The following is a 72,089-nucleotide window of genomic DNA, read 5'->3' on the forward strand; positions in this document are numbered from 1 at the left end:
GATGAACCAGAACCTACGAAGACGCTATATTGGATCCAGATTCTGTTAAATGGCTTGAAGCCATGAATTGAGAGGACTCCATGTACCAGAAACAAGTGTGGTCTCTGGTGGAACCACCTGAAGGGGTAAAACCCATAGGGTGTAAATGGGTCTCAAGAAGAAGACATGACATGGATGGCAAGTGCATATTATAAAGCATGGCGGTTGCCAAAGGTTTCAAACAATTCATGGCATTGACTATGAAGAAACCTTTTCACCGGTTCCCATGATTAAATCCATCGGATTTGCTTGCAATTGCTGCATATCATGACTATGAGATTTGGCAAATGGATGTCAAAACTACTTTCCTGAACGGAAACCTTGAGGAGGATGTGATATGACACAACCTGATGGTTTCGTTCTTGATAGTCAAGCTAATAAGGTATGCAAGTTGCAGAGATCCATTGGACTCAAGCAAGCTTCAAGGAGCTGGAACATTCGTTTTGATGAGGCCGTAAAAGAATTCGGTTTTATCAAAAACGAAGATGAGCCCTGTGTTTACAAGAAAGTGAGTGGGAGCGCGGAGTAGTAGCATTCCTAGTGTTGGATGTCGATGACATACTTCTGATCGGGAATGAAGACCGAACTAGCAGTCGGTAAAGACTTGGGTATCAAGTGCTTTCCATGAAAGACTTAGAGGAAGCAGCTACATCCTGGTATAAAGATCTATCGTGATAGATCGCATGGGTTGCTTAGCCTAAGTCAGAGTGCTATATTGACAAAGTACTGAAACGATTCAGTATGGAAGAATCCAAGAAAGGATTTCTTCGATGTCACATGGTGTTTATCTCTCTAAGGAATTGTGTCCTAAAACACAAGATGAGAGAGATAGGATGAGAGATCCCATAGCATCAGCAATTGGATCCTTATGTATGCCATGCTATGTACTCGGATTGATGTCTCATGTGCTTTGAGCACTGTAGTAGACTCAATCGGATTCAGGTGAGCGTCACTGGATGGCTATCAAGTATTTCAAGTACTTGAAGAGGACTAAGGATATGTCTTGGTTATGGAGGGGAAGATGAGCTCACTGTAAGAGGATACAGTGATGCTAGTTTCAAACAGACAAAGACGATTATCGATCGCAGTCAGGGTTTGTATTTGTCTCAATGGCAGTGCAGTGAGCTGAAAGAGCTCCAAGCAAAGCAATGTAGCGGACTCTATATGAGGCTGAGTATATTGCACTGTCAGATGTGGCAAGGAGACAGTCGGATTAAGAAGTCGTCACTGAACTTGGTGTGGTTCCTACGATTGTTGATCCTATAGACATATGTGACAAACAATGGAGCATATGCTCAAGCTAGGGAACCATAGTTCATCAGAAGTCCAGACCATACTCAGGCGATTCCATCCATCAGAGAGATAGTTGAGAGGAAAGACGTGAGATTAGTAAAGTGCATACTGACGATAATCTCGTAGATCCACTGACAAAGCCTCTGTCACAGCAGAAGCTAAAGGCACTTGAAATCATTTGGTATTAAATACATGAATGATTGGCTATAGTGCAAGTGGGAGATTGTTAGAGTAGATGCCCTAGAGCCAATCAATTATTGTAGATGACTCTTGTAATAATGTTCATTAATCAATAAAAAAGGCATTTTATCTATATCGCGTAAATCATTAATTGCAAATGTATTGATATATGTCCTTAGAATGGTAGAAACGTGACGAGGGTATCAAGTGTTTCAAATCTTGATAGTGAGAACCCTATGAGACATGTGGTGGCCATTCTAGAAACGTCCGTAGCCCAGTATTATTCTGAAGTAAGGGCACAGATAATACGGTAAGGCTATTATAGTGGTGAACGACCCTGTCGAAAGGCAGTGAATGATCTCACTTGTCAAGGTGTTTGATGACAACTTGGTGCAACACATGGGTGCTTGTTGTAGGCGGATATACCGCAGCAAGTTCACTAGATGACCCACCAGAGGATTCCAATGGATGGTAACCCAGTGTCTATGGAACAAATCCTCTAATGAATGGTGGTGCATGTGATCCTTAGACTTGAGATCACGGAGCGCCTTGTGCACCGATTGGTACAGTTTGACACTAGCCTAACGCAATTCTATTCAAAGCTGTCAGGGTGGGGTGATTGGCTGTATTAAGAGTGTATCAGACTATGGTGGATTGACAGAGGATTCATCAGTCCGGGTACGGGAGAAGTTATCTCACAGGCAATTCAGTATATGGCAATGACACTGAAACTGTGGGACCAGTGGGATTGAGTTGTTGCTCTATCTAAAATTATAATACGGGTCATCGGTCCAGAAACTGAATATATAATATCAAGAGTAACGAAGGTTGACACTATTTCTATGCCTTGTCTCTCGTCGAGATAACGTATGATGAAAGGATCGTATTGTACGGCAACTATATCGTTGACAGGTAGCTACTTTGCTGAATCTGAATCTATCGGGGGACCATGATGCCTTGCTAGAGGCCAATCTTGGTCTGTGTATTAGTGAGACAATTAATTGGTGTTAATCGCGATACTATACAATCGGTATGATGAGGAGCCTATGGGTCACACATAGAAGAAATTTAAAGCCAAGAAGAAAGAAGGCATTTTCGTCTTTTTAGGCAAAATGGTTATTTGGTAATTTCACAGTGCAATAAATTTGGGAGGTGTAGCCTTTATTTAATTTGTTAAAAAAATTAAATAAGTGAAATTAGGTTAAATTTGTGTTCGCACATATTTAATTAAATCATCATCATTTAAATGTTAATTAAATCTAATTGATTTTAATTGAAATAATGATGATAAATTAAAATATCTAATTGGGAGTGTTTGGCAATTTGGGGGTGTTTGGGTGTAGCCCAAGCCCAATCCAATGGGAATAGGGCAACTAAAATAAGACTATAAAAGGAAAAGGGTTTTAGTTGGAAATTGGGTGTGATTTTATTATTCTTTTGATTTTGAAAAGAAAAAAACTCCAGCCAAAAACTCTCCACGCACTTTTACTGTTCATTGAAAACAACAATTTTGTTGTCTTCTTGATTTTTAAGGCCAAGGAGGATCTAGCAAATCCCTCCTTGGTTCTTGTTGATTGTCTTTGTGTGGACCTCTACGGTTCGATCCTATACTTGGATCGGTAGCAAAAAACGTTCAGAGACAATATTGGTGGAGCCTCCAACGTGGTATGAATAAACCTTTGGATTTACTTTTCTGCAGATTCTTACAAAATGTATTACTTTGTAAAGGTAGATTCTCAAAAGTCAAACCAACTTACTTTAAATGTTATGAAATATAAATATAAATGTATTCACATTACTTTTTCTACAAAAATTTATATTAACTCCCCTAATCTTTAATTTTATTTTATATTAGTCTCGGTTCTTGGTTCCGGTTCTGGTTCCTAACTATAGGAACCGGAATCGGAACCGCACAGTAACAGTTCCAAAAATTTGGAATCGGAACCTACCCATTGACGACTGGTTCTGGATAGGAACCGGAACCAAACCCAGGGTACCCGCCGGTTCCGGTTCCAACCAGTTCTTTTGAACACCCCTAGTTTCTAGCGCATATTTGCATATACAATCTATTATACAACCCACTATCATGAGATATTATTAAGTATTAATATAATTTATAAAATTGTATTATAATTTAATGGTTATTATTATGACTTGTAATTAATTAACGTAGGGGAATATTAGTGATATAAATATATAAAATATTTTATTTAGACATCATTAATTTAAAAACTAATACATTACATATCTCACAACTTAGAAGTGTTAAGTACAACTAATTGCTATTATGCTTATTAATACATATTGGCATTACCATTTTTTTCAAGAACATTTGAAGGAATGTATTGCTAAAATTTGATTAGTTGATAATAGGTAAATAATAGTACAATGGGTTAGGTTTAAGAGTTTTATATCTTTTACACGAGTTTCAACATAATTTCTAAATTATTAAATTAGTGATTTGAATTGTTGATATTACATCTAAAATGAGATATTATCAATTTATGAAATGATTAAAATTAAAAATTTAAAAAAAAGTTTTGAATTCTTCGAGAGAAGCATAAATTTTATATTTCTTTAATGTAAATTTAGTGTTTATTAAATTTAAGAAAAACCTAAACTTTATTTGCTCAGATACCCCTGGCAACTTTTTGCTTAGTTACCCTTGGAAAAAATTCTGTTTAAAAAAACTAATATATATATATAAACAAACAAACAAAAATTAAAAGGGTTTAAGTTCTAAATTTAAATTTTTTTAAAAGCTAATGAAAACTTAAAAAACAAAATAAAATTTAAGAAAATTAAATGGAAAAAAATAGTATTAAAAATATATATATAAATTAACAAAAAAATTCTGAAAAATTAAAAAATTTGAAATTAAAAATATGAAAAATATGAATTTGAAATTTGTTAGTTTTCATGTTTGTTATTTTTGTAGGTTTTTATATTTTAATATTCTTAAATTTTTTTTTTTTATTTTTTAGTTTTTTGGTTTTTAAAGTTTTAAAGTAAATTTAATTTGTTTTCTAGACAAAATTTAAAATTTAAGTGAAAAATATTTTATAATCCTTTGATTTATCTATTAATTGTTCTTTTCTAGACAATTAGAAATTTGTTTCTTTTTGTTATTATTTTTATGAAAACTTTGTATCTAAATTAATAATTTCCCTTTGAACTACGTCATTTTTAATTTTATTAATTATGTTAGGCTAATTGAATCTCAACTATTAATACGGTCTTAATCTAACGTATTCAAATAATTAGATTACATCTGATTTGACTAATAAATTACGTAAATTATTTAAAAGTGTCTTAATTTGACTAATAAATTATGTAAATATATCCCCGTAGATGATTAAAATCTATGGTTACGGAACAGACTAATCATATGAGGTTGAGGTAGGGGTGTAATCGAGCCGGGCCGAGCCGAGCCGAGCCGAGCTCGGTTACTATAGCAACGAGCTCGAGCCTCATCGAGCGTGACAAACCTGAATTGAACTCGAACTCATGATACTGTTGGAAGCTCGAATTCAAGCAAGCTCGATTGCAGCTTGATGCAAAATCAAGTATTAGCTCGAATTCGACAACAAATGACAATTACCACCAATTACATGAAATTAAGAGATAATTACATATTTACATTGCAAAGCATGACATAATAAGTTTAGATACACTGATATGATGATATCATAAGTATAAGATCAAGGTTCAAGAAGAACTATACTAAAAAAATAAGGTGTCACATAAAACATCCCACACATTCATGTACAAAAAGCATAACACCATATATTGGCAAACACAATTCTAACTTATGAGTTGTTGGAAGCTTGGAATATGGCAGCAAAATGTTCATCTTGTAAGTTGTTAAAGCAAACGTGCACTTTGAGTCTGAGGTTGTGTATCTAGTATCTACATACCTTCAAAAACTGAGAAAAAAAATAATGGGAATTAAAAATGGTGTAAATATTACATGGATAAAGCATGATACTGCATAATGTAACTTAGAAATAATATTCATGATACTGCCTAATGTGACTTAGAAATAGTTACTCTATAAAGCATGCATTGTAATTGCATCTAAATAATGTCCAATGAAAATGAGAACTTAACCAATGATGTAAATATTGCAAGGATAAAGCAATTGCATCTAACTATTGCAACCCAACATAATAAACAATTAACATCCTGATGATGAAGATTGAAGACACTAAGTTGCGTGAAAAATGCAAACTGCCAAACGGCCCAAATCACAACAAAACCTACAAACCTTAACAATTAACATCCTCAAAAACCAACAAAGTTGAACCCCACGACCCACTCTCCATAAACAGCATACAACTCTTCATTAATCCTAATTTTTATTTTCCAAACAATAAAACATATACATAGAAATAATGGTGTAAATATTACAAGAATAAAGCATGATACTACCTAATGTAACTTAGAAATAATATTCATGATACTGCCTAATGTGACTTAGAAATAGTTACTCTATAAAGCATGCATTATAATTGCATCTAAATATTGTCCAATGACAATGAGAACTTAACCAATGATGTAAATATTACAAGGATAAAGTAATGCATCTAACAATTGCAACCCAACATAATAAACAATTAACATCCTGATGATGAAGAGTGAAGACACTAAGTTGCCTGAAAAATGCAAACTGCAAAACGGCCTAAACCACAACAAAACCTACAAACTTTAACAATTAGCATCCTCAAAAACCAACAAAGTTGAACCCCACGGCCCACTCTCCATAAACAACATACAACTCTTCATTAATCCTAATTTTTATTTTCCAAACAATAAAACATATACATATACCTGCCAATATATCAAAAGTTTGAATGTTTGGACTGCTGGAGGATCAAACATCTACTGAATCACTTCAGCTGAAGGGATAGGAAGTGTAATCTCCATTGGTTGAACATCCCTCTAAAATACATATAGAGAAAGATAAAAAAAGTTTAAGTTAAGAGTAAAATAAAGTCAATTACAAATAAAGGAGGAATATAAATTGTATTAATTTAATAAATGAACTTACTTTGCTCTCCTTCTTCAATCCGTTAAGATTGCAGCACCAATCACCCACACATAGTAGCACTTGGATTGTTTCAGGAAACAATGAAGCTCGATAAGTGTCGATGACTCTACTCCCAGCACTAAAACTATCCTCTGATGCCACCGAGGTGATAGGAATGGCTAGTACATCTTGAGCCATCTTAGATAATACAGGATACTTTGAATTGTTCCATTTCCACCAAGCCAAAGCATCAAAAGCATCATGAGCTTCTTGACATTTGTAACTTCCCTCATCCAAATAACAATCCAAATCTGATTTTTCCGATGCAACCGTATCAGTTGTCTCTACTAAACTCAGTAATACTGACCAACCAGAAGAGTCATCTCCCGTAAACACCCCACTGCTACTAGGCCCGCCACTAACCTCTACATCAGCACTGCGTTGGGCAATAGAAGATTGCATATCAGCCACACATTCCCCATACAACTCATATAAGGCCTCTTGAACTCTTACAACATGTGTCCGGGACTCTTGAGGACCAAATATCTTGGGGAAGGCACCTTCAATTACTCTCATTTTACACCTAGTATCTAATACCGCAGTAATAGCCATCAACAAATTACACTCTCCCCAATACTTATCAAAATTAGCTTTCATCAACCTCACCATGCTCCGAACAAAATCATCCTTATCATTTGCATGTCTATCCAACAATATTTTCACCCTACAAACCTCAGCCAAAAACTTATTTGAAGTAGGATAGTCACTCCCGGAATTGATATTTGTGGCATCACTAAAAACTTTCAAAATCTGACAAACTTTCTCAACTTTGTCCCAGTCTTCTAAGTTGGGACTGTTAGAGTAGATGCCCTAGAGCCAATCAATTATTGTAGAATTGACTCTTTGTAATAATGTTCATTAATCAATGATAAAAGGCATTTTATTCTATATCGCGTAAATCATTATTATTGCAATATGTATTGATATATGTCCTTAGAATGGTAGAACCATGACGAGGGGTATCAAGTGTTTCAAATCTTGATAGTGAGAACCCTATGAGCACATGTGGTGGCCATTCTAGAAACGTCTGTAGCCTAGTATATTCTGAAGTAAGGGCACAGATAATACGGTAAGGCTATCATAGTGTTGAACGACCCTGCGAAAGGCAGTGACTGATCTCACTTGTCAAGGTGTTTGGTGACAACTTGGTGCAACACATGGGTGCTTGTTGTAGGCGGATATGTGCCAGCAAGTTCACTGGACTGACCCACCAGGGATCCATATGGATGGTAACCCCAGTGTCTATGGAACAAATCCTCTAATGAATGGTAGGCATGTGATCCTTAGACTTGAGATCACCGGAGCGCCTTGTGCACCGATTGGTACAGTTTGACCTAGCCTAACGCAGTTCTATTCAAAGCTGTCAGTATGGTGGTGATTGGCTTTAATGAGTGTATCAAGACTATGGTGGATTGACAGAGGATTCATCACTTCGGGTATGGGAGAAGTATCATCACGGCACAATTCAGTATATGGCAATGACACTGAAACTGTGGCCACAGTGGATTGAGTTGTTGCTCTATCCAGATTATATACGGGTCATTGGTCCAGAAACTGAATATATATATCGAGAGTCAGAAGGTTGACACTATTTCTATGCTTCGTCTCGTCGAGATAACGTACGATGAAAGGATCGTATTGTACGGCAACCATATCGTTGACAGGTAGCTATTTGCTGAATCCGAATCTATCGGGTGGCCATGATGCTTGCAGGGGCCAATCTTGGTATGTGTATTAGTGAGACGATTATTGGTGTTAATCGCGATACTATACACTACCGGTATGATGAGGAGCCTATGGGTCACACACATAGAAGATAATTTAAGAGCCAAGAAGAAAGAAGGGCATTTTCGTCTTTTTAGGCAAAAGGGTATTTTGGTAATTTCACAGTGCAATTAAATTTGCTGAGGTCGTAGCCTTTTATTTAATTTGTTAAAAAAATTAAATAAGTGAATACGGTTAAATGTGTGTTCACAAATATTTATTAAATCATCATCATTGTAAATGTTAATAAATATTAATTGATTTTAATTGAAATAATGATGAATTAAATTAAAAATACTAATTGGAGTGTTTGGCAAATTTGGGGGTGTTTGGGTTGTAGCCCAAGCCCATTCTATATGGGAAAGGGCAACTAAAATAAGACGATAAAAGGAAAAGGGTTTTAGTTGGAAATTGGGTGTGTTATTTTTATCATTCTTTTGATTTTGAAAAGAAAAACCTCCAGCCAAAAACTCTCCCACGCCATTTACTGTTCCATTGAAAACAAAAAACTTTTGTTTTTCTTCTTGATTTCTTAAGCCCAAGGAGGATCTAGCAACTCCCTCCTTGGTTCTGTTGATTGTCTTCGTGTGGACCTCTACGGTTCGATCCTATACTTGGATCGGTAGCAAACACGTCAGAGACAATATTGGTGGAGCCTCCAACATGGGTATGAATCTAAACCTTTGGATTTACTTTTCTGAGATCTTATAAAATATAAACTGTAATTTTCTATGCCCTGATTTTTGGGTTTAAGGACGATCCATGGTTGTATTTTGTTTTCCGCTGCGCAACCGGGTCGTTTCCTAACAGTGGTATCAGAGCTAGGGTACTAGATTTAAGTTATTGAATGGTGATACATGTATTTGTTGATAACATGCTGCATTGATGAATCTGCCATGAAAAACCCAGATTTTGTTAAAAACTGAAAAATCTGTAAATCCACTGTTGAATGAGTGATTCAAATGATAAACTGGTTTAATAATGTGTTGATGAATGTTATATTGTGGGTAATATCCTGGTTGAACGTATGTACGTGATTTGATTTGGATTCGTGTTTATACACAAAAAAAAAAAAACTGCAAAAACGCGAATTGTACGAATTGGGGATTTCCAGGTTTCGCCGCGGGGAGCCCTGGACAGTTCGCAGCGGCGAAGATAAAACTTTGCCGCGGGAAGTTTGTGACGGCTAGACCTAATGTTAATCCTCGCCGCGGCGAAGATAAAACCTTCGCCGCGGCGAAGTATGCAGCGGGGAAGTGCATACTGTAAATCCTCGCCGCGGCGAAGATAAACCCTCACCGCGGCGAAGGCTGTAGCTTTCCAATTCTGTATTTTTGCAAGGGACTAATCTGTGGGTTTTAATAACCTATAAAGCCAATGTATACTGCACATTTAAGAGGGTAATTAATTAACTAACCCACCCAATTCAAATTGATATTTTTGAAATGTATGCTTTGTACTGTTTTGTATATTGCATGGTGCGCGGTACATGAGCCTTAGACCTGAGGGTGAATGTTTTAAATTATTTTGGGTATGTATGGCTGTAATATTTTAAATAGGGCGTGTGTGTCCTGCCTTCTCTCTTCTTCTTAATGTACTCTTTTCTCATCTCATTCCCTCGAATGTAAATCGAGGTTTCTAAATTGTTGATGTAAAATTAGTTTAATATTAATTTTATTGTAAATTTAGAATGATGTTTTTGTAATGTACCTGGAGACGGAGCGAAGGATGAGGCAACCATACTTGAAGACTAAGATAGTTACAAGATCCCTAGGTGGACCACCGATCCCTCTAGGTCGAGGAGATCGGTTTTGTTAGGCCTGTACCGGCACGTTTAAATTTTGTTAGAATGCATGCTAAGGTTGAATGTTGAATAACATGCCAAACAATGCATTCTAACAAAGATAATAATCTGATGAGACATTAAATAACAAACCCCTCAACTAAGAATATTAAGTCACGAATGCCTTCCATCACCATGGTTTTAATCAAACCACTGTTCGTCGAAACTTGTTCGCCAAAGCGAAGGGTACACTTCTACCAGTGGGAGGTTAAAATTCATTAGAGTTTTCCTTAATGGTGATGGGTCGATAAAATGACAGTTTTGCTTGTTCGCCAAAGCGAAGGTTGATAAACGCACATAGGCGAAGTAGAGCAGCACACATATTATGTGTACGTGGTGACATGTAGTGTCCACTACTGATAATGAGAATCACACTTGAGGACAATGGTTGGAGCCATGGATTGTGTGATTGGTTGTTGGCTTTTCACATTTGAGGTTGATAGTGGGAGCTATCAATTGGTGTGGATTAAGTTTGTTGGCCTACCTAATCAACCCATTTTGGCTGTTCGCCAAAGCGAAGGTTTGAAATGGGCAGGATGGGATCTCGGTCACTAGGAAAGCCAAAGGGCTTTCCCGAGTTAATAGTGAGGGCTATTGGCTTGAGTAAAATAGTGGGAGCATCGTTTAATAAAAGACCATATTAAATAATAATGAACTTTATAATAACTTTATCTTTTCTGCAATTGTAGATTCACCGAAAATGAGTATTATGAACCTGCGACGATAATCGAAAAAGAAAACAGGTTGGATGGATCCAATTTCTCAGACTGGTTTCGTAATCTTCGGATTATACTTAAGTCAGAAAAGAAATTGTATATCCTTGAAAAGCCATACATGGTGAGCTGATCCTGATGCCACTCAGGAAGTTAAGGATACTTATCAAAGTTCCTTGATGATGCTGATAGCGTACAATGCTTGATGTTAGCATCGATGACACCTATGCTGCAAAAGCAGCATGAGAATATGGAGTTTCTTCCATAATTCTACACCTCAAAGAGCTTTATGAAACAAATGCTCGACATGAGAGGTACAAGGTATCGAAAGCACTGTTTGGGAGTCGTCTGAATGAGGGTGCCCAAGTTGGTCCTCATGTGCTCAAGATGATCGAGCACTAGAGAGGCTTGAGACTTTGGGATGTGCTTGGATGCAGAATTACAAACGGATTTAATTCTGCAATCCTGCCTGACTCTTATGCTCCGTTCATAATGAATTTCAATATGAACACGATGGAGAAAACCCTATCAGAACTTCGAACATGCTGAGGACGCAGAGCAGGACTTGAAAAAGTCCAAGCTGTTTTACTAGTTGCTGCCAGTAAAGCAAGGGTAACGGCAAGGATAAGGCTAAGGCCAAACCCAAGCCCAAGCCTAAAGGACAGGTTGCTTGGTCCTGAGAGTGGCATAGGAAAGGGCAAAGTAGTCTGCTTTTTTTGTGGCAAGCCTGGCCACTGGAGGAAACACTGTAAGGCTTTCCTCGCAAGCAAGAAGAAGTCAGAGGCTACGGCTTCAGGTACTTTCATGATTGAGATTAATTCTCTCCTCAAAATCTTGGGTCATGGACACAGGATGTGGTACTCACATTTGTACTGATGTCAGGGACTAAGGCAGAGTAGAGTGCTCGCCAAGGGAGGGTGGACCTACGAGTTGGAAATGGAGCACATGTGGCTGCATTAGTGTAGGGACTTATGTTTATCTTTGCCTACGGGTTTATTGTTGGAACTACATAACTGTTATCACGTACCTTCTATCTAAAATATTATTTCAGTATCCGTTTTGGATAATAGGGTTATCTTTTGAGATATCAATGGATTGTTGTCCTTTAGTTTGAATGGTATTCTATTGGAATTGCAAGGTTATATAATGGATTATATGTTCTGATTTAAACAATAAAGATATTCTCAATATTGAAACCAAAAAGCTAAACTAGCGATCAAAACCAACATATCTCTAGCATTGTAGATTGTGTCATGTTAATAAGACTCGCATTGCAAAACTTCAAAGGGATGGAGTTTTGGCCCCTTTTGACTTCCAGTCATTTGAGGTATGCGAGTCATGCCTTTTAGGCAAGATGACCAAGTCTCCTTGCACAGGACAAAGTGAAAGGGCTACTGAACTGTAGGCATCATCCATAGTGATGTATGTGGTCCACTAACAGTTGAAGCCAGAGGTGGATATTCATACTTCATACATTTATGATGATTTCAGTAGATATGGTTATGTCTACCTTATGAGACATAAATCTGAAGCCTTGATAAATTCAAGGAATTCAGGAATGAAGTACAGAATATGTGGGCAAAAGTATTAAAGCTCTCGGTCGGATCGAGGAGGTGAATACTTAAGCTCGGGGTTTTCTGAGTACCTGAAGGAATGTGGATAGTATCACAACTCCCCTCTTTATACAACCCAACACAATAGAGTGTCAAATGAGGAATAGGACCTACTTGACATGGTTAGGTCCATGGAGTTTTAGTGATTTACCTGCATCGTTCTGGGGTTATGCCTAGAGACTGCGACTCACGTTTTAAACTGTGGCCGTCAAAGTCTGTAGTAAGACTCCATGATATGATGGGTGGGCGAAAGCCAACTTGTCTTATCTAAGGATTTGTGGGTTGCGAAGCTTATGTTAAAATTGACTTCGAACAAGCTGGCCTAAAATCCTGTAAATGTATTATTGTGGGGGTATCCAAAGGGACCAAAGGATACCATTTCTACCACCCAGAGAGCGCAAAATCTTGTTGCTCGATCTGGGGTCTTCCTAGAAAAGGAATATTTTCTAAGAAGTACTAGTGGGAGAGAAAAGTAGAACTCGATGAAGTTCTAGAACCACAAGAATATACTAGACAAAGGACGGATGATGTACCACAGGAAGTGTGTTGAGCATCAAGAGGAGGTTACTCCACGACTTGTGGATCAAAGTGAACTACCTAGAGGTAGCACAGGAGCCTCGTAGATCTGGGAGAGTACGCCATGAGCCCGAGAGATACGGTTATCTCGTGACTCAACATGGTGACGTACTAGTCTATCAAGACGATGAACCCAGAACCTACGAAGACGCTATATTGGATCAGATTCTGTTAAATGGCTGAAGCCATGAAATCTGAGATGGACTCCATGTACCAGAACCAAGTGTGGTCTCTGGTGGAACCACGAAGGGGTAAAACCATAGGGGGTAAATGGGTCTTCAAGAAGAAGACTGACATGATGGCAACGTGCATACTTTAAAGCATGGCTGGGTGCCAAAGGTTTCAAACAAATTCATGGCATTGACTATGAAGAAACCTTTTCACCGTTCCCATGATTAAAACCATCCGATAATGCTTGCAATGCTGCATATGACTATAGATTTGGCAAATGGATGTCAAAAATACTTTCCTGAACGGAAACCTTGAGGAGGATGTATGACACAAACTGATGGTTTCGTTCTTGATAGTCAAGCTAATAAGGTATGCAAGTTGCAGAGATCATTATGGACTCAAGCAAGCTTCAAGGAGGAACATTCGTTTTGATGAGGCCGTAAAAGAATCGGTTTTATCAAAAACGAAGATGAGCCCTGTGTTTACAGAAAGTGAGTGGGAGCGCTAGTAGCATTCCTAGTGTTGGAGTCGATGACATCTCTGATCGGGGAATGATATACCGAACTAGCAGTCGGTAAAGACTTGGTTATCCAAGTGCTTCTCCATGAAAGACTTAGAGGAAGCAGCTACATCCTGGTATAAAGATCTATCGTGATAGATCGCATGGGTTGCTAGCCTAAGTAGAGTGCATATATTGACAAAGTACTGAAACGATTCAGTATGGAAGAATCCAAGAAAGGATTTCTTCCGATGTCACATGGTGTTTATCTCTCAGGAATTGTGTCCTAAAACACAAGATGAGAGAGATAGGATGAAGAGGATCCCATATGCATCAGCAATTGGATCCATTATTATGCCATGCTATGTACTCGGATTGGTTCATGTGCTTTGAGCACTTGTAGTAGACATCAATCGGATCCAGGTGAGCGTCACTGGATGGCTATCAAGAATATTCTTAAGTACTTGAAGAGGACTAAGGATATGTCTTGGTTTAGGAGGGGAAGATGAGCTCACTGTAAGAGGATACAGGATGCTAGTTTCCAAACAGACAAAGACGATATCGATCGCGCAGCAGGTTTGTATTTGTCTCAATGGCAGTGCAGTGAGCTAGAGAGCTCCAAGCAAAGCACTGTAGCGGACTCTATAATAGAGGCTGAGTATATTGCACTGTCAGATGTGGGCAAGGAGACAGTCTGGATTAAGAAGTTCGTCACTGAACTTGGTGTGGTTCTACGATGTGTGTATCCTATAGACATCTATTGTGACAACAATGGAGCAATTGCTCAAGCTAGGGAACCATAGTTCTACAGAAGTCCAGACACATACTCAGGCGATTCCATCTCATCAGAGAGATAGTTAGAGGAAAGACGTGCGATTAGTAAAGTGCATACTGACGATAATCTCGTAGATCCACGACAAAGCCTCTTCACAGCAGAAGCATGAAAGGCACTTGAAATCATTTGGTTAAATACATGAATGATTGGCTATAGTGCAAGTGGGAGATTGTTAGAGTAGATGCCCTAGAGCCAATCAATTATTGTAGAATTACCTTTGTAATAATGTCATAATCAATAATAAAAGGCATTTATTCTATACCGGTAAATCATTATTATTGCAATATGTATTGATATATGTCCTAGAATGGTAGAACCGTGACGAGGGTATCAAGTGTTTCAAATTGATAGTGAGAACCCTATGAGCACATGTGGTGGCCATTCTAGAAACGTCCGTAGCCAGTATTATTCTGAAGTAAGGGCACAGATAATACGTAAGGCTATCATAGTGTTGAACGACCCTGTCGAAAGGCAGTGACTGATCTCACTTGTCAAGGTTGTTTGATGACAACTTGGTGCAACACATGGGTGCTTGTGTAGGCGGATATACGCAGCAAGTTCACTAGACTGACCCACCAGAGGATTCCATATGGTGGTAACCCCAGTGTCTATGGAACAAATCCTCTAATGAAGGTGGTGCATGTGATCCTTAGACTTGAGATCACCGGAGCGCCTTGTGCACCGATTGGTACAGTTTGACACTGCCTAAGCAATTCTATTCAAAGCTGTCAGTATGGTGGTGATTGGCTGTATTAAGGAGTGTATCAAGAATGGTGGATTGACAGAGGATTCATCAGTCCGGGTACGAGGAGAAGTATCTCACAGCGCAATTCAGTATATGGCAATGACACTGAAACTGTGGCCACAGTGGGATTGAGTTGTTGCTCTATCTAAATTAAAACGGGTCATGGTCCAGAAATGAATATATATTCAAGAGTAACCGAAGGTTGACACTATTTCTATGCCTTCGTCTCGACGATAACGTATGATGAAAGGATCAGTTTGTACGGCAACATATACGGTGACAGGTAGCTATTCTCTGAATCGAATCTGGGGACCATGATGCCTTGCTAGAGGCCAATCTTGGTCTGTGTATTAGTGAGACAATTAATTGGTGAATCGCGATAATATACACTATCGGTATGATGAGGAGCCTATGGGTCACACACATAGAAGATAATTAAGAGCCAAGAAGAAAGAAGGGCATTTTGTCTTTTTAGGCAAAATGGGATTTTTGGTAATTTCACAGTGCAATAAATTGTCTGAGGTCGTAGCCTTTTATAATTTGTTAAAAAAATAAATAGTGAAATTAAGGTTAAATTTGTGTTCGCACATATTTAATTAAATATCATCATTGTTAAATGTTAATTAATATTAATTGATTTAATTGAATAAAATGATGAATTAAATTAAAATATCTAATTGGGAGTGTTGGCAAATTTGGGGGTGTTTGGGTTGATGCCAAGCCATTCCATATGGGAATAGGGCAACTAAAATAAGCTTAAAGGAAAGGGTTTTAGTTGGAAATTGGGTGTGTTATTTTATTCATTCTTGATTTTGAAAAGAAAAACCTCCAGCCAAAAACTCTCCCACGCCACTTTTACTGTTCCATTGAAAACAAACACTTTTGTTTTCTTCTTGATTTCTTAAGGCCAAGGAGGATCTAGCAAATCCCTCCTTGGTTCTTGTTGATTGTCTTGTGTGGACCTCTACGGTTCGATCCTATACTTGGATCGGTAGCAAACGTTCAGAGACAATATTGGTGGAGCCTCCAATCGGGTATGAATCTAAACCTTTGGATTTACTTTTCTGCAGATTCTTACAAAATTAAACATAATTTTCTATGCCCTGATTTTTGGGTTCTAAGGAACGATCATGGTGTAATTTTTTGTTTTCCGCTGCGCAACCAGGTTTCCTAACAGGGACAAGAATGATAATTTGGATCTCTTTCGTAGTACCTTGAAAACACCATTTTGAACTTCAATGCAACTGACACATCTCATAAGTTGAGCTCCACCTTGTTTTAAAATCGAGGATTAGCTTCTGGTATGGCAACTGCCAGTGTTGTACAATCTCTGAAAAAATGGGAAGTCTACTCTCCGATTGCTTGATGTACGACACACTATCATGAACGTTTTGAATGACGTGCCTAATTTGAGTAAGACATCTTGCACCATTTATTAATATGTGCGCACAACACCTAATGTGAAATAGTTTACCTCCACAAGCTAGCCTCCTAGTTATTGAAAGTTTTCTTTATAACCCTTACTGCCACCATCATTACTTGAGGCGTATCAACTGAGATCGTGAGACCTTGGTTCAATTCCCCATTCCCTTAAACACTTGAATATACAATCAGGAATCTAATCCCACCCCGGGGAGGAGGTACATGAACAAAACTGAGCACACGCTTGTAACCTCCAACTAGAATCTATCCCATGCCCTTGAACCATGTATTCAATCTTTTGGTTCCCTGAATTCCAAAAATCGGTTGTCAAACTTATTTTATCAACACTTTTTAGCAGGTTCAACTTCTTTTTTCCATACACACCTTCACACAATCATTTCTACTAGTAATAAGTGATATCCTTTCCAGCAAGGCGTTGCATACTTTAACAAACTATTTAAACCCTCTTCCTCCACAATTGTGAATGGGTGCTCATGCATAAGCACCCAATGTGCAACCAATTCCCTCATAACTGCCATATCAAACTTACCACCTATTAGAATTGACATCTCAGTTTGCCCCATACTAGAATCTGATGGCGGAAAATTTTTGTTGTTGCTATCTCATGGCCACCATTCGCCGCGAACACACATTCAGAGGTATAGAAAACTGAGTAGTGCTTCAGGTAGAATAATGGCTAGTTTGGCTTTACAATGGTTGCAATCTGCCTTTTTGTACGTCAGGTGGGAACCACCTCCGTAAACATTCAAATCGCAGATGTCTTAGCTCTTTTCTCTATAGAATGGATTAGCATCATTTTGATTGGGCAGGCTACTACCCTGGGTTTCAGTTTCAGCTTCATTCCTATTAGTTGTGGGGGTTGTGTTTGTGGTCTCAATCTGAACCTCAACCAAGTGTTCATCCAACATGGCATGGGAACCGGATGAGGAATCCATACCTTAATAAAAGAAAATAACACTATTAGTATTGGAAATATCAGAACCTAAACACCAAGATAAAAAAATAAAAGTTCATCAAGGCACATAGCATAGAGACATCAATTACACAAATTCCAAATCTGATTTTATTTAATCAACATACAAGAGTGAGATCACACAAATTCCAAATCAATTTTATTTAATCAACATACAAGAGTGACTGATCACACAAATCTCAAATATGATTTCATTTTATCAACATACAAATAAACATACAAGACTCCCTTTTACTGATTCATAATCTCAACTCATTTCAGAATCAAAAATCTTCATAATCAATTGGAGATAAAAACAACAAACACAAAAATCATTAAGTTTTACTGAATGCTCACCCTTGGTTGTGCTTGTGCCTCTGATGAATCTTGAGTTCTTGACCAACCCTTTTCAAAGGGAGTCCTAGAGGAGATCTTAACAGCAGCTTCCTGCACAATGACAACTTATTCAGCAACAAAGAACAAACATGTATTGATGTATAAAGTAAAAGTCTAAAACTGAGAGTTAGTGACACTCTCGAGTTTGAATTCATAAATATCATTTGAAGTTTTGAACCCCTAACGTTTGCAAAATATCAAAGTCCCCAAAAAATTAAAATCAGAAACTGAGGCCATTTTGCTGGTTTGTAGTTCAGTAAATAAATGAGTCATGCAAGGAAAAGCTAAGGATTAATAAATATCTAGAAAGCAAGAAAGAAAATAATATATATAGAAAGAAAGAAAGAAAGAAACTTGTTTCTATGGGAAGTGGGAACTCATTTCAAGACTAGAGAAGAGTGAAAAAAGACCCGTCTCTCTTCTTGCAGGAACCTTATCCACACTATTAATGTCTCTGCAACACCACCACCACACCATCTCTCTTTCTTTCTTTCTCTTTCCTTAGCTTTTCTCTGCATGTACTTTGCTTTTTATTTCTTAATTGATTGACTTTGCTTGAACCAAGCTACCTAGCTCCTCTACCCTAGAACCACTTAACCAAATCAATCTCCCACTTCTCCTATGTACTACCACATTGATGAAAGTCACATTGAGAGGCCGAGACTGACACTAAGAGGTTGAGATTGAGACTGAAAGTGAGAGTGAGAGTGAGAGTGAGTTTGAGAGGCTGTTAAGTAAAGATTACCTGATATTTGAGACGTTGAAGCTGAACATTTGAAAGTGACAGAGATAGTGAGACGAGAGTGAGAAGAATAAGAAAAAGCAAAATGCGTCAGTGGAGAGGGAAAACAGCGATTCTCCAATGAATAGAGGTAATCGAGGAGAGATCTATTGGGTTAGGGTTTGTAGTTTGATTTAGGAATTAGAGATTTATGGGTGTGTGTGTGTGTGTGTCGATTTTTATTTTAGTTTGTTTGATATGGGGGTGGATTTGCAACTTTTTAAACCTAAAACATAACATAATTTCATATGACCCCCTATACATTTAAAAATTGCAAATAATCCCGCGAGTTGGCTCAAGCTCGTGAGCTTAACGAGCCGAGTAGCCACTGATCAAACTCGGCTTGACACTGTAGTCGAGCCGGCTCAGCTCGTGATTGGCTCGTCTATGTGCGAGTCGAATTTGAGTTATCACTTAGTCGAGCTTGAGCCACTCGCGAGCAGCTCGACTCGACTTTCACCCCTAGGTTGAGGCCATTGACGATCTGATGAACCTGCACACACAAAGAAATAAGCGCGAAGCTTACTTAAGACACCGGTGTAGTGTCTACCGTAGGCACTCCGACTCTTAAGTCAGCAAGGCTGAAAGAGGCTATTTAGTAAGGGCCAAGGGGAGAAAGGATTACCGAAGTCTAATTGGAGATTAGAGCTATGGTAAAGGTGCTAGTTCGTAGGAGCAAGAACTTTAGGAGCTAGTAGGTGGTATTGAATAATGAATCCTTTATGAGAGATAAGACCTTTGTTGATATAGTGGCCAGATGATCTTCGAATCCTAGTAGGACTCTGAGTTCATAATGGCAGAGTTCCAGTAACTAAGAAAGTCTTAATTTACTTGCCTTTAAAGGAGTGAGAGTCCTAATTCATATAGGATTTAGGTTCCTAGACAAATTAGGATGAATAGGAAGTATATTTCTTAGGGTTTGAATAGAACTCTGGACCCTTTGAAGATAACCTGGTCCAATGGGCATGGGCCTTAGTAATTGGCTCTTGGCGTAGGCCCAACCAAAGTTAGGTCATGGCCCTAAACCATATAGTAGATGTTCTATGCTTGAGCCTAGTAAGGCCCAAGACAATTTTTTGCCCGTACAATCTCTAATATAATTATATATAAAATAAAGGATTAAATGAAAGAGAGTAAAAACTTAATTTACAGACTATCATCATTATTTTGTAAAATTTGGAATAAATATTACATACTTTTGTTCGAACTTGGTGTAATTCCTGCCATTAGTATTCGTGTGATTCACTCCAAAAGGATCAATTGATTCAATTCAATTAGGATTTCTGGGTGTTTTTCTCAGACTATAAATTGGGAAACGAACGCCTAAATTTATAATTATCACCCAGGACCCTAAGTGTTACCAAGTAATTACTGAGGTAGTTACCTCTTATTATATCCACTTCCCTGAGGAAGTGTTAGTTAATGGGCCACTTAAATTCCCTCACTTGGCCCATTATTTGCCGCGAATATAAAAGAGTGAATTGACTTTGATGTATGGCCATATATAGAGTTTTAGTTCATTCTTAATCGGCTCATCACATCTATGATAAAAGCACAAGTCATGAATCATGGCAGTATATGCCTTATGACAAGAACACTCCCTTCCATGCATTACATGAATTGTTCATTTTATAATGAGTGACAACCAGACTTTATAAAATAAAATTCAATAATTTATTCTTGGGTCAACTTTATTGCCTTAAATACCATAGGCATGTCATTATCAAAACTATATGTATACACAAAATTAATAACAGAAAACTTTAATAGAAATCGTCAAATTTACATTTGCAAAGTCTTAGAAAGAATTATTAATACAATGATTTACATAAACCCATATTGGCTTACATGAGCCACAGATACCTTGGGTGGAAGACCTTTGGTGAAGGGATTAGCGATCATATCATATGTGTCAATATGTTCAACCAATACATAACGATCTCAAACATCTTCTTTGACAACAAAATAATTTATTTCAATGTGACGACATCGATTTAGTAAACATGTGCTGTTAGAGAAGCGCACAGCTGCTGTATTATCACAAAATATCTTTATTTGTCTTTCTATTGATGAGACCACCTTTAAATATGTGATAAATTGTCTCAACCACGATGTGTGATAAACTGCTTCATAATACACTACTACTTTAGCTTCCATTGTGGAAGAAGTTGTCTTCAGCTATTTTACACTATGCCAACAATCTCTTCCTCTCGTAATGAGAAATATGAAGCCTGAGGTCGACTTTCATGTGACTTGACATCTAGCGTAATCTGAATCTGAATATCCAATTAACTCCAAGTCATCAACATGCTTATAGACAAGCATGTGATCTTTTATCCCTCGAAGATATCTCAATACCTTTTTTACTGTTGTCCAGTGGGCCAGACCATGATTTTGTTTGAACCTACCTAGAACCCCCACACTACATATGAAATGTCAGGTCTTGTGTAGACTTAAGCATAATTTAGACTTCCTATTGCAGAAGCATAGGGAATATTCTTCATGGATTGACGCTCTAAATCAATCTTTAGACCTCTTTTTTAAAACCCGGACCAGACCGGCCAGTCGGACTGGTCCGACCAAGACCCGATAGCTTCTCCAATCCGGTTCAAGTCTTAGGGAGGTTTTGTAATATTTCAAATTTATAAAGGCTAATTTGTAATTTTTTAGGGGTGTTTTAGAATATGTCAAAAGTTTAGGGATTAATTGGTAATTTTTTAGGGGCATTTTTGAAATAAATAAAAAATTTGGGACTAATTTGAACATTTTTAAGTGTATTTTTGTAATATACTAAAATTTAAGGACTAATAACAATTTTTTAAAAATAAAATTATCGCTGACGTTATCAGTCCAACCGGCTGGTCCAACCAGTTGGACCAATTGACCCATGACCTAAGCAGCAAAACGGGTTGCCCTTCGGTCCGGGTTTTAAAATAGTGCTTCAGACATTGTTCAAGGCTAAGCTTGTCTCCTTTAACAATAAGTGCTACAATTGATGAACAATGTTTCATATTGAAACGCTTCTAAACCTTTTCACTATAGCCCCTTTGAGATAATCTTGAGATCTTTAATGATATGTCTCGGTGAATCTCTATGCCTGAGACATATAAGGCTTCACCCATATCCTTCATATTGAAGTTTTGAGCTAGAAAATTATTTTGTTTCATGTAGCAATCCAAGATCATTGCTAGCTAAATGAATGTCATCCACATATAGTAAAAGTATGATAAAACTACCTCTTTTTATCTTGATGTAAATGCAATGATAAGCTCAATTTTCTATAAAGCCAAATGTCAAAATAGTTTTATTAAACTTTAAATACCATTGCCTAGAAGCTTGCTTCAAGCCATATATGGATCTCTTAAGCTTACAAACTAAATGATCTCCTTTGTCCGAAGTGAATCCTTTAAGTTGATCCATGTATACCTCGTCTTCTAAATCGCAATTTAAAAATGCAGCTTTGATATCCAATTGGTGTAGCTCAAGATCATAATTAGCTATTACTGCCAACATTATTCACAAAGAGTCTTTTCTAGATATCGAAGAGAAGGTTTCATGATGATCGATTCCAGCTCTCTAGTTATAACCTTTCATTACAAGTTGGGCCTTGTATCTATCGATTCTACCCCACAATGGAAGTATTTCTAGGTAGATCAACAAGATCCCAAACTTGGTTCTTTGCCATAGATTCCATTTCATCCTTCATGGCATTAACCATGAAATGAAATCTCTACATTCCATTACTTTCGAAAAAGATGTTGGATAGAGATGGCAATGGGCTCGATATTTCCGGGTACCCAGCTTGGCCCGAAAAGGCCAGACTTTACTCGGTGTTAGCAGGCTTGGGCTTGGGCCTAGGATTGATTTTAAGGTCTGCACTCGGGTACATGTCGGGCATGGGCATGTCTTCAGTCCCGGCCTGGCCCGGTCGACAATTTTACTATTAATTTTACTAAATTACCCTTATACTATATATTTAATTACAGAATTATCCTACATATATATAAAAAAAAAAATTGAAATTTATTAATATTTGGTGAGTATTCAAAAATAAATTAATATTTAAAAACTGTTTTTAGAATTAAAAATATATAAAAAAATTCAAATTTATTAATATTTAAAGATTCACATTATAAAAATGGGTAGGCTTGGGCCGGGACTGAGATTACAAAAAGCCCGTCAGGCCGAGCTTGGGCTTTACCTGTCATCCCCGTGGCGGGCTTAGGCTGGGACAGGGCCTTTGTCATGGGGTCGAGCTTAGGCTCGGGCCAAGGGGTACCTAGTCCCGGCCCAACCTATTACCATCTCTAATGTTGGATCTTCATTAATACCCACATCTATTTCTAATTCTTGAAGATATACTTGGTAATCTGAGGAGATTGCTAATTTTCTAGTTCTTGAGATCTTCTTAGACCTTGTTCCAAATTTTCATTTTCTTGAATTTGAACAATAGGCTCAACAACAACTTGCTCTTGATGTGGTACTATATCGTGAATTTGTTTTCCACAAGCCACGAGTAAAAGGATTAATCCTTCACCTTCAATTGTAGGAGAAATTTCAATTGCCTCTAAACCCTTTAGATCAATGTTTCGAGGTTGAACACTCCCATTGTTATTGTCATTTTCTAGAAAATTAGCAACCTTTGATTCCATAACCTTTGAATTCGAGTTCGAGTTTGAGCCTGATCGAGCTTGAGAAATCAAGTTTGAACTCGAACTCGGTATTTGAAATTGGAAATCGAGTTTGAACTCAAGTTCATATAATCGAGTTTTTTTTTCAAGTTTTAGTCGAATTTTATTCCAGTTCGAATTCGAACTTGATTTCAAGCTCATCTAACAGGGGTGGATTTGCAAACTTTTAACTTTTAAATTATATATGACCCTTATTACTTTAAAAACTATCAACTTAAACCATCGAGCGTGAAAATACTCGCAAACATATCAAGTCGAGTTCTACTTTGATCAAACTCGACTCGATTAACTCCTCGAACTTAAACTCGACTAGACTAACATCGAGTCGAGTTCGAGCCAACATCGAGTTGAGTAGTAGCTCACTAGCAGCTCGACTCAATTTTTACCCCTACTTTTGACCATATCGATAAGCGTATGATTCCTTCTTTCAGCAACGTCATTTTGATCTGGCGATCTAGGCATGGTATATTGTGCTTGAATACCTTGCTCTTAAAGGTGTTGTGTAAACAGGCCAGGTGATTGGTCGTATTTTGTGGTTCTACCATAACATTCTCCACCTCCATCTGATCTTACAACTTTGATCATTTTCCCCCTTTGTTTCTCTACTTCTATAATGCTTCGTCTTTATAATGTAGAAGGTAGAGATACATATATCTTGTATGGTCATCAATGAAAGAAATTAAATATCTCTGACCATTTAGACGAGGTATGAACGGTCCACAAATATCAGTATGTATGATTTTTAAGTTCTCATTCGATCTTCTGGCGCCCCTTTTAGTCTGTTTGATCATTTTCCCCTTTATATGGTTGATACAATAATTAAGATCATGTAATCAAGAGTCTCAAGAACCCCATCATTTCCCAACCGTTTAATTATTTCAATTGATATATATCCCAAATGTTGGTGCCATAAATTTCTAGATTTCTCATTCAAATATAATCTTTTGGTGCAAGTATGATTAATAGAAAATAAATTACTTTCAAATGTTGGACCTAAATTTAAAACAAACAAATTGCTTAATAAAGAACCATGAGCTACAATTAGGTCATTTTTGCAAATACAAAAATTAGAGTAACTAAAAATAACCTCATAACCTTCATAAGTTAATTTAGATACATAAATTAAGTTCTTTGCAAAAGTAGGAACATAAAAAGTGTTCTGTAAATCCAACACATGTCCAAAATCAAACATTAATCTATAAACTCCTATGGCTTCAACTTGAAAAATAGTCTTGTTTCCAACATAAATGTATTTCTCATTTTGTATTGGAGTTCTTGTTGGTAGGAAACCCTGCAAAATGGTGGCAAAATGAATAGTAGAACTAGGGGTGAGCACGGGTAGCGGGTAGAACCGGAACCGGGGGTAAGAACCGGAACCGGAACCGGAACCTACCCAGAACCTGCACTGTGCGGGTAGGTTCCAGTTCCAATTTTTTGGAACCGCTACTGTGCGGTTCCGGTTCCGGTTCTTACCCCCGAAGGAACCGGAACCGGAACCAGAACCTGTAAAAAGGGTACCCTGTTTGGAACCTGTTGGAACCGTGTTGGCAAACCGGTTTTGGAACCTGTTTGGAACCTGTTTGGAACCTGTTTTGGAACCTGTTTGGAACCTGTTTTGAACCTTTTTGGAACCGTTTTGGAACCTGTTAGAACCTATTGGAACCTGGACTATAATGAAATATTTGTGAAATGTAATAAGGGGAAGTTCTATTATTTACATATAAAAAAATTAAATTTTTAGAATAACCTAATTAAATAAATATACGAATACAATTATACTTTATACATATAAATACACCATATTAAAAGCTTTAATATATTATAATATATTAATTAAAGTTTTGATCAATTAAGTGAATAATTGGAATTATGATCCAATTAAAAGTGTTTTACATTTTTAATGTTATAAAAGAATATTTTTGAATAAAATAGTATATTTGATTGAGTAATAATATATTTAGTTATTTACTTCAAATATCAAGTTCTAAGTAATACTATATAAATTGAATTAATTATATATATGATAAATTGATAAACATTAATAAATTTAATTACTAGTTAAATATCATACTTAATCAATTATAACATTACATTATAGTTAAATGATTACTTAATTAATTATAATTTTATAACATTACTTAATTGATTTTATGTATAATTAATTATAGCATTACATTAATTGATACTACTTAATTAATTGACTTTATTATAACATTAGTACAAACTTAATTAATATAAATTACATTAAAAATTATAGTATGATTATTTAATAGTAATTCACTATAACATACATTATAGTATGATTTTAATTAATTATACATACATAATTAAATAATTACTTAATTGATTATGAGTTATGATATTATGTTTAAACATTAGTAATTACTAATTTGCTACATAATATTAGCACAATACTTAATGAATGATAGAAATTTAATTAATTATAACATTACCTTATAACATTTCCTTATAAACATTAATTAAACATTACATTATAGTTAAATAATTACTCAATAAATTATAATATTATATATTACATATATATTATGATCACTTACTTAATTATAGCATTACATAGTTAAATGATACATAATCATAATTAGTTATGAATTTAAACATTACATTATAAACATTAGTAATTTACTAATTTACTATATTATTACATTTAATTAAACGATTAAAAATTTAATTAATATAACATTACCTTATATTTTAATATAATTACTTAATCAATTATAACATTTTATTATAAACATTAGATATAATCAAATGATTTGAAATTTAATTAATTATAATATTAAATTATAGATTTATAGTATAATTATTTAATTCATTATAACATTACATTATACTACTATGTAGATTCTAAGTAATATAACATTACATAATTAAAATTACTTAATGATTTCAGTTATGATATTATATTTTAAACATTAGTAATTACTAATTTACTATATAAACATTAGCACAATATAATTGAATGATAAAAAATTATAATTATAACATTATCTTATAAACATTTCATTATAAACATTAATTAAGTATACATTATAGTTAAATAATTACTCAATTAAATTATAATATTTAATATTACTTATATTATGATTACTTACTTAATATAACCTTATATAGTTAAATAATTACATAATTACTTAATTAGTTATGAATTTTAACATTACATTATAAACATTAGTAATTTACTTTACTATTACCTTACTTAATTAAACGATAAAAATTTAATTAATTATAACATACTTTATATATTTGTAATATGATTACTTAATCAATTATAACATTCCATTAAAACATTGTATATTAATTAAATGATTTGAAATTTAATTAATATAATATTAAATTATAGATTTGTGTATGATTATTAATTCATTATAACATTACATTATAATATTTATAGTATGAATATAATTAATATAACATTATATAATAATAATTACTTAATTGATTATGAGTTATGATATTATATTTTAAACATTAGTATTACTAATTTACTACATAAACATTAGCACACATACTTAATTAAATGATAAGAAATTTAATTAATTATAACATTACCTTATAAACATCAATTAAGCATTACATTATAGTTAAATAATACTCAATTAAATTATAATATTATTATATTACATATATTATGATACTTACTTAATTATAAAATTATATGTTAAATGATTACATAATTACTAATTAGTTATGAATTTATAACATTACATTATAAACATTAGTAATCTACTATACTATTACATTACTTAATTAAACGATTAAAAATTTAATTAATTAAACATTACTTTATATATTTGTAATATGATACTTAATCAATTATACATCCATTATAAAAATAGTATATTAATTAAATGATTTAAAATTTATAATTAAATATTAAATTATAGATTTGTAGTATGATTACTTAATTCATTATAAACATTACATTATACATTATAGTATGATCATATAATAATATAACATTACATAATAAATGATTACTAATTGATTATGACATTATATTATAAACATTAGTAATTTACTAATTTGCACAATATTTAATCGAATATTATAATTTATTATTATAACATATATTAAAATTTATTGTATGATTATTTAATTAATTATAACATTCTATTATAAACAATATTTAATACTTAATTAAATGATTAACAATTTAATTAATTATAATATTACATATAATTAAATAAATATTACTTAATTAATTATAAACATACAATACATTGTAGTATGATCACTTAATTAATTATAACATTACAAATTACATTGTAGTATGATCACTTATTTAATTATAACATTACTTGTTTCTAATATTAAATTTACTAAATTATATTTGGTATATTATAAATACCAATTAACCAATTATAACATAAATTAATAAATTTATAACATTAATATTATTAACTTATCAAATAGACCCCTGGCAAATGGCAATGTTAGTATTAGTATTAAGAATTGTGTGATTTAAATGATTTTGGTGAAGTTATTTTATGTGAATTATGATGAATAATTGTTGTGTTTTGGTTTTGATTGACGAATATTATGTGAATTGTGATGAATTGATTGAATTCAAGTGTTGCTTAGAGATTACAGGTTATGAGTTACATTGGACACATGAATGAATAACGAAAATTTGTTAGGGGTGTATTTGTAAACTTAAAAGGTGTTTTTGTTATTTTTTAACTAATAGGGGGGTAATTGATTTTTTATAGGGTACCCTGGAAAGGAACCGGAACCTGCATTTTAGGTCCGGTTCCTTGAATTGAAGAACCGTACTTGCGGTTCCGGTTCCGGTTCTTTTTTTGGGAACCTGTACTGTGCGGTTCCGGTTCCGGTTCCCTGGAAAAGTGCAGGGTACCCGGAACGCGCACCCCTAATAGAACCAAAATCAATCCACCAATTTCATAATGAGTATCTAATAAATTAGATTCAAAATACCATAACAAAATTACATGTATTTTCTTGTCAATTCTTTTCTTCGCCAGCCACTGTTTGAACTTTAAGCAATCCTTCTTCAGATGTCCTTTCTTCTTACCCAAAAAAAAAAAAAAAAAAAAGAAGAAACTTTAGTGCCTATGACTTCATTGGCTTCTTCCCTTATAATTTTAAATGACTTGCCTTAAAGTTGTAGTTGTGAGGTGTGAACTTTCTATGTCCTCACCTCAGTCTTTCCCCCTCCCGAAAACACATGCCAACAACATTTATTTGGACCATTTAACCTATTTTGTGTTGTAAGTTACTTGAAGGTACTATTTTGTGTTCACCAGCCACTGTTTGAACTTTAAGCAATCCTCTTCAGATGTCCTTTCTCTTACAAAACAAAAAAAAAAAGGAAGAAACTTTAGTGCCATATGACTTCATTGGCTTCTTCCCTTTATAATTTTTAAATGACTTGCCCTTAAAGTTGCTAGTTGTGAGGTGCGAACTTTCTATGTCCTCACCTTTCAGTCTTTCCCCCTCCCGAACACACATGCCCAACAATTTATTTGCTGACCATTTAACCTATTTTGTGTTGTAAGTTACCTTGAAGGTACTATACTCAAGGAGAAAGTTAAGAATGAAAGTTAGAAGGATTTAGATATGTTAATTTCTAACTCCTTTAATTGTGCTGCGAAATCCCTCATACGCATGATATGATCATGCACTCCCTTTAGTCCATGATGTTTCATGGAACTCGGCTTTTCCATAAGTTTGCTTGCCATTTGCTTTCCATATTTTATGAATTGGGCATCCATTGTTGTCAGATAATTAGTGGCCTTAGTGCATTTAGGGATAGAATCTTTAATGCTCTTAGAAATGTTTACTTTAATGAGCATTAGACTCAGATGGTTTGAGCGTTCCCAATTCTCAAAATTGACCTTTTTAGCTAGCATATTTATTTCTGTAATGCCATCTGGTTTGCAAATGCGAAACGCCAAATCCAAATCCATACCCCCCAAAGTTTGAAAGGTTTTTCTTTCCATTCAGTATAGTTCTCCCCAGTCATAATGGGAGACGAAATTGGTTGTCTAACATAACTGCAAAATTGAATAATAAATGTCAAGATACATTAATGTAAAATTACTTTATATTGATATCAACTCATGCTAATAATCAGTCACAAACTAAAATAAGTTATAATTTACCTGTAGGCAAAAATCATAACCATTATAGTCTACTAAACATAATACTAAAAATTTGACTAGACATACTTTATAGTCCAAGTTTAGTAAATCTTGATTAATTATATTTTATAGATTACATGTAGGCAAAATTTATAATGCATAATAATCATTACACTTAACAATAAGATTAAAATATTACACAATAAAATAATGAAAATTTTTCTTGCTTGTGGGCCGAAGAAAAAATTCTCACTATTTTATTGTTTCACATTTCATCTTATTCCAACATTGTACATAAAAATAAATAATCCATGTAGGGACATTATTTATTTAAATGCACTAGTTGTAAATTATAATAATTTCATACATATATCATTGCATCAATTTATAATTACAAATAAGAAATTTAATTAATTAATGTGGCTGAAATTTAGTAAGAATAATGTTGGGCCTTAAAACTGAAACCTAATTTAATTTTTCTATAGGAGAAGAAAACTAGGCATGAAATTTGAAGAAAAAAAACGATTCTGCTTCTTGAAACTCATTTTCAATGGGCTGAGCAGCATTAAAATTGGGCTTGAAATCTGAAAACCCATTTCTACTTCCTGATGCCCATTTTTAGTGGGCTGGGTAGAAATGAAAACTAGGCCCAAAACTGCTACCCATTTCAGTGGGTTGGGAAGAAATGAAAACTCCTTAAGCAGAAATTAAAAGAAAATGGGCACAAAACAAAATCCATCAACTCCTATTGTACAAGTGGCATAACTGTAAATTTTCCAAATATATATTATGCTTCTCTTAACATAACATGTTAGAATGCACCACATAAAGTATATTCATGTCAGCCAAATGACATGTATAGCATCACAATAAATTCCAGAATACCAAAATAACATGTTCAATAATTTACATAATTTTCTCGAATTTATAATTATTTAGACAATTTCAAATACCCAAAAATAATTATAAAAACCCATACATTCTGTATAGTTACAAATCAAACATTCACATGTAGATCCATCAACCAACATTCCATAAATGTAAATAACATCATCAAAACATGTTTACAAGTCATTTAATTTTGAGAGTACGAAATTCTAGAATATCTCATAAATATATAGTAAATATTTAACATGTTCAGAAAATTCTAGAAAAATATAGCAATACATAACTGCAATTTTAAATATTATAGTAAAACAGCGTCAAATTCTATGGCATGGGGTGAAATTCACTCTCCTGGAATGAGAGTCGGAATAAACAGTAACAAATGTTAAACATGGCAATGTTCCTTGGAATTCCGAAAACCCGTCCCACACCGCCCCATATGGGGTGGGGTAGCCCTAGTTTTTTCAGGGATAGGGGCGGGGTTGGGGGTGGGGGGCATTTTAATCCCCATCCTCAGGGATGGGGCGAGGGTGGGTGATGTCTTTCCCCCGCCCCGCCCCACCCCGTATATAATATATAAAATTAAAAATTATATATATATATACTCCTATATTTCACTTAATTACACAATTATCCTACCCAATATAAACCCATATTTTTTCAATTTTCCTCACCCTAAATAATTGAACAAGAACAAACCCTAACCCATATTTATGTAAAATTAATTATATTTAAACGATTAATTTAAGTGTTTGTCATGTGGACGAGAATTAACTATTGTGTTTGATAATGTTCAAATTAATTTATGTTTATGTAAAATTAATGGGGCGGGGATGGGCCTTCAACATTCCCCTTTGGGGTGGAGAAGGGGAATTCCTATTATCCCTTTTAAGGGGATGGGCGGGGGTGGGAGTGATTTGAGGACGGGGATGGATACGGTGAATGAGATCCCTGCCCTGCCCCATTGCCATGCCTAACAAATGTTCCTCCCCAACCTTTCAACACAAGCATTTGCAGGATATTTAATCTACCCTAAAACTTTAAATCATCGTAACTTTGCAATCCAAACTTCAATTTCATTTCAAATTTCCAGTATGTATCACATATCAACAAGCCATAACATACTCAAAAGTAATGACAATTTGATATTTAAATCAGAAGCTACCATTAACAACAACAACAACAACAAAAAAAAAAATGATATTTTCATTCAATTCCCATACAAAGCATCTTAATAATCAATTATTTCATTAATAAATGTGAAACATGTGATAATTAGGCATGTAAATACTCAAAATACCAAATGAAACATATGATAATTAGGCATGTTATCATCATTATTCTATAAAATGCAGAATAAATATTATATATCTCCGTTCGGACCTAATGTAATTCCTGCCATTAGTGTTCGTGTGATTCACTGTAAAAAGATTCAATTGACTCAATTCACTTTAGGATTTTTAAGTGTTTTTTCTATACTATGAATTGGGAAAACTAATGCTTAAATTTATAATCACCACTCATAACTTTAAACAGTTACCAATTAGTTACTGAGGTGGTTACCTCAAACTATATCCACTTTCCTTAGGAAGTACATTGTAATTATCCATAACTAAGTTGAGTTAATAGGCCACTTACAATATTAAACTATTAAGACACAAGTTTTGTAACAATGATCTATAAATATATAGCTATATTAATTATTATTATATAACAATAAATAGCTATATTATTACAGCGCTTTCTAAAATTGAAAAGAATATTTTGTAATATAAAAATAAATGAAAATTCTGTCACCTTGCGGATAATAGCCACTGACCGCGTAGGCAAAATTTATTATAGTACCCATTTTTACGTAGAAATCATTTAATGCTCGTGGCCACCACGTATACGAATAATTCACAACTTATTTTGTAACCTCCTATCTTTTCGCTTAAACTTCAGCCCTATAGCTTTCAATATATAACAATATCATCCCTTATTCAGTTATTCTTTAACGTCTTACTTTAAAAACTGATGGTAACATTATTAATTTCTGAAATAAAGCGGGTAAAGTTGGTTTTATGACATAGTATTTAAGGGGTGTTGATGTCCACGCTCCTAAGATTTAATCAAACAACAATTTTACTTGAGAATTAATATATTTTTAAAATTATAAATGAATAGTTAATAAATATTTATTTAATTATTTTTTATCATTTATTTTAACATAAAAAACTTAAAAGAAAGAGAATTTTTATTATTATTATAATAATAAAAAATTATTTATTAAATCATATATTATTATTATGAATAATACTACACTTACAATGACTCTGTATGGCTTATTATTTTTACCCATATTCCCAATCCTATTCCCCAAATATTGTTTGACACATTATTTGAGAAATATTAGTCTATTTTTTAAATTATTTTAGACCTCTTAGGTTTATTAATTTCATTAAATACCCCCAGAAAAAAGTTTAAAAATTTACAAAAACACCTCCACCTACCAATACTTGTCAGATTCCGGCAACCACCGTCGGTGGTAGCCGGAATCTGTCACAACAATGGTCTACACCACCACCGAAAATGACCGGTAATTCACTGATATGGCCTTTTCCGGCCATATCTAGCTGTCAGCGACAACAAAAAAAATGGCTGTTGTTGACGGTCAACAACGACCAAATCTTGGTCATCGTTGACAGACAATGATAACCATATCTTTGGCCATCGCTGACAGACAATGACAGTCATATCTTTGGCTATCGCTGATAGACAACGACAGCCATATCTTTGGTCATCGTTGACGGTCAAAGATGGATATTTGCGATCGTTGACAGCCAAATTTGGCCGTAGATCTAACCTTTTCCGGCCAGATCTGTGGTAGATCTGATCAAAAAAGACCATATCAATGCCCTACCTGTCAGATTTGGGTTGATATGTGGTGTAACACAATTTTTCAATCAGATTCTGATGGTGGTGGTCGAAATCTGGTACTGTAGATAATGGGGTGTTTTTGTCATTTTAAAAAAAATTATATATTAGGGTGTTTATTAAATTAGCAAACGCATAGGTCTTTTTATAAATTTATAAATTTTATCTTGTAATACTCCCATATTCAACTATCCAACATTATTTTCAAAATCCTATCCACGATGATAAAACAAAGGAACACAATATTTTCTTACCAACGTTCTCTTAACTCTGCTGCAATCACTCGGAATTGATGAACCTATTCTAACTAAAATACCGTTGGCACTTAAAACTCGGGAATGCCCCACATGACGTGTCAGCAACTCTTTACCACATTCACAAACCGTGTCATCTATTATTGCTTTAGATCATTGGTTGGTGCACGATAGTACCATGGGAATTCTAGCATACAATAATATCTCAAATTTCAAAGCGAACCGCCTCCTTTATTAAAAGCAATCCGGAGACATAGGTGACTCCTCTCGGTTACGCCGCCGATTAACATTTTCTTAATAACATCCCGTGGCGGATTTTTCTAATCACCACCTCCTCATTCTGATAAGACTGATATTTTATTTATTCATAATTTTAAAAAATGTACTTATCTATTTATTTTCTTTTTCCATTTTTATTAAACTAACCAAAACAACAGAAATTGACCATTCTTTGAATCGTATTTGTTTTTAATTAATAAAAACAAGCTAATTTACCTATTTTCCCGGAGAAACACCAACTGTAAAGTAATGATTGGATGACATGCATCCATTCTGCTGTGTCTCCACTGCACCGGATCGGAACTCAACGCTTCCTCCTCCTCATCCTCCTTCTCCTCTTCCTCAAAAGACAACGTTGACAGAACTCCTTAACATGCCGTCTTCAGGGACAACGACGCCGTATCGATCGCTCTCCGCTACGATTCCGACGAATCGGAGCCACGGATCATCGTCGCCGCAACAGTGCAACGCGACGTCGGAGAACGGCCGCACGCTGAGGCGATCGGTCACATTAGAGTCGCTGTGTGGAATGGAGTCGTCGGTGAGAGAAAAGGAACTAGTGTTGGTGGATCAGCAGGGCATTTCGGGAATTTTGTTTAAATGGGTGAATTACGGGAGAGGATGGCGTCCCCGATGGTTTGTGTTGAAAGATGGAGTTTTATCTTATTATAAACTTCACGGTTCGAATAAGATCGTTGTTAATAAAGAAACCGAAAAAGGATCGAAGGTCATCGGCGAAGTGTCGATGAGAAAAATGTTGCGCCACGTCAATAGCCAATCACGTAAAAGAAAACCTGTTGGAGAAATCCATTTGAAGGTACCAACTATTTAAGTGCCGTCAAGTTCAGTTGAAGTTTGTCTTTTAGCGAATTAACTATTTGGTGGCGTTAATTTATTGAAAATTTTTTTTTCTGCTATTTCGATTTCATGAAAATATTGGCTTCTAAGGAACTACTTTTCTGAATTTTACAAGTTCATGACGAATTTGCTGTTTGAATTTCGTGAAAGTTTGTTTACTGAGAATCTAATTGTCTGAATTTTAGGTCCCCACTTCTAGATTTGGTGGATGAAAATTTTGTCTCGGTTAATTACATGAAATTTTGTCTTCTAGCAAAACTAACTGTATGTTTGGCGTATGGATTTTAACTCTGAATTTTTATTGTTTGGTGTTAGGTGGTGTAAATTAGGGAGAGTAAATAGAAACTACTTGAATTTCATGTAATTTTCTTGGAAAATGGATTATAAGTTTGTGTATTAGGCCCATTTTGATTTTGATTGTTTTCTGTTAGGTGTCATCTATTAGGGAGAGTAAATCAGATGACAGGAGGTTTTCGATATTTACGGGAACAAAGAGGATGCATTTGAGGGCGGCTAATAGGGAAGATAGAGTGACATGGATGGAAGCATTGCAGGCGGTGAAGGAGTTGTTTCCAAGAATATCAAACAGTGAGTTGATGGCACCTGTGGAAAAAGCAGATGTTTCAACGGATAAATTGAGGCAGAGATTGTTAGAAGAGGGGGTGAGTGAGGATGCCATCCAGGATACTGAGCACATTATGAAAACTGAATTTTCTGCACTTCATAACCGTCTTGTGGTCCTCAAGCAGAGGCAGGTGTTGCTCCTTGACACTTTGCGTCATTTGGAGGTATCTACAACAAACAAACAACTCTTTTCCAATTTCCCTTTTTTAGAGTTGTGCTTTTTGGGTGAGTTTACTGGCTTAGCCCTGCTTGTAGGAAAAGATAAATTGGTTAGATAGTGAGCATATTTTTTGTTTCCTTTTATACTGAAGTTTTCTTTAACAAGAAAAAATAATGCAGGAAAGCTTAAATGTTCGATTTAATCTTAATTTTTTACTGAGAGAATACGCTTCAACAATAAATACAGTAATTAACATGGACAGTTATGGATTTTACTACTTTTTACAATAAACCACTTATTACAGAACTTAATTCTAGTTCCTTTAGCTTTTATCTGTAGCATACTCTTAGTGTCATCTAATTATTATTATTTTTTTTATGTTTATCATCCCTGTAAAGTCATTACTTGTCTAATTGTCCCCTTCTCTTTTTGATTTATAGTGAACAATGAACTTTCTTTTTGGGTATGCTAATTTACTTTTATCTCTGGATCTTTCAGACAGAAAAAGTAGACTTGGAGAATACACTTGTTGATGAAAGCCAAAGGCAACTAAAAGAGCAAGAAGCTTCCTCTATGCTAAGGCAAGAAAAGGGCAGCGGTATGATGTGATCAAACTTCATTTTCTTTATACATTTAAAACTTGTTTAATGGACCCGTATAACATACTCTTATGGCCAACAGCTTTGCAGTTTACACAGGCAATTGTATACATGTCTTTGAGTCTGCATTATGCATCTCCACAGATTAATTAAAGAAATGTGACTTGAGAGGACATGTCTTCTTAATTTTATGGCATAATGCATGCTTGTATTTATACATTTGTGCTTTAACTGTGAAATCAGTCAGATCTTATAGGATCTACTTCAGTTTCTCAGCCTGTGGAATAATCTGTTTTTAATGATAAGTTTTTGTAATGACTATGTTGGTTAAAAGCAAGAATAGTTGCTAGTGTTTTAAGAGTTTGTTAATTTGCTCTTAATTTTTCATGATTTATGTCATAAATGTCAAATTGGAAGATGCTGTAGAATTAAATAAATTTATGATATATTATCGCAATATTAGAATATGGCAGTATTGAACCATTGACAGTGTTAATCAGACATTTTAGGACAAAATACAAAGAATGTTCATGCATTTAATGTATAGTTCAACGAAAATGAAACAATTTATGGTTGTAGGGTACTATATTGTAGTTTCTTCTGATACTTGGTTTCAAACTTTCTGGTGCATTGCAGGGGATAGAAATGAAGTTGGTAGGATGTAGAAAAATCTTTGAAAATTTTAAATGTTAAGAGTTATGCACATCACTATTAGAATTAGATGCTAGAGTACATAAATTTATTAGTAAGCTTTCAATGTTATTTGCACGTTTAGTATGCAAAGTTTGTGGATAGTATTCAGTATTAATTCCTCTTCCAGCTGTCTCTCTGTGGAGTTGCTGTAATTGTTTATTGTCCATTGACTAGAAGTTTTTTTGTTAATTAAACTTTTAGTTAAGTTTCTTCCGACTAGCCTTGTTATGTGAGTATATCTACCAATTGAAATAGAAAGAAGTCATTCTATTAGAAACTATCAAAATATATTTTTCAACTCATTATAGAAGCAGCAAGATTGAGAAGCATACATATTATGCATGTTTGACTTGTCTTACTGTGTGTAGTGATCAATCTAGTTGTATATTGCAGTCTGCAAGGTTTTCTGTTTTTCTATGTATCTATTCTTCCTGGCCTTCTCAATTGGTTAATTTATATCTTCTCTAATTCTTGCATTATTGTAGTGAATGAAAAGTAGAATCTATTACACATTAGATATGGTATATCTGGTTTTTCCAGCTGATTTGGAAAAAAATACCACTTCATATTGGTGATTTATTAATAATTTTTGCTTGTGTATATTTTATATTTACTACTTTCTGAAATGTTCTATGCATTAAATGTGATTCATTTTATTTAATATATTTGGTTTTATGGAATATATTTCAGAAGCAAGTGAAAGTGAATCTGATGATGACCATGATAAACAAGATGTCATAGAGGAAGAAACAGATGATGAGGACAATGCATTCTTTGATACCCGAGATTTTCTTTCATCAAGTTCTTTTAGGAGCAACGGATCTGAGTATCATCGATCACCATTTGATTCTGATGATGAAGATGAGTTTGGTTGTGAAGATGGCTCTGACCCTTGCATGAGATCCATTGGATCTGACTACCCTTTTGTTAGGCGGCGCAAGAAATTGCCTGACCCAGTTGAAAAAGAGAAGGGAGTCAGTCTTTGGTCAATGATCAAAGATAATATTGGGAAGGATCTAACCAAAGTATGCCTTCCAGTTTATTTTAATGAGCCCCTTTCTTCTTTACAGAAGTGTTTTGAAGATCTTGAGTGTTCTTACCTTATAGACCGAGCCTATGAATGGGGTAAAATGGTAAGTCTATATTCATAAGTATCATCTAACATGGTTTTCCATTGCAGTTTGTGAAAATGTGTTGTGTGCAAACAGCTGAAAGTGTTATGTAGTTAATTCATATTACTTTATTTCATTTATTTGATAATTCATTTTACCTGGTTGTTCACTTTGGGGCGTTTTCAGAATGCCTTGATGCTAATTTGTATCTAGCACTGTTTACATTGTGTCAGTCATCCATTGCCTATGCCTCGCATTTAGCACATGAAATGCACTGCTATTAGTGACTGACATATGGCAGCCATGTGAGCCGGTAAATTTTCTGAGTAGAAACATCTTGTAGTCGTATTAGTGTTTGTAACAAATAGAACTCAACTGTATTGGTGCAACTGGGCATGTTTGCACATTCTTATACTTGACTAAGCTGTGTGGTTGCAAGTCTTGCACACTGACTCCATTGTTTTAATATTGAAACTTTATTTTCACAGTGAGTGAAAATATTTTTATGGCATATTGAATATTCTATTCTCAATGTCTCTTTTTGTCTGAACTTCTCTAAAATCTGTGAAAAGGAAATGTCTGCAACACTTTAACATAGCCAGAATCCATTTCTTTTTGTGTTCACTTTATTTATTTTTTTCTCTGTAATTGATTTAAAGCGTAATGGGCTTCAATTCATCGTCTTGTTTTTTTCAGTCTTTTCAGAGGTCCTTCTTTTGCTTGTAAGTTCATTATTATAGCTGACGAATTTTCATGTAGATTGTACTAGTGCCTGAAGATTGGTTTTTGTAGATTTCTTCCCAGAATTTATGCCTTTCCATTTATTTATTGTCTCTTGTGAGATTTTATTGAAGTTCTTGGTTAAAATTTGTAGGGCAATAGTCTTATGAGGATACTGAATGTAGCAGCGTTTGCAGTATCAGGGTATGCTTCTACTGATGGAAGAAACTGCAAGCCATTCAACCCATTATTGGGTGAGACATATGAGGCAGATTATCCAGATAAAGGCCTTCGGTTCTTCTCTGAGAAGGTAATATTTTCGCTGATATTTCAAGAAATTGATGACGTATATCTGCATATTTATTACATTTACATAACAAGTCTGCATGAGCAGAAGCTTCCTTTTTTGTTGCAGTTGTGCTCTTATCTACATCAAGAGTACGGATTAAGATCTTGTGTATTCAGTAAAAAATTGTTTATGTTAATATAACTCACTCTAGGATTAGATCTTAAAGCTTCAGAAAGGCCTCAACTTGGTTTTTCAAGAATTTCCTTAGCAGATTTTTTCAGAGCCTTGTTCATGTCCTTTCATACGAAAGATCTTCTAATGTTTTGACATTTGAATGACACTCAGTGTTATATAGGAAGTCTTAAAAAATGTTGATCACAGTCACCAAGAGGACCAAATTAATCATGGCAGATCTATATTTATGGCTATGCTGTATCTCTGAGTGGTTCAAATTATTGGACAATATCCCCCACAACTTGGGAATATACACTTCTTGCAGTGAAGGTTTCTGATCCATTTGTGGGCTCTGTATGGGTTATGGGATGTCCCAGGTTAATTGTCTTCTGAACTCTTAAGTCTGCTTTCAATCAGAGAGTTAGACTACTTTAGTTCAGAATGTTTACGTTCATGTTCTGGTAAATCAAATTTCAAAAATTTTTCTTAAAGAAAATTATCCTGATAAAATAAAAAATTCTGGTTCTGGTTCTGATTTTTTTTTTTTTTTTTTTTCAATGGCTTATGTCTTCATTATCGGAAAAGCAATAGACAACTATTTAATTTTTCCCCCACTACACTGTGAAAGCTGTAAAAAGAATTGGAGAAAAGTATTAGTAGTAGTCGAATCATTTCCATAGCTAACCATTTTAATGTCTCTATTACTTTAGCAACTATGATCCAAGACTCCAAAGCATTGAGGTTAAGATGGATGAGCTGAGGGTAGGGTGTCAAATTCCCACATTGCCTACTGAATTGTTTATGAAAAACCCCTCAAATAGTATGGGACCTTTTGCGTGATTCCAAAAACAAAATGGTGTGGACCATGTGGAGGATTCTGCTTGATGAATAGTTGTCATAAAGTTTCTAAAGACGTGATTTTCAGTAGAATTTATTGGCCAGTTTTTATATGCTAAATTGTGAAGACTAATAGAAACAAAGAAATCAAATTATTGCAATTTTATTGAGAAAAGTTTGACTCAGGCATTGGGCAGTGGTAACTAGCAACGTCCAAGATAAGCAGAATTCCTACTTGTGTATGAAAGCTTATCAGTGTGTTTTAGTTGAGCGCAGAGTCTCAATAAATGTTGCATTCATCAAGGCTAGGCTAGTTACTTAGGCCGTGTTTTTGCATGGCTATCTACTGTTGCTAGTCAAATATTGTATCCCTATTTCTCTGCAGGTTGGCCTTATGTGGAAATATTCTGATTCACTGCTGTGCATTTGTAGCAGATGTGTAGTTTTATTGGTTTGAACATCCAATATAATGAGATTTGTCTATGTTATCTGTACTGTTGCATCTATGTTGTTTGCAACTATGCTTGAGTTCAACCTTTGATTTCTTGGGTAGTTTGTGAGGTAAATGCTAGCATCTTGATATTGACTTGGTATATTTGCTTGGAGTATCTCTGGAGTTGTATTTAATCTTCTTAACTTGTTATTGGAGTTACATTTATGTTTGTGTTCTTATGGTTTTGATCCACCCATTTCTCTTTCCCTCTTCTGATCATTTAATTAAAATGTTCTCTTGAGATAGGTTAGTCATCACCCAATGATTGTTGCATGCCACTGTGAGGGGCGTGGCTGGAAATTTTGGGGTGACAGCAATTTAAGAAGTAAATTTTGGGGTCGCTCCATTCAGCTTGATCCTGTTGGTGTATTGACCATGGAATTTGATGATGGAGAAGTTTTTCAATGGAGCAAGGTATGTTTTTGATGTTTGATCATTTTCTCCATCCTCTGTAATGTGCATGCCGATTTACTTGCTTCTGACTGCCAGGTAACGACATCCATTTACAACCTCATTTTAGGAAAACTCTATTGTGATCACTATGGTACAATGCGAATAGAGGGAAATCGTGAGTACTCATGTAAGCTAAAATTCAAGGAACAGTCAATCATTGATAGAAATCCTCACCAGGTGCACTTTCTTTATCTCTTCAAAATATTGGGAGATTTGTTTATACGTGAGACAGTAGTCCTACATCAGTATTATGTGTTCTTTTATGCACATTAATCTGCACAATTACTTTTCCAAATTCATAAATTGCAACTTATATCTAGCTTCTAGAAAATTCGGTGCTTAATTGGTTTATGGTTATTAGATTCGTACATATAAGGTTTTCTTTCTACATAAAATATAGTGCTTGCCATGGTTGCTTATGGGATAGACTTCACCCTTTGGTCTGGTAATTCCCTGCCAAAATGATCTCTGTTTTCTATTTTTTGCGTCAAAGATATGTTTCTTAAGAAAATTATCCAGTGATTAGTATTATAAAATGTTAAGTCAGGGTATTGCTTTCGGGAGAATTGGTTAAGGCCAGGACTACATATTTCTCTTTCATGGATATATTCTGGAGTTGTGCCGCAAATTGTAAATGTAATTTAAGTTTTCCTGCAGGTACAAGGTATAGTTCAAGATAGAAATGGTAGAACTGTGGCAACATTGTTTGGAAAATGGGATGAGAGCATGCACTATATAAACGGTGATGGTTCTGGGAAAGGAAAGTCAGAACCCCAGTTGCTTTGGAAGCGAAGCAAACCGCCTAAATATCAAACCAGATATAACTTTACACGCTTTGCCATCACGTTAAACGAGCTTACACCTGGACTTAAGGTTATGGTGCTAATCCCTGTTGCATTATCTTATTTTGTGTTGAGTAATATCATTTTTCACCTATTCCTTTTAAAGGATTCCACTTCTACCGCTGACATTAGAATTGTAAACACTAAACAGGAGAAGTTGCCACCAACAGACTCTAGACTGAGACCTGACCAAAGATGCTTAGAAAATGGAGAATATGAAATGGCGAATTCAGAGAAGTTGCGGCTAGAACGGAGGCAGCGGCAGGTAAATTCACGTGTCTTGTATTGTTCTCAATCATTATTAGTTTCTCTAGAAGTAATAACCACAGCAAAATCAGTAGATAATATGGATTGTTTCAAAATATGATGGATGATTCAGGCACGGAAGATGCAAGAGAGGGGATGGAAGCCAAGATGGTTTGCGAAAGAGAAAGGTAGTGATACATACCGCTACATTGGCGGCTACTGGGAGGCCAAGGAAATGGGCAACTGGGAATCATGCCCTGATATCTTTGGCCAACTCCATACTGATCAAATCTTTGACTAACTAATTCAACTTCTCATTTTTTTTTTTTTTCTCTCTTGAAAAAAAATAAATGGGGTTTTTCTTTCAGTTTACTATTAATCAAATGATGTACACAAATTCTGTCAATTATACTGGACAGATAGGCTGCCATGCTTGCCATATAGAGCAGTAGCTTAAAAGGCCGCACATTTTTTTTTCCTGGTGTTGATTTTATTTATTCATTTATTTGTTCAGCCAGGCAACTGCATAACGTGGACACAATAATGTACAAAATTAATAATAAGATACACTTTTTCTCTCTCTCAAACTCACATTTAAATATTTATGATTTAGTATTTAATATATTTAATAAGAAGCCGAGTTTATGAGAGGGAGGGCGACGGAAGAGAAATGATAATAAATTAGCAGCAACTGGTACTTGTTCTGAGCAATCACGATCTGTCATATCAATGGCCTGATTAATGGGTTTTTTATGTGTTCAGTTCAGAGAAGAGTCGTTGTATTTTCATAAAATTAATTAATTTAATAATATGCTCCTTGGATGTGTCTGCATTTTAAATATGAAAATAGTATCCAGTGTTAACGTGTTGGCGGGATGATGGGAACACATTATCCTGCATGGTCACCGTCAATTTGACCATTGATCCACGTGTCCCTATTTTACTTCCCGTTTCATTTTTACCCATCAGGAAATCAAAAATAGGGATAGAAAGAAACCTTGGACTCTATGAATTGTAATATAAAATGACAAAACTAATTAATCAATATTAATTATTTATCAGTATAAAGTGTTGATAATAACGTTATTAGAAGAATGATTCCTTCATTTGTAAACCCCCACCCCACAACATTAGAGTTGAAGAACATGTAACATTAAATTGAGAAATAAATCAATTTGGTTTAATGTTGATAGTAACACCAAGAATGGGTCATTATTATTTCATTTGTTCAAGTGACGAATATGAACTGAGATAAGATAACAGTAGCCTCCCTCCCAATGTTAGAAGAATTGAGTTAAACAAGGGCATTCTGGTAATTTAACAAAAAGTCAACTTACATTAATAAATAAGACAAATAAATTATCCACACTTGACTTGACTTGATTAGCTAGGGCCATTTTTTCTTTTTCCAATAAAAAGAAAATTCTGTTTTTTGTTTTTAGAAATCAATATTTCAACATATACTTCTTATAAATTGTTTCATATATATATATATATATATTTTTTTTTTTTTTAATTTATTTATCAGTAAAATAAACAAATAAGTTGGGGTATTAAGTCGAACCAAGTTAATTCAATCTTGAGTTCATATTTTGGTGAGTGGGGGCTGCGTTTGTTTATTAAACAAATAAAACCTTATTTTAAATAAAATATTTCATCAGATCCTGAATCGATGAAACAAAGCCTAACAAAAAATAGAAAATAAAAAGGTAAACGTTTTATATCCACCAATATAATTAGCTAAGTAAAATATATCGACACGTGTCTTTATAACAAAAAAACAAAGATTTGAATGTTGAAAAATAGACAAGAGCAGAGATGACAGTTTGTGGGTTGCATGTTGTCATTTGAAATATTAGATCATGTTTTTCAACACGATCCCAACAACATACATGAGGCTATCTTCGTCATTACATATTTATTAAACTAAGCCTTCCCTAAAACCCCTCTAAGTTTAAAAATTATCATTACTTCCCCCTGATGAATGATAATATGTCAAACAGAAAGGTTGTTTATGATAATAAAGAAAAAGGCCGGCCCATCATGTTCATGCCATAACCATTCACTCTCTCTTTAGTTTTAACTTTGTTTCTTTCGCTTTCACTCTCTGCTTCTTCTGTTTGTAGGATTCTCATTCTCATTCTCACTACCAACACAAACACTAACACCTCCATTTTTTCCCCAACAATGTCGCCTTCGCTTCTTTAAAATCCCCAACACCAAAACATGCAAGAAACTCTCCAACAACTCCCACTCCCACTCCCACCACCACCCAACAACAACAACGCACGAACCCGATCCCACCAGACCAACACCCGGCGCGTCACCCCCACGCGCGATCAACAACCCTCCGTTGTTGTTGAAAAAATCCTCCCCAACGGCGACCTCTACACCGGAGGCTTCTCTGGGAACGTCCCTCACGGTAAGGGCAAGTACGTTTGGTCCGATGGTTGCATGTACGAAGGCGAGTGGAAGCGAGGCAAGGCTTATGGTAAAGGCAAATTTTCTTGGCCTTCTGGGGCAACGTATCAAGGTCATTTTAAGTCCGGGCGTATGGATGGTGAAGGCACTTTCATTGGCGTAGATGGTGACACGTATAAAGGCTCTTGGAACAATGACCGGAAACATGGGTATGGCGAGAAGCGTTATGCTAATGGGGATGTCTATGAAGGTTCATGGAAGTTCAATTTGATGGACGGTCATGGGAAATACACTTGGAGCGATGGCAATGTTTATTTGGGAGAGTGGAAGAATGGAGTTATATTTGGTAAAGGAGTTTTGAGTTGGAGCAATGGGAATAGATATGAAGGGTACTGGGAAAATGGGCTCCCTAAAGGTAAAGGAGTGTTTACATGGTCAAATGTGAGGAATGAGAATGTGAAAAATGAGGAAAAAGACAAGGGTTTTGAAGTAATGGGAGGGAGGAAGAGATCGTCTGTGGATCGTCCGAGGTTGTGTATATGGGAATTGGATGGAGAAGCAGGGGATATCACTTGTGATATTGTTGATAATGTGGAAGCAGCGTCAAGGTTTTATAAGGATGGCAGATTTTGTAACCAATTTGGAGGAGTTGGTGTCGATAAATTTCAGAGGAGTCCTTGTGGGTCTGCTGCTACTGATGATGAGATTAAGAAACCTGGTCAGACAATATCTAAAGGCCATAAGAACTATGATTTGATGCTTAATCTTCAACTGGGTATCAGGTAACAACCTCATTGAATTTAAGATTAAGATATTGCTTTTCTTTGGTTTGGTTTGGTTTCATTGAGTTTTGCTTGGTGTTTGTTTTGCAGGCATTCTGTAGGAAAACATGCTTCAATTTTGAGGGAACTTAGGCAAAGTGATTTTGATCCCAAGGAGAAGTTTTGGACAAGGTTTCCACCGGAGGGATCCAAGTTTACGCCTCCCCATCAGTCGGTGGACTTTAGATGGAAGGATTATTGTCCTATGGTGTTCAGGTAGCTTGAAATTTTAATGTGTTAGTTGAGAATTTTTCGTTTTTTCAGTTAGTTTGATTTTTTTTTTCTTGTGGATTCTTGCAATATCAAGTTTTGATATCTTTGTAATTTTCTGAATTATGGTGGTTACTTTGTTTGGTATTTAGACATTTGAGGGAATTGTTTGCAATAGATCCGGCGGATTACATGTTGGCTATTTGTGGAAATGATGCACTTAGAGAGTTGTCTTCCCCTGGAAAGAGTGGAAGCTTCTTTTACCTAACTCAAGATGACCGATTTATGATAAAAACTGTGAAGAAATCTGAAGTCAAGGTTAGTTCCCATTCTTCTTACTAATTCATTAAACTCAAAAAGGAGAGTGTGCCCAAAAAGAAAATCTGGAAAGTGAATTTTATACAAATAGCAATTCTTGGGAATAAGCAGTTGGTTCTGTTTCTAGTTTCCAGTGTTTGTTTTCTCAGTTTACTATACATTCTATTCCAGGGTCAATTGATTTTCACAATTGGTTGGTAACCATGTTCAGGTGCTCACTAGAATGCTTCCAAGCTACTACCAACACGTTTGTAAGTACAAGAACTCCTTGGTAACAAGGTTTTTTGGCGTGCATTGTGTTAAACCAGTGGGAGGTCAAAAGGTATGATTCGAGCACGAAGTTTTGCATTTTAATGCATTGTTTATTCAATTTGATTAATACTGATTGAATGGGAAACCAGACTCGGTTTATTGTGATGGGCAATCTCTTTTGCTCGGAGTATCGTATTCATAAACGTTTCGACCTGAAAGGTTCTTCTTATGGCCGTCTAACTGATAAGCCTGAGGAGGAAATTGATGAGACAACTACATTAAAGGATCTTGATCTTAATTTTGTATTTCGTCTGGAACGCTCATGGTTTCAAGAACTTATTCGGTAAATTTCAGAGAGCTGTGTATTGTTTTTCTTTCTTTACATGTGTTTTGGATAAACGACTCTCTCTGTGTCACACACACAGACATGTGCACATTATGTTGGCTTTGATCTTCATTGATCTTGTATCCTATATTGTACACAGGCAAATTGATAGAGATTGTGAGTTCTTGGAAGCGGAGAGAATAATGGATTACAGTCTCCTGATTGGTCTTCATTTTCGTGATGATTACTCAGGTGATGAGATGAAGATGTCACCAACTGATAAGTGTATCAGTAAGTTATCTTGGTCCTCAGCTTTCTAATATTGTTAAATTTCGTCTTGCCATTAAATTGAATCCTAAATATGCTGAGTGCTTTAACTTTAATCAGGCAAACGAGATGTGAATCTTGATCAGACATGTATGCGAGGATATCACTTGCTGCCAGATATGGACTGGGTTATGGAAGGCCGGTATGTGTTAACTTTTCATTGTTGTACTGTATTCTTTAAATCATTAGTTGAATTCTCTAGGGCTTCTGTATGTTGTCACCAGCGGATAAAACCTTGTCCATGTTACCTGCTCTGACATCTTATTAATATAAATCTGGTATACGAGGATGCATACTATCTTATCTATGCCATGGCGTACAAATAAAGTACAATGAAATTGGGGTTAAGGAGTAAAATCTGCCTTATAGATCAATGTTATAGTAGTCCGGCTATGTTCTGTAGAAGATCTAGACTACTTTAATATATTCCTTATTTTTGAACTCTGTTTTTTACCTGAAAAAAGTGCTAGTATGTTTACAAAATCTTATATGTCTTCAAAGTAAAAAAAAATAAAAAATAAAAAAATAGAAATAATAGTTGATGCATTTGTTGTGTAAAATTCAAAGTTGGGGGCCCTTCAGTGGCATCTCCTTACCTTTTATGTTGTGCATGTGCCTCATGTTATCTTTATTCTTGAACTTGGGGCTTAGTTTAGACTAGCTGAATACAATGAGTCCCTTTGAAATATCTACTTCCATTTGCACAAAACCATGAAAATGTGGTCGGTTCCCGAACAAGAAAAATTTGAGGTTGTACAAAATTTCTTTTTGCTGTTTCTAATTATTTGCCTAATCCCAAGTTGGTTGTTTTTATCAATTTTCGTCTCCTAAGGTCAATCTTTGTGGGGGTAGGATGACTGAAAATGATTTGAGTTGTGGAGAAAATGTGGGTAATTTTGTAGGCAAAAGATGCAGGTGGGGTCTTCATGTTTTTAGAAAGCTTTCTTTGGTAACCATTCGGTCAGCTCCATTCACTGATTGAACAATCAAACTATACGTTATGTATTTTGATGAAACTTTGAAGCATTAGGAAAAAAAATTTATATGGTCAAAATTATTAAATACTGATTTCCATTTGACGACATTTGATGGATCAATAAACTTCAATAATTGCATTTGAAAGCTGCAGCTACATATTACATATCTATAATTGAGAAATTATTATGCTTATGATTGGAAATGGCGGTTATCTTTTAGCATGGTCATTTTTACTGACCTATGATTTGAAATTCCTTTTGACTTACATATAAGTTGTTCGATAATATTATGCCTCATTGTTGTGATATTGCAGGGGGCCACTAATCCGGTTAGGGGCAAACACGCCAGCCAGAGCACAAAGAGTGACAAGAATCGATATAGATCAGTTTGTAGGGAGTGGAAGTAGCAATTCAACCCCTTCACCGTCACCTAGAGGTGGCGAGTTATATGATGTAGTCCTATATTTTGGTATCATTGACATTCTTCAGGATTATGATATCAGCAAAAAGCTAGAACATGCATATAAGTCCTTACAAGTGGATCCCGCGTCCATCTCAGCCGTTGATCCTAAGCTATACTCCAAAAGATTCCGCGATTTCATACACAGAATCTTTATAGAGGACAAGTGATGATGGAAAAACAAAAAACAAGAGACATTTGGAGTGAAATAGAAACCGGTAATTGAAAATCTGGTTCTCCAGCCCCCAAAAGCAGCACAACAACAGGCATATAAATTATGGAAATCGTGGTGAGGCAGATTGTGGACTGGCACATTGTGTGTTTTAGAGTGATGCAATTGTGTGCTAATAGCAAAAGTTTTTGACAGGGGGTTGAAACCACCTTGTATATCGTAGAGAAATGGTGGGCAGGTACAAGATTATTATTATTATTTTTATTTTTTTGGCTTTAATGGTGAGGAAGGCAGGGAAAATAGGTATGGTTCTGGAGTAAATGAAGATGTGGAAGAGGGTGAAATAACAAAGTGTACAGTCAAAAGGAAAAAAAGGGAGGGGGGATAATGGAATTGAATGAATATTTAATATTTAATTTTGTTTTATAAATTTGATGGGATTGGATGGTTGAATGATGCTACTTTAAAATTATAAAAAGATGGGATTGGGTAGTGAGAAGAGAAAGAAATGGGGATGGGTTTGCTTTTGCAGAATGTTGAACATGAAAAGAAGAGAAAGAAAAAAAATGTGGGTGTTTCTGTTTTCTTTCTTTGTCTTTCATCTCTATTCAAAGTTTGAAAAAGTGAAAAAACAATAATGCTACTGTGTCCTTTTTTGCTTCTTTTGAACAATACCAAGAAACAACACTCCCAAGTGTTAAAGCAAAATATGTACCATGAATATGATGGGTCCTTCCTCCCGCTTCTCATTATCAAACTCTTTGGATTCCTTTGAGCTCCAGATCCTTGAGATTGAAGCCATTTTTCCAAAGGTCCAAATCCAAATACAAAAAAAGAGATCAACGAGCCCACAATTGGTAAGGCCCAAATAATTAGCATAGTATTTAAATATTATGTTCTTGTAACAAATTTGACTACAAATTCATGATCGATGGTTTTGAAATTGCTTTTTTTTTTTTTTTTTTTTTTTTTTTCGGATAACCTAATTTTATAAAGAATAAAGAAAATACATCTAAAGGGGAGGACCCCTAGGCCCTAACCGGAATGTCCCCTGGAGAGATCAAAGGGACCAAGAGACACGGATGAATAATCCTTTACAGAGCAACACCAACCCTGGACCAGGAAAAAAACACCAGTCATAAGAGCCATACTAAAACGGAAAAACAAGAGGGAACTGCAGCAGACATTTCCACAAAGCACCACCAAACAGCCCAGCCCACCAACACAAAAACATCCCCACGAGAGGGGACTGCAGCACCACCGCCCCTACAGACTTTGCCCAGAACACCAAAAACTACAGCCATTCCAGCAGCAGCACCCAAAGAGGGGCTGCAATATAATTAACTTTTTTAAACTAATTTTATATTGAAAAAGTAAAGTCAAATTTAGTTTCTTAAATAATCTAATAATTTATTGCAAACGGTGTTACATTTACAAACTAAATATAAAAATTACAACTTATTTATTGTCATATCATGCATTTATTCATTCATATTGTTTGCACAAAGAATTATACATTTAGCCATAAATCATCAGGAGGAAAACGAGAGCATCGCCGCCTTTGTCACAAGTTACCACGCAGAGGTGATCAATCTAGGAGCTTACAACAAGCCTACAACCCTTGGCAGGGTTGCGAGCCAACATACTGTGGGTTAATTTGAACGACAACCTCCCCAAGAACTAGTATAAATTAAATGCTTTGGACAATAAGAAGACAAGAGATTTCAATTTACACACATTATTATAAACATGTTATCCCACTACTAAACTCTCCTAAAAGTCCCAACAACCACCTCTAAAAAGTCCATCATTGTATAAATATATTGAATAAATTTCATAAGTCTTTAATAAGCCTAACAGACTTGCGTTCGTAGGACAAAATTATGATTGTACCCTCTTGTGACTTGGCCGGTCACAAGACCCAAAAACGGCGTGTTTGATTTAAGTGTTGGAGGGACTGACTGATCTCCTTTGGCATGTGTTTGTGTTTGTAGGAAGAGGTCTGGTCTGTGACATTATAATTATAATATTAAATATCTACAATAATAGAACAATATAATGGATTAGTATTGAAAGTAGATTGAAGTGAGTAAACCTACCTTAATGTTAGATTTAAAGTAATGGGTGAGATGAAATTGTCTTTGGGCTGCCCTGTAACCTAATGTTGCATCCTTGTGTTTGTATCCATTGATTAAATTAATTATATTGATTTATCTTGTAGATTAGTGGTTATATGAATATATGATAGAAGAAGATAACAATGTAATAAGATTGACTTGTGTGGTCAGTATATAGAACAAATAGAAGCCACAATGGTTTCAACTATGGTATACAATAACGAGTGGTGCAAAAAGCTACACCCCTTTTTATTTGGTCCTGTCTTTTCACTCCCTCCCATCTATATCCCAATTTCATAAACACCCCTTATAGTTTGAGAGTTATTTAACCTCCTATTATAAGTTTAGTTAACTAAATTAGACATGAAAAATATCTTACACGACCTATTAATACAACACATACTCATTTGATAAAAACTGTTGATGGTTCGAATTTTATTAGGTCAATCAATTATAAAATGATTAAAAATCGGTTCACTTGATATTTTAATGATTCACTTACTGTTTTTATGTTTTAACATTAGAAATTTGATAAAATTAAATCCATACGGGTTCAATCATATTTTATTTTTATTAATTTGATTATAAAAAACAGGTTTGAGTTACATCTCGGACAAATATATCTCTAATTGGTTAAGTTGTTGCTTTTCTCCTCTATTAAGTGAACATTAGTAATCCCAAAAGAAGATCAAATATAATTTAATTCCCAAGTACAGGGGTGTGAATAAAATAAAATCAAAATTATGGGATTTAATCAGTAAAGAAAAGAAAAGATATGAGGAATAGTGTGTGGTCAACAATAACAGTCGAGATAGTCATAGTAGACACAAGACAAAAAAGAAAACAAATGCAAACAAAAAGGGCGTAATCCCCGCTCCGTCATTTTTACTACAAGAACAAAAACAGTAACCGGAAGCACTACTTCTGATTTCAACCATTTACAAAATATAAAAATATCGAAATTGGGTTAGTTCTTGTTCATTGTCTGAAAAATCCAACACTTGCAATGGTTGTAGCCCACTCTTCTCCTCTCTCCCCTGAATCCAGCTTCCGTGAACTCGATGACGCCTTCTTGCAGGTCTCTTCTTCTTCATTTTAAATTATATTCATTAAAATCTTCTCTATGTTAAATAAGAGTATTTTTAAGCTTTTTTTGTTTTCTTTGTACTTGGACTCGTTTAATTCTTTAGTATTATATTTGTAAACTCGATGTAATTGGATTTTAATGGCTAACAAAATAAAATTTTGCGGCATTTAGTCTTTAATTTAATTTATAGCTTACTATTTGGATTGCTCTACTTTCTCGATGTTAGATAAGAGTATTTTGATTTTTGAGGTTGCTTAATTTTTAAGGATTATATTTGTAAAGTTGATGTTATTGGATTTTAATTGCTAACCAAATATTTTTAATTTTATTATTATTATTATTATTATTATTATTATTATTTTGTAGCATTGAGTGTTTTAGTTTTTAATTTAACTTAACGTGATTTTTATGCAGACCCAAACAAGAATATGGCTTGGGGAGGTCCTCCAGACGAGATTGAATGAAAACATGGATATTTCTGATTTGTTAGCTGATGGAGAGTTGCTGTAGGTCCTCTTTGTCTTAGTTTTATTCTATTATGTGTCTTGTCAAGCCCTTCAATCTATTTATTTTTTTGGTTAAACTCATGTTAATTATAAATTCCATCTGTCACTACTTGCCTCGCCGCATTTTTACAACAGAAACCTTAATCAAAATGCATCTCAAGACAGTGCAAATAGTGTATTGTGTAATGGCATATCAAAGGCTAATACTTTGGAATGCAGAAATAACTTCATTGAAGGATGGACTGTTTTTCTTTTTGATTTTGGAATCATTTGCTTTCTTTTTTCTCTTCAATGCATTTGGGTAGTTAATAAATACAGAATCTTTTTAAACAAAGGATGTTTAGATAATAAAAATGAGGGGTAACCACAATATATGAGATCTTTTATCCTTGTTGAATTCAATTCTGGAGCTAGTGAAAGAATCCCGTCAAATTTTCAATCAATATTTTGCTAAAAGGAGAAACATTCAAAGCATATGCATAGTTGTTTAAGTTCTTGAAGTAGGTTAGGCTTATGATCCTGACTTTTAATTCTAGCTTATTAACCAGATGATTTTGAAGTTCTAGTGATTATGTCTCAAAATAATAAGTGGAGGAGGACCAGAATACAGAAAAGCCAAAGAACTATCATTATATATAATGGCTTATATATAGGAAGAGAAAAAAGGGTATTAATTTGCTGAGATTTAGCATAACAGGCACTCATACACGCACACGTTTGTGTGCATGTTTATTGATGAAATGCTGTGTACTAACATTAACATAAGCTTTGAGTGCATTCCAAATGGAAATGATCTTTTAATTTATTTAGGGAACTAGTGGTTTCCTTTTATCTTTGTGCATTTAAGGTCAAATATCTCAATGACCATAACAGACCCATCTTTATTCCACTGGTGCTACTCATGGTTCTGCCAGCGGTTGCTGAGAAAATTTGTGTTCCTAATTATATAGTAAATTAGTAATGCACAGTATAATTGAGAAGAAACCGAACATAGAAGGAAAATTTTAGACAAAAAGAAAAAGCTGTATTGACATAAGGATGTGTGAAGAGACTTAGTGATATGTTTCAATGTACAAATATTTATTAATTGCAATTCCAGGTAAATGCTAATGGCAGTTTATTTATTTTGTTTCATTTCTTAAACGGACTTCTAATCATTTTTTAAACGTGCTTTCCTCTTATTCTTCTGTCTTATAGCTTTGAAGTGTCAAGAGTAGTATGGCAAATGTTGTTAGCAACACGGATGGAGCTTAAACATATAAAAGCATACAAATATGAGCCATTTGCTTTTGGGAAGAGCAGCAGGAGGTATATGCCTTATTCTAATGTGGATATTTTTCTGAAGGTAAGCATTACCATTTTGCCGGTCCTTCTATGTGCGGATTTTGATAATAGCTAGATATAGTCTAGTCTGTGTTACACAACTTCTCTGTAAAGGATGGTGCATACTTAGTATGCACTGTAGGCTTCTTTGTCCTGTGCACTCACATCACAATCAAGATGTTGAAACCCAAGCATGTACGAACTCAGCATGCATTCTTTAGGTTCAACCCTTTCCTTTACCTGTACTCTTATTACTTTTTTTATCTTCCATTTTTTCTTTCATGCAAATGAGCTCGATGGACTTAGGATTTGATATCAAATCTTGTAGCTGATTTGTTGTATCTAAATTATGCTTTCTTTTCTCCTTTATCTAGATCTGCAAAATGTTGGGATTAACTGGAATTGATCTTTTCTCCCCATCAGACGTTGTTGAAAAAAAAAATACTCGGAAAGTTTGTATGTGTATACGTTTGCTTTCAAATAAAGCGAGGTCAAAGCAGTTAAATGTAAGAATCTTACTGTCATACTTCTTACTTTCCTCATGAAAATATATGATTGCACTACTGCATTACTACATGTTAAGATGGTTAACCTAGTTAGCTTGACAATACTAGCACCATGAATACACTCAATTTCTTTTGTTGCAGGTTCCAGATTTTGATGTGGTCACTTATGCCGTTGCTATGCCAACAGATATGGTCGGATGCATCCGTAGAAGCTTGGAGCAGTCACAACATATCTTTTTGAGCACTGCTAGTCAAAATTCAAGCCATGTTTTGATAGCAAATTCCAGGGAGGTAAACAGTGTTGCTTTTTTGTTCAATTGAAGAAAGAGAGTTTTCTTGCCAATGAATTAGTGTCTGATATAAGAGAATACATTATAAAGTAAAAATCTAGACTGGTCTTAAGAGTTCATTTCTTTGTAAATCTGATATATTGTGTTTCTAATATTTCACACCACTTTCTCTAGAGAAATTCCATTGTAGGTTCAAATGGAAACTATGGTTTGTTCCCCGAACAGTCTGATGATTCAGCATGCAATTTAATCATTCAATCCGATGCCTCCTCACCAAATTCTCCTTATGATGCTTCATCCCAGTTGAATTTTTATTCAGTGGATTCTCCGGGAGTATCTGCAGTGGTTGGAAAATGTGCTCCTGGAGACCAATTTTCCCCATTAGAAGTTGAAAACCAAGAGCAAAATGAGTATGCACATGAATTTGAATCTCCTTGTTTGAATGAATCAGCAGGATCTGTTTGCTCACTGCTTTGGGAAAATGATTATCATCTGGATGGTTTGTCATCTACTTCATGTGTTGATTCACCAATTCATTTAGATGGCAGGGCTTCTCATACTAAAACCAGATCCAGGCATAGCTATGAAATTCGTACGCTGGACTTTAGTTATAGTGATCTTGATATGCAAATTGGTGCTGGTGAGGATTCCACGGGTGATGGCACACAGGAAAAAAATAATTTTCTCCCCATAGCAATTTCAACTATGGTTTGCCATGAATTGGATACCAATGACCCCATCCAGTTTGATGGAGATAACAGTATTTTTAATGGATACACAAGCCCCAGTTCTCATGGGTCAAATTCAACGCCGAGGACTGTTGAAAATGGATTTAGAAGCAAACTTGCTGATGTCAATGATGAGGAATTTTCTTCAACTCCACGCATTATTTCTTTGCCTGGTGTTTCTCAGAACATGAATTTTGATGATCAAGAGGATGCAGGTCATGATTTCAAAACTTTCTGGTTACCTGAAGTGCAGCACGGCGAGGCGGATCACAAAACTCAGAACGCAGTCAAAAACAAGACTCTCATGTACTGCTCAAAACCTAAGGCTGAAGAGCCACTTATTGACATAAAATTCATACAAGAAAGCTTCAATACCAACCTTTTGCAACCATGTTCTGATAGTCCATCATGCATCACTGGTAATTCAGATCATGGTGTTGTATATGATAATGGAATATGCAAGTCACTAGATCCAAATGTTGGAATTGATGAGGGAAAATGCTCTCAATTAGATTCAGATTGTTTAAAGAATGTAAATTGCAATCAATGTTTGGATTTGTTGGCTCAATCTTATTCTCCACTTGATCTTCATCTATGGAATCAAAAAGGCAAATGTGTCGTTGGTATAATATCTGATGAAAATGATGGGAATGAGGGTAACAAAACTTCTCCCAATTCTATTTTGCACAAGGGTCTACATGGGGAAATCGCCGGAGGAGATGCCTTAGTGCATGAAGACATCAAGTCTGGTGTTATTCAAAATGACAAAGAGTTAATTCATTCTGCCATTGTTGAATCAATACCAGATAAATGTTTGTGCTCGACAACTGAATGTATGGAAAACGTGGGTTGTACATTTCAGAAAAATCATTCTTCCTCTGCAGAAGATGTGGATAAGGGGCATAGCGAGGTTTGTTTATTCTTTTTCTATTTTGGTGTTCGATCTCTTTTAAAAACCCTTGATTGCTAACTTATATTGACTTATCTTGTTCAATAGGTTCTCAAACAACATGAAGTGGTGGAATCAGTCGAGAACTCTGATAGAACAGATGATCCCAGTGTACAACTAGCAAGGCACAAGTCCGGCAGAAGGCTACTGCTGATGTCTGTAGCAAGTGGATCTGCTGTTGTTGGTGCGCTGTTTGTTTTGCTTCACCTCAGGTTTGATAAAAAATAATTTTTTTACAAGAAAATCTAAAAGAAAATAAAAAAAAAATAGAATTAGCTGTGAGCTAGTAATTCTCATGTTTTGCATAGATTTCTTAGTCTTACCATTTCATTTTTTGACGCTTGCATGGCAGGAAAAGTGGTGGTGAAAAAACAGGTGAATCAAATATGCAATACAAGAAAAAGAAGGAAAATGGAATGAAGCTCTCGCCACAGAATAAGCAGAAAGAAGATAGAGTAAATGGGATTTATCCAGCCAAGAAGCTTGCATTTGGGTTATAGAGTTTAACAGAAAACAGTATAGTCAACTTTCCACGAAAGAAAGGATCTTGCTTTTCTACAGAAACTATCAGAGCGAAGATTTATTATAAGAACAATCAGGTAAAAAAAAATATTTAAATAGAATTATAATGTAATATATAATATCATTCTTCACGTCATTTGTGAAGCGTAGTCTTCTTCATGTTAGTACTTGCTTGTTTGATAGCCCGTTTTATTTCCTAAATTATATTATGAAGGAGCTGAGCGCATATCCGCTGTTGTTACAGTATTTTGTAGAATCAAGATCAATAATTGAGTTAAAAGTTTGGAAACTCTTTCCATATATATTGACTCTGTGGAAAAAATATCAAATACCCACCCCTCAGTTTTCTGAAAACGACAGTGTAATGTAACTTCAAATGTGTAAAAGACTATTATGTCCTTGTTATCCTGAACTAATATCAAATAAATATTTTTTCTACTACATAATTCTCAACTTTCTGTTTCTGCTACACTACTTCGGGGTTGCAAAAATAGGAGGAAGACCATTGCTCTTTATTTATTTATTTTTGCAATCAGGTAGTAAGTACTGGAGTCATTTAGCCAATTAAAATTGAATAAGCCAGTTTTATATATTTATCTTCGTAGCAGAATCATCCGGTGGAGTATCAATTATTTTCCTTTACTTTCTTATATGTCAAATCTGTTTACTGTTGTAAGTTTCTGGGTGACATTAGCCTAAATCTCCAAGATAAAATTCATCCCGTAGAAGCCTATCACGGACCGCACACGACAAGTCCCACAGCACTGGATGTTTGGGCTTGAAAAATATCAATCAAACCTCCTACAATTATAAAAATGGCCCCTAATAAGGGTTTGTTACTACTTTTAAAACATCATTGTAGCACTTGAAAACTAGCTTTCTTAAGGGACAATGATCTTTCAATCTATTTAGGATCAAATTATTCTCAAGTTTTTCAATTTTTATTTTTTTAAAGAAAATAACAAATTTCTTAAACTGTATTCTAATAAGAACACAAGTAATATATTTTAATATACAAAATGAGCAATATTAGTTTTTAAGTAAATACATTGATAATATAAGGGCAATTGTAGGAATATTATTTTACTAAGGATTTTATTTATAATAACTGAATAGAAAAAAATTTAGAATATTACTAAGCTCATGGGTTAGCTTCTTTAACTCGATTTCTCTAAATTATTGTTCTCTACAAATCAAAATGTATTTAAAGGCTTTTAGTCCTAATTATATAGGATTTTATTTGTGATCCATGGTCGAAAACAGCCATATCTAGTCGAAAACAACCAAAGATTTGGCTATTTCTGGCCAAATCAAAGGCCGAAAACAGCTAAATCACCTTAGATTTGGCCGGAAACGACCATATATATTCTGGTCATTTCCTGCCAGATTCATGACAGTTTGGCCGTTTCTAGCTTTCTATCTAGTAAAAAACAGCTAGATTGGCGCACGATCGACCAGATCTTACCGGTCGTACGCCGATATGGCGACTGCCAACAGTGGTGGCCGGCAACGGCGGTGGTCTTAGATGACTATGGGTATTTTGTTAACTTTTAAACGTTTTTGTGGTTGGGGTATTTTACCTAAATTCTCAAAGATAGAGGGTCTAGGCTAATGTTTATTTGGTAGACATTTGAGGGCAACTGTGTCCGAAATGGTATTTAATTAGGGGTAAATATATATATAAAAATCAGATTACCTCAGTAATCTTTTAATAACACCCATTGGCAAGGTAATCTGATTACTCCATATATTACCAACAGTAAATACTATTTACAACAAAAAATTACCGTAATATTTTATTACCTACAAACCAAACAAGGGAATCTTGAAAATTAAACGAACATTATTGGAGTAATCTTATATGGCATTGAACCAAACACACTCATTATGGTATAACTCTTTATATATGATTGCAACTCTTGGGAAAGATAAAAACTGTTAATTAACTTCCAAGCAGTTATTGGAAGTTAATTAAACGGTTGTGGATATTGTGTCTTGTCATAAGGGTTGTGTCTGTTTATCTTAGGTCTATAAATTTGACTGTAGACAGACTCTGAATTAAGAACTTAGCATTCTTTCAGTAAACATACATTGTCAAATCCTTATGAGAGTTCATTCAAGCAATTAGAATCATTGTTTTAAAAACCGGACCGGAGGGCAACCCGCTCTGATGGTCGGGTCACGGTTCAACCGGTCCAACCGGTTGGACCGCCGGTTGAACCAATGGTTTGACAAGTTTAAAATCTAACAAAAACACCCCTGATAAATACCATCAGACCCTATAGGTTTGAAATCTAGCAAACACAACCTTGGCCAAATGCAAATTGGCGATCGATTGGGAGAGCAGCAACGACACACCAGGGAGGGTAGATCGGATGATGGGGAGGGCGAATCAGCAGCTAGCAAGTAGAGGCATCACCGGAAAATGGCTGATCGGTGGTGGAAGTCAATGGTCGAGGTGGCTTTTTTTTGGTGAGATGACTGGATCTTCGTGAACGACGGCAAGGGAACTTGGGAGAAGGTAGATCAGTGGCTGAGGAAGCCTGTCGATGCTGGAGAAGGCCGATCGACGTCGGGAAATGGAAGAAAAATCACGCGGCGAAGGTGGACGACGAAACATCACGCGGCGGCTGGAGATGAAGCATGACAGCACTGGAGAAAGTCAGAAGGTGGTTTCCGATAGTAAGGGAAGGTGGAAGGTCGCCAAAAAAGGGGAGGTCATTGCTGATTTGCATTTGGCCAGAGGGTGTGTTTGCTAGATTTGAAACCTTCAGAGACTGATGCGTATTAATCAGGGGTGTGTTTGTTATATTTGAAACTTGAAATAGTTAAAAAGAGTAGCCCGACTCGGAGAACACCCCGGGTACCGATCCAAACTGGCCGGGCCAGTACGGGTTTTAAAACAGAGATTAGAATCCAGGATACTTGCATGTCACCACCAGCCTTATGATGGTATCTGATATCTTGTTAATTCATAATTCTAGGTGGTTAACATTAGGTTAATCTAAGTTTCATGAATTTTGTGGCTTATTAGTGATCAATTGTGTCTATAGTGAAATGAGCAGGGGTGGATCCATAAATTTTTTTTAGGATGGGCCAAAATTAAAACTAAATAAATATTTTTGTCCATTTATATTTTTGTTAGGGTGGGCCAAAATCAAAAAATTATATATATTAGTATTTTTTAAAAAAAATTTGAGGGTGGGCCATGAGCGGGCTGGATCCGCCCCTACAAATGAGTACGCTATTAATTTAGGTTTTGTTATGCCGAGAGAATATCATTGAACCTGATTCATGTTTGTTGTTATGTTATTCAGAGCTTGTTCATTATTTTGACTATAAAAGCTTAATTAAATCAATATATGTTGAGTAATGCTACAGTTACCGACTGGTGTGTACCGATTTTGTGCACCGAATGACGTGACACAATCCTGACCGTTTATTTATTATCAGTTAATATTAATCAACGGTCAGGATTTTGCCACGTCATTCGGTGCACAAAATCGGTACACACCAGTCGGTAAGTCTATCATTTTCCATATATGTTTAGTTGAATAAAGAACTGAAACTGTATTTTACAATATTGACAAATAAGATATTATTATTGTAGTTAACAGATGAGTTCTTTTTATGTGTGATTAATAAAATTGATTCTTACAAGTTGTCAGATTTTCTTATGCATCTCTTTCATGGTTGCTATTGATTTGGCATTTCGTAATGTTATCATTTAATGAACATTAGTTGAAAAAGATTTTTTTTGTATTGTACACATCATGTGCTTAAGAAGAAGAATCAAAGACTTAGGGTCTATTTGGTGTTGAAATTTAATAATAAATTGGCAGAAAAACAGTGGAAGAACAGCATCAAAACAGCAGTGAAACAGCAGGAATAATAGAAGAGAGACAGCAGCGAAACAGCAACAATGCAGCAGTGAAACAGCACCGAACACAGCAGCGAAACAGCAACGATACAGTAGCATTAAGGCGTGCAAAAAACACTGTCCTTAAGATCAGAATTCCGCCCCTACTGGAAGAATCTTCATGTTGCAAAAACGCTTAACAACGGATTGACCTCCAGGATACAATGACAAACCTCCTTTTAGAGTGCACACTCTAATAGAGATTTAGAACAATAATAGAGAAGTAATTGAGTAGTGATGATATTATTTCAACAATGAGAACTAAAATGTGTTTTGACACAGTATGAAAATGGGAGCAAAAAATAATTGGAGTCTACTACAAATGAAAAGGAATTGGTCCTTTTATACACAAAATATTTGGATGTTACTCTCCTAAGAATTAATAGAGTAACAACCAAATTACTCCAATTTATTAATATTATAACAGCTGAAACTATCAATCTCATAATAGCCACCCATGAAACTGCCACTCACCTATTAAAGCTCAAAAAACTGTCATTATACTAATTGCATAACAACCATTTTTAAATTAAAAATTAAAACTATTATTGCTTTAATTGCATAACAGTCCAAAAAGCAATCAACACTTGGTATTTTGAAATACCATAATGGCAGCTATTATCACATTTGGTAGGTTATTTGAAAAAATGTTATCCTGAAAAACTATTTGAATAGAATATGATATAATTAAATCAAATAAGATAGGATTCTGAGAATGTGTATGGTATAATATCTGAAAATTATATATGAGTTGGATAAAAATTAGAATAGTTGTTAGGTACATTTTTTGAAAACATTTTGTGAAAATATTCAGATTATTTTTTAACCCCCTATATTTGTTAATTTAGCTAAACACTCCCCATAATAAAAGTTTATAAATTAATAAAAACACTCCCACCCACTCAAAAACTGTTGGCAGTCGACTACTACCACCAGACGGTAGTCGACAGTTGCCGAAATGGCGCACAACTAGCTAAATTCATTGTGTCATTAACGGCCCAAATATAGCCGTCAACTACGGCCAAAATATGGCTATTACGTAGTGTGATTGACAACAATCCATTCCTTTATGTACTTTGAAATTTTAAGGCCTATAATCACTACCTCGCTTGAAGTTTCCTGAAACTTCAAATTACCACCAATTGTTACAAAAACCCTAGATACCTCCCTTGAGATTTTCAATATCCTCAATACCCTCCCTTAAGTACCGTTTTCTCAACAAACAATTGATAACATAAATGGACAAATTGTTGTAAAATAATGGTGGACATCCACCGCCTTAACTTTGAGGCGGTGAATGGAGGAGGGGACGTTGGCTATAAAAAGCCCCCCTCCCCTTCATTTTGCTATTACAATGAAGTGAAAAAGAAAAGAAGTTTTATAGCCCCCTTCAGCTTTATTTTTTTAAACATTTTGTCTTCCTTTATCTGTTACTCTTATACCACTAAGATTATAACAAGTTATTAGCATGAAGAGCTTAACAAGTGTAACGGTGCACGCCTACTGAAGATACGTATTTTCAACCATACAAATGTTATTTAATCCCTGTTTCTACCTTTATGGTTGGATTTATTTATTATCATTAAATTCCACGTATTTTCAATCCCGCACGTGTTCCTTAATCTCTGTAACCGCCTTTATGGTCGGATTTATTCATTATTTTAATTTTGCCTCCATGGTCGGATTTATTTACCACTGTTAAATTCTGCCTCTATGGCCGGATCTACTTATTATTGTTAAAGTCCGTCTCCATGGTCGGATTTATTTATTACTATTAAATTTCGCCTCTATGGTCGGATTTATTTATTACTGGTAAATTCCATCCTCATGGTCGAATTTATTTATTATTGTTAAAAATCGTCTCTGTGGTTGGATTTATGTATTATTGTTAAATTTTGCCTCTATGGTCGGATCTATTTATTTTTGTTAAATTCCACCTCCATGGCTGTATCTATTTATTATTATTGAATATCGCCTTCATGGATAGATCTATTTTTTCTTGTTGAATACAACCTTTATGGTTGGATTTGCTTTTATTATATTTTCCATATTATATCTGATAAATGAACTTGAACTTTCATAAATAAATATCGTTTTAGAACTTGAAGTTTTAAATACTAATTACAAACATGAAGTTTGTAAAACCGAGACAAAAATTGGACCTGAAATTCCATATCATAAAGATAAAGTTCTGTAAACATCCTTACTTATGTAAAATTTTTTAAGGATGGACTTCAAAATTGAGACATCGATATCTAGTAATGGTGGAGACATTTGTATAGTAGACAGTGCGACAACTCACACCATCCTTCGGGATAGAAAATATTTCTCAGGTTTGACCTTTACTGAGGCTAAAGTACATACCATATCATGATCTGCAAACATAATTGAGGGCTCTGGAAGAGCAACACTTGTGTTACCAAGTGAAATTAAATTAAGTATCCATGATGCTTTATATTCTAGCAATTCCTGAAGAAATTTGCTTAGTTTCAAAGATATACAACTCAATGGAAACCACATTGAAACTTTAAGTGAAAAGGATGGAGAGTTTCTATGCATCACTACTAATATTTCATGCCAGAAGCATGTACTGGAGAATCTTACTACTTTCTCATCAGGGTTATATTACACATTCCAGAAAAATGTTGAAGTCTATGCAGTTATGAACTAGAAGTTCACTGATCTTGAACTTTTTAAAATTTAGCATGTTCGTCTTGGTCATCCAAGATCTGCTATAATGCGTAGGATCATAGAAAACTCCAATGGGCACCCATTAAGGAATTTGAAGATTCTATCACCTAATGAGAGTGCTTGTATTGCTTTCTTATAAGGCAAATTGGCACTTAAGCCATCCATCACTAAAGTTGGTTTAGAATTCCCATCATTTTTACAAAGAATTCATGGGGACATATGTGGACCTATTTATCCACCAAGTGGACCTTTCCGCTACTTTATGGTACTGATTGACGAATCGGCATGATGGTCACATGTTTGTTTACTATCAACCTGTAATGTTGCCTTTGCTAGATTGCTGGAACAAATTATCAGAATATGGGCACACTTTCCAGATTACCCAATTAAAGCAATCCGTTTGGACAATGCTGGTGAGTTTACCGCAAAGACATTTGATGACTATTATATAGCAATGGGAATTGATGTTGAGCACCCAGTACCATATGTAAATACCCATAATGGTATGACAAAGTCATTTATAAAGCGTATCCAATTAATTGTAAGAACTTTGCTATTATGTACGCAATTACCGACTTCTGCCTAGGCTTATATTGTTTTACATGTAGCGACATTGACTGCATATCATCAATATTCTCCAATACAGCTTGTATTTGGACATCAACCTAATATATCCCATTTAAGAACTTTTGGTTATGCTGTGCAAGTTCCAATTGCACCCCTTCAACGCACCAAAATGGGACCCCAATGTCATTTGGGAATATATGTTGGTTATGACTCACCATCTATCATTAGATATTTTGAGCCCCTGACAGGCGATCTGTTTATCACATGTTTCACGGATTACCATTTTGATGAGACAACATTCCCATCTTTAGGGAAAAAGGTAAAGCCTCTTGAAGTAAGGCCTGAACTTTCTTGGAAAGTGAATTCTATGTGTCATTTAGATCCTCACACATCTCAATCTAAAATTGAAGTGCAAAGAATAACACATTTGTAAAATATTGCCAACCAAATGTCTGATGCATTTATAGATGCAACAAAAATAACAAGATCATACATTCCTACTATTAATACACCAGCAAGGATTGCTGTTACCAGTGAGCAATCCATGCAGGCAATGATCTATTCATCTATTACACGCCAGAAATGTGGTAGGCTTGTTGGAGCCAAGGATACTGTTCCTAGGAAACGAAAGACATAAAGTCAAATAGGTGCTAATATTGACAATACTGGAATAATAGATAATTTCACATCTTCTAAACTAACTTGAGAAGAGTTAATAGTCTTGAACGGACACAAACCCCTGAAGAGGAACAAATCCCTAAAGGAATGCAAGAACATAGAAATGAAGAAATTTCTATAAACTATGCTCATGGTAAAGAAATGTGGAATTGTGAAACAACTATTGTCGATAACATATTTTCATATGCAGTAGTTACTAAAATTATGAATGATGAGTTTGCGTCACATTCTGTTGATGAATGTTGACAAAGACATGATTGGCCAAAACGGGAAGAGGCAATTCAAGCAGAATTAACCTTTCTAGCAAAATGTATTGTATTTGGATCTGTAGTCCAAACGCTTGAAAACGTGAAACCCATAGGGTACAAGTGGGTATTCACAAGGAAACGAAATGAGAAAAATGAGATTGCTGGGTATAAGTGTTAGTGTATGCCCTAGGAACCAATCGTGTCTCGGTTCCAAGGTACTATGTTTTGTATATATATGTTAATGTATATATTTTGTATATACTTTTTTTTTTTTATCTTATCAATAGAAGAAAGTGTTCTTATTTCACATGTGGTTTATTGCTTCATTTATATATATGTATTACATGTGAAAGCTAGATGATACAAAACTTTAGAAGATCAAAATCATCAAAGTTCCCTACATAGGTAATATAATTGGGCAACAATATTACATAGTAGGCATGCTAAATGCTCCGTGTAGAATATCATGTGATGGTATTAGTGTGGGTGATTATAAAAGTTATATCACTAGGGCATTTGCATGGATAATAGGTTAGAGAAATATTTATCGAATATGACCATTATGATGAATCACATGGATATTTAAAATGTAGTAAATGATTCATCAAGATCATACTAGTGTATTATTAATCAACATCTGAGATGTCACGGTTGGATTTGCATAAACATATGGTTCATTGGTGTTATAAACTGAAGTAATCATGTATGTGTTAATAAGCCGATCGGCCATGTGTGTTTATGTGTGAGGACAAGTGATAGTCAAGATGGATCCGTTGACTTGGTATAGATGATATCAAGTTCCTAGACAAATGTCAAGATATTGGAAAAGGAAAATCTCCGGTGGGGTATATAAAATGTTACCTGAAAGGTTTTCATGGTGACACGTTCATATGTATTGATTGTCAGTTTGATATAAAATTAAGATAAGGATTTTAACATACCAGTACATATTTTAATTGGGATTAGACAACATAAGGATTTGATTATACAGCGCATATGATTATAAAAGGGTTTGTTGAAGTATATCTTCATTGTGATTAGTGGTTATGGAGCCCTACTATAATCGGTGGGAGTTTGTCATAAAGAGTTAGACAAAACATATCGGAATAGACTATGATATTGAGCCCACGACTAGGCCACAGTGAACCTAAGATGTCATACATAAAAACTAAGGAGAATGGAGAATAGCCAAAGAAAGTTGATTATCCAGGTTTGGCTAGCACCTACCAAGGGTAATAAGCTATTTATATTATATCATTGAATTAGATCAAATGGAGGATTATATAGTTATTATGAATAATTTAAGATTAAATTGCTAATTGGAATTAAATGGAATTCGAATTCATAATAATCATTTTCTTTATATTAAATGAATTTAACAATGGGTTGTAATTGTAAACATATGAACAATTAAGGGTTAAATTGTTATGTAAACAATTTAAGAGTTAAATTGTTAATTGTGATTAAATGTTAATCCAATGTTATTATTTAAAGAAGTTTAACAACTTCATAATAATTAGGAATATTTACAACTCCAAAACAATTATGGAATTGTTAAGGAAGGCCAAAACAATTATTGAATTGTTTACAAGGCTACAATATAAGAAAAAGATATATCAATTTTGAGATAGAGATCAAAATTTCTAAGAACCCTAAATGTCTCTCGGCCTAATTCTTCTTTTACCTTGGTGTGGATAATACTCTTTTATTTAATATCTCTTGAAATTAAAACTCAAGGTTGCTAAGGACTTAAGGTAAAAAAGTATACCTTACTTGTTTCAATTTGGTTGAATTTTTTTGCAAAATGAGAATAACATGTTATAGTATCATGCATCATCTCCATGCATTCCATCTTTCAATAAGGCCTACTAGTGGCTCAAGGTTTCCTGCAAAGTCCGGAATGACTTTGATGAGACGTATTCACCAGTGATGGACGCTATCACTTTCGATACTTGATCAGTTTATCAGGCTCACAAGGACTCGATATGCGTCTCATGGATGTCATCATATGTATTTATATGGCACACTGAATACTGATATCTATATGAAAATCCTTGAAGGATTCAAAGTGCCAGAAGCAAATAAAAGGAACACGTATTCAATAAAGTTGCAAAAAAGTTATATGGGTTAAAACAATCAGAGTGAATGTGTGTATATCGTTCAATGAATATCTGATTAAGGAAGGATACATCAATGATCCTGTATGCCATGTGTCTTTATAACAGGATTTGTAATTGTGGCGGTCTATGTCTATGATATGAACTTAATAGGGACTCTTGAAGAGGTCACAAAGCTACTGAGCACTTAAACAGAGAATTTGAAAAAGATCTAGGGAAAACAAAGTATTGTCTCGGCTTGCAGATCAAGCATTGTTCAGATGGAATTTTTCTCCATCAATCAAATTATACTGAAAAATCTTAAGCGATTTATATAGATAAATCTCACCCCTTGAGCACCCAATGGTAGTTCGGTCTCTTGATCCTAAAAATGATCCATTTCGTCCTAAAGAAGATGACGAAAAGATACTTGGTCCTGCATACCATATCTAAAGCAATAGGTGCATTATTGTATTTGGCACAAAGTATGAGACTAGATATAGCACTTGCAGTGAATCCATTAGGAAGAATTAGCTCTACACTACTCACTAACATTGGAATGAGATACAAACATGTCTTTTGTTACTATAATACCCATATTTTTTTATGGAATTTTATTAAATTTTATTTGTCATTCTGGGGGTAAGTGTAGGAATTTGAAAGTTTGGGAGCATAATGCAAGGCTAAAAAAGTGGGGGCTAACTTGAAATTTTCCAGGTATTTGATGACAGTGACCATTCAAAGAAAAGAAAAAACGGAGAAGAAGAAGGAAAACAGAGGAAAAGAGAAGAAGAAGGAGCAAAGAAAGAGAGAAAAGAAGAAGAAGAGAAAGAGAGGAAGAAGAAGAGAAAGAAGGGAGAGAAGATGAAACGAGAAAAGAGAGAGAGGTGGCGGGAAAAGTGGTTGCCGACGACAAAACTCCGGTGATCGGATAGTGGAGGAAGACCAAGCATATGGGAGGTGAGTAAAGCTTAAAATTTCTCTCTTTGATGAGTTTTAGTTCATCAGATTTGTGTTGGTTTAAATTAAGTGTAATGACATGAGATTACACTAAAATTAGACGATTCGTTCAATAATGTTATGTGGATAGAAACATATGTGTTTCCTAAACAAAAATTTAGTTAAAGATGTGATTTTGATATAAGGGTTTATTATACAAAAATCTGACCATTGGAATTCCGAATTTTTTTGTATGTTTGAGCTTTTTTTTGAAGCTGAATTTAGGATATGTTGTTCTAGACTTCTTGAAGAGTGTTTAGAAATTATTTCACTCAATAAATCGAAGAATTGAATTTTATATAGATTTTGAAGTTGCCTTGTGAATTTTGGAATTTTAGTTTTCTGCTGAACATGTATTTTTGGAAAATGATTTGATGTATCTATTCTTATCCAAATTGAGTAATTTTAAATTTTGTGAATCCTATATGTATAGTTTAGTTCTTGAAGTTTTGTGAAGTTTTGTTAAAGGCCAAATTTTTATGAATTTTACAACTCAGTAACCTCAATTCTGGAAACAGTTGGAAGATTTGAATGAGTTGAAAGAAAATTGTGTTTTAAATAGTTATGATTCTAGAATGACTTGAGAAAATATGGAACAACTTATGTGTCTCTAGAATGCCCATTAAAATTATGGCTAAATTGATTAATGAAATTTTATGAAAATGAGAGTGAACAATGTTTGGTTATGAGACAATTTTGTTCAAGAAGTTATGTTAATCTTTTGGGGTGCGAAGTGTCCAATGATTTTAATATGAGGTTTTACCTAGGGGGACTTATGTATGGAGGATTTATTGGATTTTGTATATAGGGAGGCAGCGGGGACATTGTTAGAGGATTTCAATCTTTTTCGGCTTAAGGGTAGAGCTCCAAAATGGTGAGTGGAAAAAAAATCTAAACCCTAATTTCATTTCAATAAAGTTATCTCTAAATGCATTTATACTTGTTTATGTTTAAATTGCTAAGATGTTTGATTCCTTATAGAAATGAGCTTTATTGCAATGTTATTGTTAGAAATTGTTGATTGACATGAGAAAGATGGAATTTTGATGCTTTGGGCAATAGTTTGAAAAGATTTAATACATCATTCAGAAATATGGTAGGGATTATTTTATGTCATAGTAATATATTTAACTAGTTTTATAGAGGAATTCCATAAAGTTTCAATAGGGGCAAAATAGTAATTTCACACAGAATCACATGTCAAGTGAAAAGTGAGTATGATAAATATAATGTATTAAGTGCTAGCCAAGTATATATGTTGTGTATATGTTAGATTGAATTTACAATGATAATATGGCAATAAGATTAATGTATAGAATGTAGCCAAAAGAAAGAGAAGAAGGGCATGTATAACCTTTGAAGTTGATGGTCATGTAAGAGAATGCAAATTTATGGTATTAAGATTTGTATTTAGAAAGTTGTACAAGGCATGTTTGTTACATTAGAAAAATATTAGAGAGTTGTTTAATGACATGGTTATGTGAATATAAGTTTGAGAAAACTAGTAGCATAATTGGGCAAGTTAGTAGACTTAATAACTAAGTTGTGGCATAGCTTTTTATAGAAGAAATTAGATTGCCCAAAATGTAGATTTCATTCCCTAGTTGAATTGTGTTGTTTTGATATTCCAGTAATAGAATTATAGAAGAGTAGAATTTGTGAGTGATAATGTACTTGTGTACGTGTACATTTTACATAGCATGATAGAATTGAAAAATTACAGAATTATGTAGAACTTATAGAATCGCATACGTACACACGATGCATAGAATTCATAAAAAAAAAAAAATAGAAAATGTTTAAGTTAAGTGTGTTGCTAGAATAGAACTTTTGGCTTTCCAGAAAAGTATAGAAATAAAAGCCTTAGAATTAATAGAATACATGCTAGAGTCAGACACGTATTTTGGGATCCTGCATAGACATCATATAAATGCATGACATAGCATAGCATATATTTTAGAAATTTTAAAATTATTGGAAAATATCTAGCTAATTATTTTTCAGATTTACGGAGCATGTTTTTAGAGGGCTGTTGCGATGGGGACCTTGTGAGCATTCACTGTGTTAGCTAGTGGCAACAGAGATGCAGAAGTTTTCCACGTGCACGCTACCATCAGTGAGCGGTCTCAGAATAGAAAACAGAATTGTACAGTCCGCTGAAGTGCATGTGGATGAGGACTGTACCCAGAAAGAATTTCAGAATATGCTCACACGGCCAGGGTTCCAAATCCATGCCTCAGCCTAGTCCGATCAACAAACCAGAACAAAAAACAGAAAAAAATTTAGAAAGAAAGAAAAATAGAATAAGAAACAGAAAACAGAAAGAAAGAAAGAAAAATAGAATAAGAAACAGAAAACAGAAAGAAAGAAAAATAGAATAAGAAACAGAAAACAGAAAGAAAGAAAAATAGAATAAGAAACAGAAAACAGAAAGAATTTCAGTAAGAAAGAAAAATAGAATTAGAAATAGAAAACAAAAAGAATTTTAGAAAGAAAGAGAGAAAATTTCAGAAAGAATTAGAATTTTTTTTTTTAGAAAGAATACAAACATGATCACTTGCATATGCATCAGACATTTTATGTGCATTGCATCTCATGCATTTATGCATAGATTACATAGTTTATTTTATTATTGCATGTCTGACTAGCCAAGAAAAGAAAATAGAAGCTCATGAGAATATAGAAGAAAATAAAATAGAAGCCCGTGAAAGTAGAGAAGAAAAGAAAATAGAACCCTACAAGAATAAAAAAAGAAGAAGAAGAAGAAGAAGAAATTAGAGATATACAAGAAAAGAACATAAATTATATACATGCTAGAAAATAACAGAAATTAGAAACATGACAAATAGCAAGGAAACTTAGTGATTTGTTGAGTAGAGAAAGAAATAGAAAGTTATAATCTAGTAGAGAAGAGAAATAAAATGATAAAGAATAGCACAACACTAGAAGGATTTAGAAAGATTTGAGAAAAATAAAAGACTGCTAAGTAGTACGCTTGAGAATAAAGAGAGAAAGCAAGCAGAAATTTAGAAGCAGTATAGCAAAAATGGGGACAACGAAGTAAGAGCATAGTTAGATTTGGTTTACTTACTGAGTATTTATAGCTCACCTCGTTGCTTTTTTTTTTTTTTTTTTTCCAGGTATTAGATTGTAGTGGTTGGGAGACGTCAAGCTGGCGAGAGGATTGCACACACTGTCTAATTGAAGAAATTTAATGTGGATTTATATATGTGAGAAATAGTCATTGTGTAATAGTATGTTATAACTGGATTAAGGATAAAATTTTTAGACGAACACCCTTTTTAAGCTAGCAATTTTCTGGATTCTCTCTACAGGACACTCAGTGAATACTTGCCTAGTGAGACATTACAAAAGAAATGAAAATTGGTTGAAATTGTTAGATTTGAAAACATTTGAGAACTTGCATTTACATTTATACATTACATGAGATGTTTTGAAATTATTATATGCTTATGAGAAAAATGTTTTGAGAATAAGTATAGATGTTAGTGGTTTTCAAACCACCCTACATAGTATCCATCCCCCTCATGATATTGATTTGATTCTATGCGTGCATATGATTAATCATTTGCTAGCCCAATTGGGTCGAAGGCTCGAGCAAGGTAGATATCACTACACATGATTTGGTTTACCGGCCCAAGTGGGTCGAAGGCTCGAGCGAGGCAGATATTGCTAGACAAGATATGATTGTGTCGACCCGAGAGATTCTTGGTCTCGCTGGGTCGAAGGCTTGAGCGGTGACCGATTCCGCCAAGCAGGATGGATTTAGTGGTTCAGCCTGCACAATGTTAGATCTTGCCGAGTTGGACGAATTTACCCCTGGGTACTACTTGGGTGAGAGTTTTCACATGTGATTGAGAGATGGTTTGGATATATACATGTATATCATTTATTTGAAATGGAAATTTATAAATGCAAATGTTATCTGTATATGAAATGTTTTTAGAAATGATATTTGTAGAGAAACATAAGTATTGATTTATTTATCATAATAGTTTTTAGAAAAAAGTTTTGCAATGAGAGACTTTAGCATTAGTTATGAAAGATGTTTTATATTATAAAATGTGTTTATGGAAATGAAATTTTATAAGCATGAATGTTTTATTGTATATTGAAATGTTATATTGCATACTAACCCATTCCCCACTCACTGAGCATTTCTAGCTTAGCCTTTGTTTTCAAATGTTTTTCTTTCCCTTCTACCAGGTCAAGAAGGAGATCGTGCAGAGGAGTGAATCCCACTCAAGGTTGGGCCCCATGACTTCATTTCATCATATATTCCATAGTTGTATTTTATTTTTCGCTGCAAAGTTTATGTTTTTTCATCATGATTTATTTCATGTTCTGGATTGTTAAAGATATGGAAAAATCTGATACCAT

At 34.7% G+C, this 72,089-nt stretch overlaps 4 protein-coding genes across 6 annotated transcripts; 3 read left to right on the forward strand and 1 right to left on the reverse strand.

The window, feature by feature from the left end:
* Positions 1-6,393: 6,393 nt before the first annotated feature.
* Positions 6,394-23,584, reverse strand: LOC116114641 (zinc finger BED domain-containing protein RICESLEEPER 1-like). Its single transcript, XM_031400783.1, has 5 exons — positions 23,347-23,584; positions 22,359-22,435; positions 18,113-18,202; positions 6,563-7,411; positions 6,394-6,453 (listed from the first exon to the last, which is right to left on the reverse strand). Exons 1-5 carry the CDS (start codon positions 23,582-23,584, stop codon positions 6,394-6,396), a joined length of 1,314 nt encoding a protein of 437 aa, XP_031256643.1.
* A 10,509-nt stretch (positions 23,585-34,093) lies between these two features.
* On the forward strand, positions 34,094-42,655 carry LOC116114643 (oxysterol-binding protein-related protein 1C-like). Of its 2 annotated transcripts, XM_031400785.1 has the most exons (10): positions 34,094-34,896; positions 35,369-35,725; positions 36,220-36,319; positions 37,704-38,146; positions 39,000-39,155; positions 40,885-41,052; positions 41,128-41,268; positions 41,749-41,964; positions 42,085-42,198; positions 42,313-42,655. In XM_031400785.1, the coding sequence occupies exons 1-10, from the start codon at positions 34,342-34,344 to the stop codon at positions 42,478-42,480; spliced, it is 2,418 nt and encodes an 805-aa protein (XP_031256645.1). In that variant the 5' UTR covers positions 34,094-34,341; the 3' UTR covers positions 42,481-42,655. The 2 variants fall into 2 exon arrangements, with proteins under 2 accessions (XP_031256645.1, XP_031256646.1); XM_031400786.1 differs by lacking the exon at positions 34,094-34,896 and having other exon boundaries at positions 35,672-35,786.
* Positions 42,656-44,277: 1,622 nt separating this feature from the next.
* LOC116114648 (phosphatidylinositol 4-phosphate 5-kinase 1-like) lies at positions 44,278-49,048 on the forward strand. Its single transcript, XM_031400791.1, has 8 exons — positions 44,278-45,382; positions 45,473-45,637; positions 45,784-45,949; positions 46,161-46,271; positions 46,351-46,544; positions 46,687-46,817; positions 46,914-46,995; positions 48,145-49,048. Exons 1-8 carry the CDS (start codon positions 44,406-44,408, stop codon positions 48,458-48,460), a joined length of 2,142 nt encoding a protein of 713 aa, XP_031256651.1. The 5' UTR covers positions 44,278-44,405; the 3' UTR covers positions 48,461-49,048.
* Positions 49,049-51,433: 2,385 nt separating this feature from the next.
* On the forward strand, positions 51,434-56,931 carry LOC116114645. 2 transcript variants are annotated; one of them, XM_031400788.1, is made up of 8 exons: positions 51,434-51,657; positions 52,081-52,172; positions 53,370-53,517; positions 53,870-54,001; positions 54,143-54,292; positions 54,466-55,929; positions 56,017-56,180; positions 56,321-56,931. In XM_031400788.1, the coding sequence occupies exons 1-8, from the start codon at positions 51,586-51,588 to the stop codon at positions 56,466-56,468; spliced, it is 2,370 nt and encodes a 789-aa protein (XP_031256648.1). In that variant the 5' UTR covers positions 51,434-51,585; the 3' UTR covers positions 56,469-56,931. The 2 variants fall into 2 exon arrangements, with proteins under 2 accessions (XP_031256648.1, XP_031256649.1); XM_031400789.1 differs by lacking the exons at positions 51,434-51,657; positions 52,081-52,172 and having other exon boundaries at positions 53,419-53,480.
* The last annotated feature ends 15,158 nt before the right edge of the window (positions 56,932-72,089 follow it).

Source organism: Pistacia vera, unplaced genomic scaffold (genome assembly GCF_008641045.1).
Source record: "Pistacia vera cultivar Batoury unplaced genomic scaffold, PisVer_v2 Contig716, whole genome shotgun sequence".
Classification (NCBI taxonomy): Eukaryota; Viridiplantae; Streptophyta; class Magnoliopsida; order Sapindales; family Anacardiaceae; genus Pistacia; species Pistacia vera.

What these genes read in the sequence shown, in the direction of transcription:
- LOC116114641 (XM_031400783.1), bottom strand. Translation starts at nt 23,584, where the DNA reads ATGGAATCAAAGGTTGCTAATTTTCTAGAAAATGACAATAACAATGGG. An exon ending in AAATGAAAATTTGGAACAAG is followed by an intron (nt 22,436 to 23,346) that starts GTCTAAGAAGAT and finishes TAATGTTGGCAG; the next exon opens with TAATAGCTAATTATGATCTT. An exon ending in GATTGAAGAAGGAGAGCAAA is followed by an intron (nt 6,454 to 6,562) that starts GTAAGTTCATTT and finishes TATGTATTTTAG; the next exon opens with AGGGATGTTCAACCAATGGA.
- LOC116114643 (XM_031400785.1), top strand. Translation starts at nt 34,342, where the DNA reads ATGCATCCATTCTGCTGTGTCTCCACTGCACCGGATCGGAACTCAACG. An exon ending in AAGGCAAGAAAAGGGCAGCG is followed by an intron (nt 36,320 to 37,703) that starts GTATGATGTGAT and finishes AATATATTTCAG; the next exon opens with AAGCAAGTGAAAGTGAATCT. An exon ending in TTCGGTTCTTCTCTGAGAAG is followed by an intron (nt 39,156 to 40,884) that starts GTAATATTTTCG and finishes CTCTTGAGATAG; the next exon opens with GTTAGTCATCACCCAATGAT.
- LOC116114648 (XM_031400791.1), top strand. Translation starts at nt 44,406, where the DNA reads ATGCAAGAAACTCTCCAACAACTCCCACTCCCACTCCCACCACCACCC. An exon ending in ACCAACTGATAAGTGTATCA is followed by an intron (nt 46,818 to 46,913) that starts GTAAGTTATCTT and finishes AACTTTAATCAG; the next exon opens with GCAAACGAGATGTGAATCTT. An exon ending in GACTGGGTTATGGAAGGCCG is followed by an intron (nt 46,996 to 48,144) that starts GTATGTGTTAAC and finishes GTGATATTGCAG; the next exon opens with GGGGCCACTAATCCGGTTAG.
- LOC116114645 (XM_031400788.1), top strand. Translation starts at nt 51,586, where the DNA reads ATGGTTGTAGCCCACTCTTCTCCTCTCTCCCCTGAATCCAGCTTCCGT. An exon ending in TTAGCTGATGGAGAGTTGCT is followed by an intron (nt 52,173 to 53,369) that starts GTAGGTCCTCTT and finishes TCTGTCTTATAG; the next exon opens with CTTTGAAGTGTCAAGAGTAG. An exon ending in TTTGTTTTGCTTCACCTCAG is followed by an intron (nt 56,181 to 56,320) that starts GTTTGATAAAAA and finishes CTTGCATGGCAG; the next exon opens with GAAAAGTGGTGGTGAAAAAA.